Below are 72,089 nucleotides of genomic sequence, written 5' to 3' on the forward strand. Positions count from 1 at the left end.
AAAAATGTTAAATAACAAACATTTAAAAAAAACGTGCATACCTCAGTCATAAAAAAAATTAAAGTGTCAAAAATATGCCCCCACCAAAAAAAAATTGATGTTGTATCATTGCTTTTCAAAATCAATATGAAATCACCAACATTTTAAAAAAAGTATCCATACTTGATGCAATAGAAAATTTAAAGTGCATTGGAAAATTTAAAGTATCAAAAATAAGTCTAAAAAATTATTGATGCCGCGTCAACACTTTTTGATATCAATGTGAAAATCACTAACATTAAAAAAAATGTTCATACTTAATACATAAGAAAATTTCAAGTGTCAAAAATATGCTCCAAAAAAAAAAGTTGATGCTACATCAACACTTTCTAAAATCAGCATGATATCATGACTTTTTGCGACCTTTAAAAATAGAACTCAATACAGTGCTCGATAAGTTGGTAACATTGTGTCTGGAGTACCAACAAGTAAAGGCAAACTATAGGCACCCAACAGGATTGTTGAAACCAATCTCAAACCCAAAGTGGAAGTGGGAAGTTATATCTATGGACTTCATTATGGAATTACCAAAAACACCTAGATACCATGATGCAATTATGGTGGTGGTGGAAAAGTTGAGTAAGGCATTTCATGTCATCATCGTCAAGTCCACTCACAAACTTATTTCTATAGCCTAGATATTTATGAAGGGAATATTCAAGTTGCATGTGTGCCTAATAATATTATTAGATCGAGATGCTAAGTTCGCTTCTAATTTTTAGAAGTTGTTGTTCATAGTTTTGGAAATTAGTGGGATTTTAGTATCACCTATCATCCTCAAATAGATAGCCAAACAGAAAGTGTCAACATAATTTTGGAGGATATGCTAAGAATGTATTTCATGCATGAGTCAATGAAGTAGGAAGATTTCCTATCGTTGGTGGAAACAATGTAAAATATCAAATAGGAATTACCGAGTACTTTTTTTTTTAGGTACTAAAAAATCATTTGTTTTTGAAAAAGGTTGACTGAGAATACACCCTTTTTTTTAGTATATTTTAGATACTTTAATTTTTCTTATATATCAAGTATGAACATTTTTTTGAAATTTTAGTGATTTTCATGCTAATTTTGAAGGTGTTCATGCAACATCAACACCTTTCTTTAGAAGGCATATTTTTGACACTTTAAATTTTCTAATGTATTAAGTGTGGATAATTTTTTTAAATGTTGGTGATTTTTATGTCGATTTTGAAAAACATCAACAATTTTTTTAAAGCATATTTTTGACACTTTAAATTTTCTTATGTCCTAAGTATACACAATTGTTTTTAAATTTTGATTATTTAACAATTTTTCAAATTGTTTTATTCCTGTTCATTTTTTTTGTCCTAAGCTATTTGTTTTTTAAAGGATTTCCAAATTTTTGTTTTTTGTTTTCTTTTGCAATGTTTTTTTATAATGAAAGTTTTAATTTTTTTGCAAAGTTTAAAAAAAATAATGTTTTGAACTTAGGACTTTTTTTTAATATTTACATATCGTTAATTAATATTTAAATACAGATAAAATAATTGTCACTAAAACATAATAATCTTAAAAAATCAATAAATAAATAAATAAATATATATATATATATATATATATATATATATATATATATATATATATATATATATATATATATATATATATATATATATTGCATATAGATATAATTAAAATAAATATGTATTTCAAAGCTTCCTCGTTAAAAATAACATGTTAAATAAAATATTTTTATGGAAAATTTGAAAAAAAAAAAATTAAAAATTAAAAATATTTAAAAATTTTAGAAAAAATTTAAAATAAATAAATAAATTTAAAAATTATAAGAAAAAACATTATATATATATGGAAAAAAATTAATAATAATAATAATAATAAATTAAATTTCAAACTTCCCGGATGCGGGTGATCTCGTTGTGCGATAGGCATGTGGCTCGTCACATGGGCAGGTGTCAGCCCGGACGAGCCACGAATAACCAGGACGCTGGCACAGTTAATACGCCAGAAGGTGAAGTCATTTGGGTTTTAAGGCCTGTCTATTCGGCTTTCAATGCGCAGCAGAGAGCGAGGATGATGGCGCTCCATAAACTTGAACCCCCTGCCGCTTTCCTGCATTCCTTCAAGCTGTCCGAGCAAACGCTGGCAGAGACGGAACATTCTCTGGTTCAGCGTAAGATTTCTCAGAGGAATTCTTGTCTGGAGATAAATTGGGAGATGCAGAGAGAAAGGCTCAGAATGAGCAGTCGTCGTGGCGGTTCCAAGGGTCGAGCCGCAACACAGCGGCCAGTCATTTCGCCTTCCTCCTCGGTGGAAATCACTTCTGAGCAGAATAGGAACCCGAGCAGACTTGCAGGCCGCAGCAATGTGCGTGGGCGGGGAGAAATCATGGATTGTGGTCATGTGGAGCATCCGGCTGTTCGCTACCGGATCCCCTGCACTCTGGAGAACAATACTCTCATTGTCTCAGTCTCGGTGGAACATTGCAGCAGTCTCAGGGGGCAACTGGAAGACCTGAATGTGCCAGTGGTTGACATGCAAGTTCCTCTGGTAGATATGAGGCGGCCAACCAGAGCAGACATTCCCCCAGCCACACAAGTAGCTGATGTAGGCCCCAGTGAGCTAGTGCAGAGGACTTTGCTCTCGGACGCGGACGAATCCCAGAAGCTCAAATGTAAAATGAAGGATGAGCCATACACAACTGATGATGAATAGCTCAGCCATCAATCCGATCTTCGCTGTCGGGAAAGGAACGCAACTCTCTGTTCGTCTCTTCTGCTCTCTATGTCTGTTTGTCATTCTGTCGGTCTATGTGTCCACTATGTCGGTTTATATGTCTACTGTGTTGATTTATATGTTGTCTATGTCGGAACTATGCACCGTCAAAGGTCGCAATGCTAGTAAGGGTGGTAATCTGATCCAATTTTTGTAACTGTGTTGCTCTGGAAAGGTCCAATATGGGGAAAATGCCAATCTCTCTAGAGATGCAGGGCCACGGCCCTGATGTAAAAAATGCTGTAATTTTTGATATTTTGTAATATAAATAGCATAGTCTTACGTAGAAAAAAAAAAAAATTTAAATTTCAAACTTTAAAGAAAAATTATATATATATATATATATATATATATATATATATATATATATAAACATTTAAACAAATTTAAAAAAATTCAAAGAAAAAAAAATTGACTCCTTGGGTCTTTGGGTGGGTCTTGGTCGATTCCCATAATCAGCTAAGCCCCACCCCAGGGGTCGCGACCTTGGGCGGGTGGAGCTACATGACCTTCACCTGCCTAAGGACACGATCTCTTGGGCCCTTGGGTGGGGCTCATAATCGGATGAGTCCCGCCTAGGGTCGCAGCTCCTCGGGCCCCTAGGCAGGGCTCGTTCGATGTCGGGAATAAGAATAGCTCTACCCAAGGCCACGACTCCTTAAGCTCCTAGGGAGGCTCATCTAATTCCAAGATTCAGATTAATACCCGCCCATGAGCCCCATATATATATATATATATATATATATATATATAATAGTTTTATTTTTTATTTTTTATTTTGTTAATTGTTTTTATTTTTATATTTATTTTTTAATGTTTTTTTGTTTTTCATTCCTTAAATTTTTCTTTTATTTCTTATTTATTTAAATATTTTTTATAATGGTTTCTTTTAATGTTTTTTATTTGTAGTTTTAGTTTTTTACATCTTTTTATTTTATTATTATTATTATTTTAATTTGCTTTTCTTAAATATATTTTAATGATTTTTTTTAAATGTATTAATTTTTTATTGTTTTTTGTTTTTTTAGTATTTTTTTAATTGTCTTATGTTATTTTTTTTTTTTTCTTAAACTATGTTTTCTTTCATATTTTTATTTTATATTTTATATTTATTTTAATTTTAATTTTTTATAAGTTAATTTTGTTATCTTTTTACATTTTTAATGTTTGATTTTTTTTATATATTTGTATATATTTGAATTTTTTGGGATACTTTTTTTTCTAATATATTATTTTATTTACTTTTTATTATTTTTTTAAACTTCTTTTTTTTCTTTTTTCTTTTTTTCAATGTTCTAATTTTTGTTTTTAATTTTCTTTTGAAATTTTAAGGTTTTTTAGAGTCATGATATTTTATCTTTAACGTAATTATTTAAAAATGTTAAAAAATTGTCCCAAAAAAAAACATTATTGTAGCATTAACACTTTTCGTTTTCAGGGTGCTTTTTGCATAAAAAAAATGGTTTTCACTACCGGTTCTAAAAAATGTTGAAAATTTACCCCGGATTGTTTTTAGTTTAGAGTTCCCTTTTGATAGTTTACATTGTTTAGAGTTTGCATACAACAATGGATATCAGGAGTCACTAGGGATGAGTCCTTTTAAGGCAATGTATGGCAAAAAAGGCAAAAATCCTATTAGCGGCGATGACACAGTAAATAGAGAAGTTCTTGGACCTCATATGTTGAAGAAAATTGAGTGGCAAGTGGTCAAGATCAGAAGCAAATTGAAGGCAACTTAGGATATACAAAAGATTTATGCAGACCAACATAGGATGCACAAGGAATTCCAGGAGGGAGAGCATGAGTATCTCCACATCAGAATGAGGAAAAGCTCATTAAAATCAAGGTCTTCTACCAATTTGGTACCTCGATTTTGTGGACCATTTGAAATCTTAGAAAGAGTAGGGCTTGTGGCCTATAGACTGGAATTACCACCCACAATGAATCGATATAATGCTTTTCATATTTATTTGCTTAATATGTACACGATGCTAATCATATTGTTGACTGGTATGTGATACATATGGAACCTAAGGAAGAGTTCGAACCAGAGCCATTATGCATTCTAGACTGGAGGTGGATAGCACTATAAAATGGAGTAATAAAGTTGGTTGAGGTGCAATGGAAGAACTTTTGTAAAAGCCCACCCAAGGTTCTCGTATGAGCCACAATTGTAAAAATGATGTATATATTTTGCAATGTTTAAAATAAAATTAAAAGGCGACTAAGTCAAGGGACATGGATTCCAGAGCTGGGGATGGAGAATTGTTGCTTGAGATGTTATAGTTTCTTGTGCAAAGAAGAAACCTGAACTTCAAGATAACCATTAAATGCTAGCTGGTGCATGAAATAAAGGTAATGGCTCCTAAAATTAAACGAGATGAAGGAAACTACTCATGCCATGCTAGCTTGAAAAAACAAAACAAGCAAAGAGGAAAATTTTTATGAGGATTGCAAAAAAAAAACCAGGAAGGCCAAAAAAAATAAAAACACACAAGATGAAAAAGGAGATAGGAGGGGTCACAGAGGGTGACCAAGGCATGATGTTAAGTGTATTCAAGCAACTTGGTACATGGGAAACAAAGGATAACATTTAGGGAGTTTGGTGTTGCCTGGGGAAAATTCATGCATAGCCTATGAATTGAGAAGAGAGAGGGGTCTCTGTGTTTTTCCTTAAATGAAAAAAAAAATGAAAATGGATCCCTTGGGGGCCCTCCTCAAGAGAGGTAAGCAAAAACTTGCTGTTAATGGAGACCTAGATTTGGAGGCAGAGGAAGAAGGGAACTGGAGTCAAATTTCAGCAACGGATTTCAGTAGGAAATGCTGAAGAGAAGAGAAGAGAAGGGGATCAGTTCTCTGCCCCTGGCGGTTGTGGGTTGAGTGCTAGTCTCTACAGCCCTGTAATAGCTTAAGGTCCCTAGAGGTTGTGGGTTGAGATAAGATCCCTGGAGCCCTGTAACAGCTTGGGTCCTTGGAGGTTGTGGGTTGAGATCGAGGTCTCTGGAGCCCTATAACAACTTGGGTCCCTGGAGGTTGTGGGTTGGGATGAAATCTCTAGAACCCTGTAACAACTTGGGTCCCCTGGAGGTTGTGGGTTGAGATAGATAATCTAGATCCCTGTAATAGCTTGGGAGGAGACCATCCTGAAGAAAAAGCAGAGGAAGACTTTAATAAAGACTTTGAACATTCCTTGTTGGTACATTTGATTTTGGACTCCCTAGAAGGGGGTGAATCACTGTGTGTGCACTTGAGGGTGAGGTGGAGAACCTCTAGAGTCCCTGGGCTAACAAAAAAGAAGCAATCAGTTAGTGAGATTGAGGAAGAGGTCCTCTGGAGTCCCTGGTTTAGTTGGCAGTTGGCATGCAGTCCCAGAAGCAAGCATTATCCCCTTCAGACTTTGTAATCTAGCTCAAGGTTGATAGATGCACGTGAAAGTGGTTTTATTTGTCTATGGTTGGGTGGAGAACTTGTTATAGACTCAGTTTCCCTGTAAACGCAAAGCTAATAAATTGTGTAAGCTTGCTTATTACCTAAATGGGTCATGTTGTATTGTTGTGAAATCAAGGAATGTATTTGTGTTGTTAATGTCTATGTATGTTGTGTAGCCTTGAGGGGATATTCTCCTAATATGCAAACTGAATATATATATATATATATATATATATATATATATATATATATATATATATATATATATATATATATATATATATATATATATATATATATATATAGACATACATACATACATAGACATACATACATACATAGACATTAACAACACAAATATGCTTGTGTTGAACCTGAAAGTAAAGGTGTTTAATCGCTTAATTGGTGTAATAAAACCACATAGTAAGGATGTCTAGGCTAGAGAGTTGAACTAAACCTGAATCTGAATGAGATGCTTAACTACGATAAAAATAATACATTACTAACAATTAAATAATTTTATGATAAATTAGAGGCCATAGCCAAAGCCTTGAGAGCTTGAATTAATCCTTGAAGATAGTGGGTTATGAGACCCTTTCATTATGATCATTCTAGATAGAAGTACCCTGCAGGGCAGAGTCGGTATTTATTTACAAGTTATGTATTTAGTTGCAAGTTGTTGCACTGCCTCCAAGAAAGAAATGAGTGAATGTTGAGGAGAGATTTCTTGGGGCTATTCAAGCCCTATAGCTTTCCCAAAGTGTCTCGTCACTTTATCTATATTCCCTTCATCCTTGTAATTCAAACAGGTCGGTTATTCATAAATTCCGCCATGCAAGGAATTCCCTACCTGAGGGAAGGGAAGGCCCACGAGATAGAAAAACCTCAATGTAGCTATCACCTAAGATCGATAGGTGTAACATCATGAAAAAAATTAGATTAACTTTGGTAGAGTGGTAGAACCCATAAGAGGATCTCGAAGTCTATTGGGCCTTAGAGTTGGGGTCGTAACTAAGAAGACCGGTTTGAGAAAGCCTACACAGTGGTAGAACTTGTCCTTGGGGAGATTGTAGAGATCCTTGTCTAAGGTATTGTTGGGGAAGGAACCAAAATTCCTTGACCAAACCATGGTAGAATTGTAAGGAAGAATGATATTCAAGTTCTGTAATTATTTTCGAGAGCCCAAAGGACACCTGAACTAAAGGCTTGGTTAAAGAAGCTAGATCTGAACGTCCAATGATAGGAGGGGATGTATTGAGAAGATTTTAAGTCACATTGGAAGAAGGAAGAAGGGAGCTCCTTACCTTATAAAGATTATTCGCCCCAACCTCATCCAAAATGGGAGATAAACCCTATACGCGTTAACCCTAGATTCATGACTAGGATCACGCAGGTTGGTACACGAGTTCCAAGGACCCTTTAAGCCTAGGATATAACAAAGGTAGGAGGTCAGGCATTCTGAAGGAAGTAAGCCCTATGCTCAAGAATGGTTCAACCCCGACTAGTTGTAGGTTAGGAGGCATATCGGGAAAAAGAGGCACGATAGTAAGGCACAGTGTACCAACCCAACTAGGTCAGAAGTCGGGGTCAAGCCGTTGGGAAGGAGGTATGCCCTGTGCTAAAAAATGGGCTGACCCTGACTTAGTCGAAGGTTAGGGGGTCAGGACGTCGATAGTGTTGGTGAGTGAAGAAATATACGAGCCCTGACTCGTCCATGTAACTGACTATTGGCTGGCCTATGGCAAACTGTCGTGTGGCAGCGGGAGACAGGAAGTCATTAATTCATTGAGAGGGGGAAATTGTGACATAAATGATTTAAAAAAAGGGACGAGAAGGGAAGGAAAGAGTGAAAGTGGGAAAAAAAAAAGGAGAAGTTCAAGATAGGTCAATATGTTACAGAGTGGTATCACATAAAACGTTCAAAGTTGGGCTAAATGGGCTTCGTCATGTGCAAGTAATATAAAAAAAATGGAGAAAAGGATTTGACTAAGTAACTGTCTAATGTTAAAACTCGAATTAACCTACTAATCCCTGTCTTGCAGTAATCTGGCATTAATGAAAGTTTTCTAAGAATAAGACTGTGGTCATGTTGTTTATTTTGATGGTCATAGGTCATATATATGTTTTTGTTCTGATTATCATGATAAAGAGATTGAAAGATTGATGCATATCATTTATATGTGTGTTTCCACGCTAACATGATTGTTTTATCACAATAGAAGTATCCATGGTAAATCATGACCCTGAGTTTGTGTTATCTATTTTAACAATGTAAACTATCAAACGAGAATTGTAATGAGTACCCATTTTGTTGAGGTAGCAAAAAATCATCTGATTTTGAAAAGTGTTGATTCAAAATAAACCTTCTTTTAGCATATTTTTTACACTTCAAATTTTCTTAGGTATCAAGCATGAACGTTATTTTTAAAATGTTAGTGAATTTTCATGCTAATTTTGAATAGTTTTGATGCAACATCAACCCCTTTTTTTAGAAGACTTATTTTTTATACTTTAAATTTTCTAATGTATCAAGTGTGGGTAATTACTTTTTAAATTTAAGAAATTTTGAAGTAATCGTCGTCTTCTTCTTCTTCTTCTTCTTCCGTGAGATATTTATTTTTAAATGTTTTTCAACTTTGTGTTTTTTGTTTTTCTTTTCATTTTTTTTTGTAGTGAGATCTTCGTTTCTTTGCATAATACATTTTAAAGTTATGATTTTCTATATATTTATCTATAGTTAATTGATATTTCAATGTACATTTGACAATAATTTTTAACATTTGACATGAAAATACACATTTTGAATATAGATATAATTATGATAGTTGGGACATCTTTCGGTGCTAATCACATCCATAGCTTTTTGCTGACGTGTTTCGAACCATCTAGTATGGTTCATCATGAGGACAAGATGCATAGTGAGATCATGGCAATAGATTAAATAGTGATAGTGATGAAGAGAGTTAATTTTTCGACCATTAGAGTTTAACAACTAGTTTAATAAAAAATAATATTATAATTAATGAATGAAGACCTTAACTGTTTTTTACTAAATAATGAATGTTAATTCTAATCAATTATAAGACTTTTTTATCACCAGAAAAATTCTATTAAATAATATTAATACCCTATAAAGGTTCAAACATATAAATAATTAGAATTCACTGCCTAAATAAATATTTATCTAACTCTTTTGACTAAGTAAAAATATATTTAAATTTTAAGTTATGATAAAATAATAACTAAGCTAGGACCAACTAAATAACTAAATAAATATAAAGTTTTGAATAATTAGACCTCTAGTCATTGATTGACTAAATAAATATTTTATTTAAGAATGTTGCTTTTAGAATAAATCAATTTTGGTTAAATATTTCAATGAGAATGTTAAGACTAAATAAATAAACAAAAAATAATTTTATATATAGATTTGACTAAGAAAATAAATAAATAAATATTTAGTTTCGAAAAAGATGTTTAATTTTGAATAACTGCAAAATTCTCTAATTTAAATAGGTTAAGAGATTAAAATTTTTATGGTAAAATTTAGTTTCGAATAACTGAAAAAATATTCTAATTCGAATAAACAATTTTAATGGTAAAATTTTAACAAAAAAAAATTTAAAAATAGCATTTTTTATGAATTTTATGTCAAAAACTAATAATAATCACAATATTCTTCAAAAAATAACGATTCATATAAAAATTAAAGTGAAAATCACATAATAAAACTATTAAACATATAACAAAAATAATTGAATATTTATTCTTCTCATAAAATCTCAAATTCAAAGCATTACAAGTATAACTATTGAATAGTTCCAAAAAATGAGCTTGATTTGCAAGCATTACTTAAATTTTATGAATAATATCATATAATCCATGTTCATCATCTTCTAGAATTCATTATTGTCTCCTTCCATAATATTTTGTGCTTTAGTTTGGTCATTTTCCTCTTCTTATGGATCTTGACGTCTGCAAATCTTATCTACTCATGCCCACGCTTAGGGCCCTCGAGACTCAGGGCCATTGGGGGGTCCTCACCCACGGACCTGTGTGCTAGGGCTGATTCTTAGAATCGACCCTAGGTTGCGGACCTGGGTGGGGACGGGCGAGGTGCCCACGCCCAAGCTCGTGACCTATGGGCCCTAAGCACCCAAGGGAGATTCCTGGAAGATCCGGATCTTGAGGGGAGGCCCCCAAGATCTAAAAGATTGAAATGGATCTTGGGGGAAAGACCCCAAGATTTAAAAACTTGAATTGCCAGAAGAAAAATAGGAGAATGCCCAATAAACAAAACCACAAAGAAACTTTTTATTAAAACCCACTGATCTGGATTTAAACATGAATGCAACAAAATACAGAGGTAACCATAGAGACAGATATGCAGCGGAAATAATACTTCATTTCATGACTGTAAAATACTGAAATATGCTTGCAAACAGAAGTGGAAATAAACCAGCCAGGGCAATGGTAGCTTATCTCTGAGAAGAGATGTGGCAGCTACATGCCTCTGAACTGTAAAGGCTACATTGTGGCAGACAATCTGTCCTTTTACAAAATGTGACTTGTTACTTATACTATTTTTCAGTTACAATACCATGGGTCAATTCCATGGGTGAATGAATACCATGGGTGGATTTCACAATACCACGGGCCAATTCCATGGGTGAATGAATACCATGGGTGAATGTCACGATACCATGGGCACTTACCATGGGTGAATGAATACTATGGGTGGATGTCACTTACAATACCATGGGTGGATGTCATTTACAATACCATGTGCAAATTCTATGGGTCGATGAATAATATGGGTGGATGAGTACCTTGCGTTGATGCCATTTTCCATTCGGATCATTCCTCCCTCTTTAAGAAGCAATGGTCCCAATTGCGTAAAGTTCCCTCCCACAAAGCCTTTGTTGAATATGAAGAGCCACTGAAGATAAGGGTTTTATGTGGTTAACCCAAAACCCTGATAAACGAAGATCCGAGGATAGAGATACCCTGTAATGCTTGTGACCAACTGCGATTCTGACAGTATGCGGCCTAGCAAATGGACTTTGATGACAAGGATTTTATGCGGTTGACCCATAACCATGATGTTGGTTGCTGATGAAGTAGCAGGTGCCTACATAGCCTGGGGTGGGAGGGCACATCTCCAAATAACCCAAGCCAAATGCTGCTCTAGAATTAAAATGGACATAACTCGGCCAATATAACTCAGAATATTTATTATAACCTTTTTTTGGAAGCAAAAGGATCATTTTGCATCTTCCCATGAGTTGGAAATCCTTATCTGGTCACTCTGAGATCTCAGATTCGTGCTGCAACAGTTCCGCCGTCACAAAAATTCTGATAAAATCGCTGATTTTAAATCAACGATATCTCCCACATCCGGACTCCGATTTGACCCGTTTTTTTTTAAATTCGATGATTTTCTAGAGGAATCCAAATATGGTATTTTTTTTTTGGAAATTTTATTCCAAATTTTTCATATCTGATATGCAAAGTCGCCGCCCAAAAAAATTTCTGCAAAAAAATGAAAAAAGAAAAATTTTTCCTGCTTGACCCCAGAAAGTGCTCTGTGGAGGTTGTAGCACATTCCTGAAGTTTGTTGAATATTGTTGCAAAATTTGAAACTGAAATATGCATCAAACCCTCGTTCCCATGGAATCATAACCTGCTCTGATACCACTGATCTGGATCTTGAGGGGAGGCCCCCAAGATCTAAAAGATTGAAATGGATCTTGGGGGAAATACCCCAAGATCTGAAAACTTGAATTGCCAGAAAAAAATAGAAGAATGCCCAATAAACAAAACCACAAAGAAACTTTTTATTAAAACCCATTGATCTGGATTTAAACATGAATGCAACAAAATACAGAGGTAACCATAGAGACAGATATGCAGTGGAAATAATACTTCATTTCATGACTATAAAATACTGAAATATGCTTGCAAACAGAAGTGGAAATAAACCAGCCAGGACAATGGTAGCTTATCTCTGAGAAGAGATGTGGCAGCTACATTCCTCTGAACTGTAAAAGCTACATTGTGGTAGACAATCTGTCTTTTACAAAATGTGACTTGTTACTTATAGTATTTTTCAGTTACAATACCACGAATCAATTCCATGGGTGAATGAATACAATGGGTGGATTTCACAATACCACGGGCCAATTCCATGGGTGAATGAATACCATGGGTGGATGTCACAATACCATGGGCACTTACCATGGGTGAATGAATACCATGGGTGGATGTCACTTACAATACCATGGGTGGATGCCATTTACAATACCATGGGTAAATTCCATGGGTCGATGAATAATATGGGTGGATGAGTACCATGGGTTGATGCCATTTTCCATTCGGATCATTGACCCTAACACTATGCACTCAGTGACGATTCAAGGAATCGACCCTGGGTGATTCTCATAATCGACCCTAGCCCTAGGAACCCAGGGGTGATTCCTAGAATCAACCCTAGCCCTAGGTGCACAGTGACGATTCTCAGAATCAACCTAGGGCACCTAGGGGTGATTCCTAGAATCAGCACTGGGCACCTAGGGGTGATTCCCAGAATCAACCCTGGGCACATAGGGGTGATTCTCATAATCGACCCTAGCCCTGGGCACCCAAGTGCAATACATAGAATAGACCCTGAGCAATTCCCGGAATCGACCCTAGGCGATTCCGAAAATCGACCTTGGCCCTAAGAGACCAGGGTGATTCCCATAATCAACCCTAGCTCTTGGCACCCAGGGGCGATTCTCAGACTCGACCCTAGGTGATTCCTGGAATTGAACTTAGGCAATTCTTTGGTTTGACCCTAGCCCTAGGCGCCTAGGGGCGATTCTTAGAATCGACCCTCGGCGATTCCCAAAATCGACCTTGGCCTTAGGCATTCAGGGGTGACTCCTATAATCGACCCTGACCTTGGGCGTCTAGGGTGATTCCCATAATTGACCCTGGCAGATTCCTAAAATTGACCTTGGGCAATTCTCGATATCGACCTTAACCCAGGGTGCCCAGGCATGATTCTCGGAATTGACCCTGGGAAATTCCCATAATCGACCCTGGCCCTAGGCCCGAAATTGATACCATGGGTTGATACACTAGGCGATTCCCGGAATCAACCCTCGGTGATTCCCAAAATCGACCCTGGGTGATTCCCGGAATCGATTCCCTAGGCAATACCTGGAATTGACCCTGGGTGATTCCCAAAATCGACACTGGGAGATTCCCGGAATTGACCCTACGATATTTCTAGAATTGACACTGCGCGATTCTGGGAATCAACCTTGGGTGATTCTCAAATTCGACCCTGGATGATTCCCAGAATCAACCCTGGTCCTAGGCACCAAAGGGTGATTCAGGAAATTGACCCTAGGCAATACCTAGAATCAACCCTTGGCAATTCCCAGAATTGACCTTGTGTGATTACCAGAATTGACCCTACGACATTTCCAAAATATATACCCTAAGAAATACCTAGAATCAACCCTGGGTGACAACCTGGGTGATTCATGTAATTGACCCTAGGCGCCCAAGGGTGATTCTCATGATCAACCCTAGGTGATTCTCAGAATTGACCCTAGGTGATTCTCAGAATCAACCCTTGGCGATACTCATAATCGACCTTCGGCGATACCCATAATTGACCTCGAGTGATTCCTGAATTCAACCCTGGGTGATTCCAAAAATAGACCCTCGGTGATTCTCAGAATTGACTCTAGGTGATTCACGGAATTGAAACCCTTGGCAATACCGGAAATCGACCCTAGGCGACACCTTGGGCGATTCTCATAATTGACCTTGGCCCTGGGTGCCTAGGGGTGATTCTCGTAAGTGACCTTGGCTCTGGGCGCCCAGGGGCGATTCCAAAAATCGAGCTTCAACACCTTGTGCACCCTCGCTTAGGTCAGTTGCCCAGGGGCCCTGGGCACCCAGGGTCAATTCCTGAAATCGGCTCTAGGCACCTAAGGTCGATTCCCGGAATTGACCCTGGGCGCTTAGGGTCGATTCCTAGAATCGACCCTGGGCACCCAGGAACGATTCCCGGAATCGACCTTGGGCAACCAGGAATGATTCCTGGAAACGACCTTGGGCACCTAAGAACAATTCCCGGAATCGACCCTGGGCGCCTAAGGCCACTAGGTCGCGGGCCTTAGCGAGGTCAAGCAAGCCCCCCCGCACCCAGGACTACGTCTTAGGGGCCTTCCGTGCCCAGGCCTAATTCTGGGAATCGGCCCTAGGCGCCCAGGGTTGTTGGGTTGTGGGCCTGTGCGTGGGTAGGCGAGGCGCCCATGCCAAGGAGCCATGGGAACCCAGGGTTGATTTCGAGAATCGGTCATGGGAGCCCAGACTCAATTCCGGAAATTAGTGCTAGGAGCCCAGGATGATTCTGGGAACCGGCCCTTAGTGACAAGAGATCCTCGGGCGCGAGCCTATGCATAGGGAGGGATAAGTTGTCGTGGGCTAAGATTTAAAAATTGCTATAATTTTATCTTTTAAAATAAAAATTACTCTTGGAATAATGAATCTTTCATTCAAGTGTTCATTTTTTTAGTTTTTTTTAGTCATATAAATTTTTCATAATGTCACAGTTTAAATATATTGAAAGCTTAAGGTCTTTTAATTCCACGGTTGAAAAATTGTCAAAAATTTAAGGTTTTTCTAAGTTATTATAGTTTATCCTTAATGTTAGGATTGAAAACGATTAGAATTTTATGGTTTTTTAGAGTCACGATATTTTACCTTTAAGGACATGGATGAAAATTGTTGGAACTTTAAGGTTTTTTGGGTCCCATTATTTTATCTTTAAAGTCATTGCTAAAAAATGTTGAAATTGTACCCAAAAAAAAAAATGTTATTATACCATCAACACTTTTTGTTTTCAATGAGTTCTTTTCATCTTTTTTGCACAAAAATTTTGTTTTTACTGCCTTTTTCTAAAAGTGTTGAAATTTTACCCTTGAAAAGAAAACATCATTTTCGGAAACACACTTTTCCTTTTTGGGTTGTTTTTCATGTTTTTTGGGGCTTTTTTGGCTAGATTTCTCATTTTGAGTTTACAGTTCCTATTTGAAAGTTTACAATGTTTTTTTGAAATTTATAACAATGTGTGTGATTGACAACACATCACAAGAAGCATTAAACAAAAGAAGGCACGGTGATGAGGACCATAATGGTTGAATAGAATTCTTATCAATCACAACATGGAAGTGATGAGGTCAGAACTAATGAAGGAGAGAGATCAGTTGGCCAAGGGGGAGGGAATCATTCCCTAGACTGGATGAATACCTTGTGAATCCTAAGGGTTGAAGTGAGAAGCTTTAAGGCTGATAATGAAAGGTTGGTAAGGGCCCAAGAAAGGCAAGCATGAATCAATGCAGTCATCCTACAAAGTCTCTCAGATTGGTAGAGGCAAAGGAAATCTGAGAGGAGGTCGAGTCATAGAGACAGAAAAATCCTTCAAGAAACAGAAGAAAAAACCAACAGAGTAGATGGTGGTAGGTCCAAGAAAAGGTACAGGAAAGGAAGTGAGGAAATTGTGCCAGGAGAAGAATTTTTTAGCACTCCAAGAGGAGGGACCAGCACACAGATGCAGTACTCCAGCAAACCATCTAAATCGGTTTCTCAGAGGTGCCACCATTCTCGACATCACCATCACTCAGTAAGTAAGGAAAAGGAAAAGGAGCATATTCTTGAATATTTTTAGAAGTAAAAGACACCTACATTTTATGGGGATATGAAGAAGGAAGAGGATGAAGAAGCATGGCTGCTGGGAATGAAGATTTATTTTAGAATACATGACTATTCTGAGAATATGAATGTTGGGATTGTCACGCACAGTTTAAAAGGGAAGGCCTGCATATGGTGGGAAAACCTGGAGAATTTTAGAGCCATTACTAATAAGGGGATGACCTGGGATGAGTTTGAAGAGCTCTTTAGAGAGAAATACTTGTCTGAGCAATTATGATAGAAAAACAAAAGAGTTTTATGAACTCTAAATGGATTAATTAACTAGTGATGAGTATGTCACCAAATTTTTGGAACTGTTGAGGCACGTACTGTATCTCAAGGATGATAAGGCCAAGATTCATAGGTTTATGAGCAAACTATCGATGGCATTCGGATATAAAATTGAATTGCTACAACCCCAAACCCTAAAGAATGCTATCAAGAAATTATGACATTACTATGAATAAGAAAAAAGCAGACCTGAGATTAGGAGCAACTGGCAGGCCAAGAGAAACATTGGATGTAATAAGATTTGGCCCAAGAAGAACCCAGGCAGGAGGAAAGTAAAGCACCTAGCTCAGGCATGAAAGTCTCAACAATGACCCATTATTACTAACAAGAAAAATGTACATCAACTAGTGACAACACAACCCAGGTTTGAAGGCCGAGAACCACTCAAGTGTAGGACCTGTGGTGGGGAGCACAGACGGCGAGATTTCCCACATCAGTAGAATGTTGAACCAAAGATCTAAAACACTTAATAGGAAAGCGCAGTGGGCGAAGTAGCTCGGAGTATGCCTAGAGTTTATGCAGTAGTGGAAAATCACCACGTATATCACCAGGCATCCATCATTGAGATGGAAGGTAAAATACAGTAGAAAGTCATTTCCATTTTGATTGATCCATGTTCCAATTATAGTTATATCAGTCCAAAACTTGTGGAGAAGTGTGGATTAGGAAAGGAGTTGCACTAAGAACCTTGTCTGGTTCAATTGGCAATAGGCACAAGGAGGAAAATCGTCCATTGGGTAAGGTCGTATGTAATGGAGTTCAGTGGCATGCCCACAATATCCCACTTGAATGTGTTACCATTGGGTGGGTATGACTTATTATTGGGCATGGATTGGTTGTACCTACATTGGTCAAAGGTAGATTGCTATGAGAAATAAATATAATGCTTGAATGAGCAGGGAACAAAAAGAGTGTTGCAAGGTAAGAGGAAACTCAAATCAGTGAGGTTGATCATTGCTACACAAGCCAAATGCAGTAGTATGAAAATATGCATGTTGTTTGTAGTGAAATTTTTCGAGAGCGAGGAAGTTGGTAGAAGATCAAATGGCGAGGCAGAATTACTTTAAAAGTACCATTTTTTACTACAGTATGCAGATATTTTTCCAGTGTTGGTTCCTAGATTACCTCCTCACATGGAGATAGATTTCTCTATTGAATTGGTGCCAAGAGAAACACCAACATCTAAGTTACCATATAGAATGAGCACGCCAAAATTGGTTGAGCTCAAATTATAGTTGAAGGAGATGTTCGACAAGGGTTACATAAGGCTAAATGTGTCCCCTTGGAGCGTACCAGTATTATTTGTAAAGAAGAGAGGTAGAACCCTTCGATTGTGCATTGATTACAAATCGCTGAATAAAGTAACCATTAAGAATAGGTACCCATTACCAAGGATTAATAATCTCTTTGACTAGTTAAGAGGAGAAAAGGTTTTCTCCAAAATTGACTTAAGGTCAGGCTACCATCAAGTGAGAATTAAGGAGGAAGATATTCATAAAATTGCCTTTAGAACAAGACATGGGCACTATGAATTTGTAATGGTACCCTTCGAAATCACTAATGCCCCCACCACATTCATGTGCCTCATGAACAAAGTATTGCGTCCATAATTGGATAAGTTTGTCATAGTATTTGTTGATGACATTCTAATCTATTCAATAACAGAAGAAGAACAAGAAAAGCATTTGGTTGTGATTTTGAAACTGTTGAGAGAAAATAATCTCTATGCAAAGCTTAGTAAGTGTGACTTCTTCCAATCATAGATACACTATCTACAACACATCATCTCTAAGGAAGGTGTATGAGTTGACCCCAAAAAGGTCAAAGCCATAAGGGACTGGCCAAATACACAGAACATGGACAAGATTAGATCGTTCATGGGATTGGTAATATATTATAGGAGATATATTCAGAATTTCTCCAAAACCAATCATCCCATTACAAATTTGCAGAGGAAAGGGAAAATATTTGAATGGACTAAACAATGTGCGAAGATCTTTGAGAAGTTGAAACAATTGCTCATGAGTGCACCAATGCTAACAATCATAGATCTAGATAAGGATTTCATGGTGTGAATAGATGCATGTAGAGAGGGACTCGATGGAGTCTTAATGCAGGAAGGGCAAGTAGTATGTTATGAATCCAGAAAGTTGAATAAACATGAGGAAAATTATGTGACACATGATTTAGAATTGGCCACTATAGTTCATGCTTTGAAAATGTGGAGGCACTACCTCCTTGGCAAGAATTTCACACTCATGTCAGACCATAGTGGAATCAAGTATTTGTTTGGGAAACTGAAGTTGAATGCTAGGCAAGCAAGATGGTTGGCCATGCTCAGTTAGTTTGACTTTGAGATTAAGCACATAAAAGGAAAGGAAAACAAGGTTGTTGATGCCTTGAGAAAGAGAATTGAAGTAAATCACTTGGTAGAAGTAATTTGGCATGCAAAAGACATGGAAGAAAGAATCAAAAGCAATGGACATCTTAACAAAAAGTACCAACAACTAAAAGAAAAGTTGCAACAAAGAGGTGAGGATGAAGGATCTCATCTCACTGAGGATGGCTTAGTAAGGTTTAAAGGCATAATTTATGTGCCTAACAACGATGAAATAAAAAGTCTAATAATGAAATAATTCCATTTTAAGACTTACTCAGGCCATCCAGGGTATCAAAAGACCCTCACGGACATCAAAAACTACTATCACTGGCTGAATCTAAAGAAACAAATGGGAGATTTCTTAGCAAGATGCATTGAATTCCAGTAGGTAAAAGTTGAATGCAAACACTCAGCAGGATTGTTGCATCCTATCCCTATCCCACAATGAAAGTGGGAGGTAGTCTTTATGGATTTAATCATAAGATTGCCCAAAACAACTAAGCAACATGACACAATCAAGGTGGTGGTGGAAAAACTTAGCAAGGTAGCTCATGTTTTGGTAGTGAAAACCACCAATCCCACTAGTGATATAGCACAAATGTTAATAAAAGAGATTGTGAGGCTACATGACATTCCCAAGAAGATTGTGTCAGATAGAGATGCTAAATTTACTTCCAGGTTTTGGAAGGAATTGTTTGCAAGATTGGGAACATAATTAGAATTTAGTACAGCCTATCATTCGAAAGCAGATGGGAAAATACAGAGGATTAATCAGATCATTGAGGACATGGTAAGGATGTATGTGATACACCGACCCAAGAAATGGGAAGAATATCTCCCACTTGTGGAAATTGAATACAATAATGGACACCAAGAGTCCATAAGGATGAGCCCCTTTGAAGCATTGTATGGAAGGAAATGTAATACTCCTATCAACTGGAGTGACCTAGTTAACGGAGTGCACATAGGGCCTGATTTGCTTAAGGATATGGAACATCAAGTTCAGATAATAAAGTAAAATATGAAAGTGGCATAGGACAGACAAAAACGTTATGTGGATAAGCATAGGGTGCACAAAGAGTTCTAAGTGAGGGAACAAGTTTACTTGAGAATTAAACCTAAGAAAAGTTCCCTAAAAATGGGGGCATGTGCCAAGTTGGCACCACTGTATTGTGGACCATTTGAAATTCTTGAGAGGATTGGTCCAGTAGCATATAGACTGGATTTACCTCCATAAGTTAGAGTTCATGATGTTGTCCATGTTTCTTTACTTAAAAGATATGTGCAAGATTCTAATCATGCTATTGATTGGTCTATGCTACAGGTGGAACCAAAGGGAGAGTTCCAACTAGAACTATTGTGAATTCTAGATCGGTAGAGTCTCATGCTCTAGAATCGAGTCATAGAAAAAGTCAAGGTGCAGTGGAAACACTTTGGGCTAGAGAAGGCCACATGGGAAATGATTGATGTCGTGAAAGCTAATTATCCTTTCTTATTTGATGATTAAAAACAAGTTAAAAATAAGTGTGTATAATTTTAAACATTGTATAGAGCTATTTATATAAAGATCCATGGAACAATATGTGTATTATTTTAATTGTGACATTGTATAGGTGTAAATGAACACCGAGGTCAATGTTCTCTCAAGGGGGAGGGGAATGTGATAGCCCACCCAAGGTTCTCGTATGAGACACAATTTTAAAAATGATGTAAATATTCTACAATGTTTGAAACAAAAGAAAAATAGGTCTGAGTGAAGGGACACAGATTCCAGAGCTTGGGATCGAGTATTGTTGCTTGGGATGTTATGGTTTCTTGTGCAAAGAAGAAATTTGAACTTCGGGACAACCATTAAAGGATGGTTGGTGCATGAAATAAAGGGACTGGATCCTAAGACTAAATGGGCTGAAGGTAAGTATTTAGGCTCATGCTAGCTTGAGAAAATGAAATAAGAAAAGAGAACATAATTTATGATGATTGCAAAAAAAAATAGGACGACCAAAAAAAACATGTAGGAGGAAAAAGGAGATAAGAGGGGATCACAGAGGGTGACTAGGGCATGTTTTTAAGTGCATTCGAACAAATTTTTACATGGGAAATAGAGGATAACATTTAGGGAGTTTGGTGTTGGCTGGGCAAAAATTCATGCATAGTCTATGAATTGAGAAGCGAGAGGGGTCTCTTTGTTTTTCCCTAAACAAAAAAAAAGGAAGGAAAAAGGGAGCGATTGGGGGTTTTGCTCAAGATAGGGAAGAAAAGCCTTGCTTTTAATGGAGATCTGGATTTGGAGGCAATTGGAGAAGGGAACTAGAGTTAACTTGCAGAAACGACTTTCAGTAGGTGGCACTAAAGAGAATAGAAGTGAAGGAGATCGGTTCTTTATCCCTGGAGTTTGTGGGTTGAGTGATAATCTCTAGAGCATTGTAACTGTTTGGAGTCCCTGGAATCTATGGATTGAGATAGGATCTCTGGAGCCCTGTAACAACTTGGATCCCTAGAGGCTGTGGGTTGAGATCAAGGTATCTGGAGCCTGTAAACACTTGGGTCCCTGGAGGCTATGGTTTGGGATGAAATCTCTAGAAACCTGTAACATCTTGGGTCCCCTTGAGGTTGTGGGTGAGATAACTACTTTGGAGCCATATAACATCTTGGGAGGAGGTCGTCCTAAAGCAGAAGTAGAGGAAGACTTTATTAAAAACTTTGAACATTCCTTGTTGGTATAGTGGATTCTAGACTCTCTAGAAGGAAGTGAATCATTGTGTGTTCACTTGGGGGTGAGGTGGAGAACCTCTGGGCTTCCTGTGCTAACAAGAAATAAGCTATTAGTTGGTGTGATTGAGGACGAGGTCCTATGGATTCCCTGGTTTAGTTGGGAGTTGGCACGGAGCCCCAGAAGCAAGAATTCTCCCCATGAGACTCTGGAATCTGGCTCAGGGGTGATAGTTGCAAGTGAAATTGGCTATAGTTGTCCACGGTTGGGTGGAGAATCCTTGTTCTAGACTCAGTTTTCCTACAAACTCAGACATAAGTACTTAGGTAAGCTTGCTTATTACCTGATTGGGTTATGTTATATTATTGTGAAATCAAGGATTGTATTTGTGTTGTTAATGTTTTTGTATGTGGTGTAGCCTTGAGAGGATATTCTCCTAATATGCATATTGATTATATATATACGCTTGTGTTTAATATTAAATTAAAGGTGTTTAATCGCTTAATGGGGGAAAACACAGAGTACCTGATGCAAAAGAGGTGCAATAAAACCACATAATAATGATGTCTAAGCTAGAGAGTTGAATTGAACATGAATCTAAATGACATTCTTAACTGTGATAAGAATAATACATGACTAAAAATAGAATAATTGTATGATAAATTAGAGGCCATAGCCAAAGCCTTAAGAGCTTGAATTGATCCTTGAATATAGTGTGTTCCGAGACCCTTTCATTATGTGCAGTCTACATAGAAGTCCCCTGCGGGGTAGAGTTGGTATGTGCGTACAAGTTATGTATTCAGTTATATGTTGTTGTGATGCCAGGAAAGCAATGAGTGAATGTCAAGGAGATATTTCCCAAAGCTAGTCGAGCCCTGCAACTTTCCCAAAGTGTCATGATGCTTTATCTATATTCCCTGTAGCCTCGTAATTCAAGCAATTTAGTTATCCGTAAATGCCTCCATGCAAGAAGTTACTTACCTGAGGATAGGGAATGCCCATGGGCTAAAGAAACCTCAATGTAGCTAGCACCTAAGCTCGGGATTGGTGACACGATGAAAAGCTTTAGATTAACCTTGGTAGAGTGGTGGAACCCTAAAGAGGATCTAGAGGTCTACCAGGCCTTGGAAACAGGGTCAGGGTCGAGAAGACTGATTTGAGAAAGCCTGCATGTTAGTAGAACATTTCCTCAGGGAGATTGTAGAGATCCATGTCTAAGGCATTGCTGGGGAAGGAATCGAAATTCCTTAACCAAGATAAGGCATAATTGCAAGGAAGAATGATAGTCAAGCTCTATAATTTTTTTCGAGAGCCCGAAGGATACCTGAACCAAAGTCTTGGTTGAAGAAGCTATATCCAAAAGTCGAGTGAAAGGATGGGATGTATCGAGAAGATTTAAAGTCACCTTGGAAGAAGGAAGAAGGGCACTCCTTACCTTATAAATATTGATCGCCCCAACCTCATCTAGAATGGGAGATACACCCTATACGCATCAACCCTGGATTAGTGGTTGGGATCATGCAGGCCGATACATGAATTCTTAGGACCATTTAAGCCCAAGATGTAATGGAGGTAGGAGGTTAGACTGCCCGAAGGAAGTAATCCCTATTCTCAAGAATGGGTCGACCATGACTAGTCGGGTAGCATATCGGCATAAACATGCATGATAGTAAGGCACTATGTACCAACCCAACTAGGTCAAAAGTCAGGTTTTGGGCGATCAGGAAGGAGGTACACCCTATGCTCAAAAATGGGTCGAACCCGACTTAGTCAGAGGTCGGGGGGTCAGGACGTCAGCATTGTTAGTGAGTGAAGAAATGTACACGCCCTGACTCTTCCGCATAACTGACTATTGGTGGGCCTATGGCATACTTCCATGTGGAAGTGAGAGATATGCGACCATTGATTTAGAGAGAGGAGGAAATTGTGACATAAATAATTAAAAAAAATAAGGGACAAGAAGGGAAGGAAATATCGCAAGTGGAAAAACAAAAAAGGAGAAGCTCAAGGTAGGTGGGTATGTTACAACTTTGGACCTAATGAAGCCACCAATGAGATAGCAGAAAAAATGAGGGTGATATATCCATTTTCGTTTGATGAATAAGTGGATGTTAGAGCTATTACATAAATCTCAACTTCTTTATTATCCTTTTTCTTTTTATTTACAAAAACATGAAGGACGATGTTCCATTAAGGGGGTGGGGTTTGTAACACCCCTTGTATTATCCCTTTAATGTCCTAAATAATGACTGTGATTGTAAATAAATTTTATATTTTCTTGGAACTAAAGAATGGGATAAATAGATCCACAATCTAAGAAAATGTTATGGTGTCGACTGATGTAGTTGAAGGCCCACCACCAAATAGTTGGAAAAATGTGATGAGGAAGAGGATATTCCCACATTCCCTACTTCCATTATTTGGAGGGAAGGGGAAACAAATAGTATTGTCTGAGAGAAACTCAAAGATCCTAGAAGAAAAAGAAAGATAACAAGGAAAAAAATTGTGGGAAATAATAGAACACATGGGGGGGAATACATGAGACAAAGTTGGAGAGAGAAACTAGTGTGGAGTGCAAGAGAAAGTATGCTAATACTGATAGGATGTAATTTGTAGTATTGATGCATTGAATTGTTGGACTTTGTGTGTCTAAACTTGAAATATCAGTGGGAGGCTCAAAGGAGGAATTAGGTGATAAATGCTTGTTCAAAAGGGTTGGTAAACCATTAAGTGATTCTTGAGGAAGTTGGTAAACCACTTAGTTTTTTCCAAGTAAGATGATAAACCACTCAAGTGCTTGTCATAGGGTTGATAAACCAATATGCAAGGTGGAAATCCACTGAGCTTCTTAATGAAAAGGGTTGATTATAAACCATTGAGTGCTTGTTGAATAAAACGATAAACCACTCAGTGCTTGCCAAGTAAGTTGAAAAACCACCCAGACAGTTTGCTATAGGTTCTTGCAGTTCTTGAATTGAAAACGTAGTTGATAAGCCACATATAAAGAAAGCACATACTCCTAGAAACTAAGCAATACCCCAGTATAACTTGGTTGGAACCACTAAGAAAGCAATCGCGTGTATCGTCGATCTGGTTTAGGGGTGGAAAACTGCAAGAAAGACTATGGTGTAGTTGGCATATGGTTGGGTCAAGAGTTGAAGTCCCACCTTCAGTTTTGAGTGTCCATCTCTAGCCATTTAGATAATTGTTGTGATTTATGTATTTTTTAATGTGAATGTTTACATGATTGGTTTTTTATTGGTTAAAGTATGGCTTTGTGCTAACTCTTGAATGGTCATTAAAAACTACTACATATCCTTAATGGGGAATATGCCTTGGATGTGACTAGTTGCATGAAGACATGCAATTAACTACTTATTCCAATACCCTGATATTTGACATGCTTATGAAATGAAAGGCTCACTATCTTGTTTAATATTGTAACATATTCTTTTATGTAGAGAATGGATTAGGCCCTGATGAAATATGTGATACAGGAATAAGTAAAGGTTTAATGAGATGCTACTGTAACTAAACTTATAGAACCATAATATGTTAGTGATTAACTCACAATCAATGTTTACTAGTAGACTAGTTTTGTGAGTTATTGATGTCATTATATTCATTCATATGACGTTTGTAATGCATTTTTTTTTTATTGGAGTTCCAATATCATCGTGAATATATGTCACGTCTTGCTGAAACTCAAGGGAAGCTTGGGAAATTCCTTGGAAATCCCATAAAATTTCTAATTTTTTGTATTATATGGATCAAACTTGAATATGGAGCTAGATATGTCTTGAAAGGGTTTTTTATTTTGTCCAAATGCATTGATAGCTCAGCAGATGTATCTAGATATCTAAACATCTTAGAGAGTTTTATTGGTGCACTTTTTTGGAAGTGTTAGATTCAAACAAATCTAGATATGTCGACCAACTTAAGTTATAGCTAGGGTTGGGTCAATTTTTGGATGCTTGATGGCTAGGATCCAGATCTATTGTTTAATCGAATTTGGGAGTTTTCTAGGGTAGGGCCCACTATGGGAAGCATAAACACTAATCCAGATGCGAAAGTACCTAGATTTCTACAAGGAGTATAGTGTATCTAGGGTGGGACTGGATCCATATTGGTCGAAATCTTGAGAGTGATCCAGGAATATGAGGGTCTGTAGTGGTAGCCACTTTGGAAAAATTATGTGCACCTATATTTTCCCTCAAACTAGATACATGCTTTTTTGTTGCAAAACATAAAGGGGTATGGACCATGGAACCTTATTGAAGACTGAGGTGGCAGGTGCCTGTAGATTGAGAAATATTACATGGAAACCACGTGGACAGTGACGTGGAATATTACTGATGTGGCACCTACATGGAAGTGACACAAGTAAACTAAAATTAGTACTTTTGGATGTCGAATTGACCAAATCCACTTGACACATGGTAGTTTCCATGTAGTTCCACATGGCTTGGGAGTGTTTTTAGGTGCCAACATGGAATCTATGTGGAAAAGGGCCATGTCACTGCAAGGCTCAGCTCATCGGAAATGATTTATTATGTTTTATATAATGTTGTTGCAGTAGATAGAAGGTGCAGGATGGGAATACGCTTGTCACATGTTGCTAAAATTTTATCATCGCATCGTGGAGGTGTGATAATGTTCACCTCCCAAATGTGGGTGTGGTGGTGTGAATTGACGGAGAGCACTAAATGGAAATTTCCCTAACAAATAATGTTATTAATCTCTATTGTGTTGCGGAAATTTGATTAGGTATTTCCATAAGAATCACACAATGGCATTGGGAACACTAATGTGGACGGATCCTCGCTGGACTATGAGCTATGTGGTAAAGCCACATATTTCATTTGACTTTGCCACATGCCTATGCTATTGACGTGGCCAGGTTTAAAGATAAATTTTTTATTTCGGAAGAACTTCTAATCTAGAAGTCAGATTGAGATAAAAACTATATCATTGAAAATCTCTCAATGAGCCAAACATGATAGTAGAATTTGTTTTGAGTTTCAAGGAAGTTGGGGAAAGAGGATTTTTGTAAACCCGTCTTCATAATAGATCTTGGAGATTGGGTTAATTTTGATGTAACACCTTCCACTACTCAAGAATAACCTAAGGGAGTGGGAGGGTGTCTTACACCACCTATCATCATTGTACCCAAGAAGGATAGGACTTGGCTAATGTGTATTGATTGTGGGGATTTGAACAAGTTTACACTCAAGAATCAAGATCTTCTACCCTGGATTGACGATCTATTAGGCTGGTTGCAACATGCTAGGTAGTTGGAGGATGCCACCAAATACATGTCAAAGAACAGGTCACCTAGAAGAACACATTCAAGACAAACCAATTTATATGAATGATTGAACATGCCATTTTGTTTATGTAATGCACCAAATAATTTAGGGTGTTGATAAATGATGTGTTATGCCCATATTTAAATTTATATCTATTATAATATATTTAGATGATATATTGGTTTATAGCTCTGCCTAGGAGGAGCACATCTCACTTCTCACTTTGGTTTTAGAGACTCTAAAGAAGCATCAACTATTGGCTAACCTCAAGAAATGTGAGTATAATATTAATATCTAATATCCATACAATACTTCTCTAACTTTTTTCCTTTGTAGTAAAATCGTGTTCTAAACCTTTTTGTAGTTCTGTTTTTGGAGAATATTTGGACATTGATAAAATTATCTTATCTAATCTTATCTTATCCAGTCTATATTCATGAGATGACAACCATCCCATGAGATATTACAACTTGGTTAATCTATACCCTATTTTACCACAAGTAACTACCAAGTTTCATTTTGTTTGTAAAGATTTGGGTATATTTTTACCTACTCTGTAATGATATCAGCATAGTTGTGTAATCAGTTAATATTATATGTGCTTAAATGAGATATGAGCTCTCTCCTCAATGTTTTTTATTTGAATATTCTTTAATTATCTCTTTACGTTATATAAATAAATTTGTGTCTTAGTAAGAGGACTACAATATGTCCCAATCTTCCTAGGCATTTCTTGATGTTAAAAAAAAAAAAATTCTCACATCTAGAAAAACTTGGACTGAATATAAGTTAGGGAGTCCTATATCTCGCTTTTCTCAAATATCTCCTGTGCTACTAATGTATTTCAATCTTTAATGTTCAAAACACCTCACTTAAATTATATCACATGCATCTTCAACAACCATAAGGTTTGCATTTTGCTCAATATTCATAGTAATCTTTGTTACATAGAAGAACCTCTACTAAAAAAATTGTAACTTGCTTCCATGGATTATCTCTTTAAAGAATAAAAACTTGCAATTAGTCAACAACTTTTAAATCTCCCAAACTTGACTCTAAGAGAAACTAAAAGATATATTATATTGCAAATTTATTGCAACTTGAAATTAATTCTATAAATTACTTAAAATTCAATATAAATTGCACATAAAATAATAAGAAATAATTTTTCCTTTAATTACACATCAATATCTATTATGTTAAAAATTAATTTAAACTTAAATACTATACTTAGAAAAATGTAAAAGCAAAACCATATTATCACTAGTTTGGAGTAAAACTTCAATTAACATAAAATAGCATGCATTATTTGAATCATACACTACATAAATTCTTTACAGATAATTGAATGTTTGTTGATAATTCTTTGGATATCAATCAAACCAATTAAAATAGAAAAAAAATTAATTAAATAAAAAAATACCAATTATAATAACTCCAAATATAAAAATTTCAAAGAGATAAAAACTTTAAAAAAACTTAAACCTATAAAAATAAAAAATAATTAAATTATAAAAAATAATAATATAGTAATTTAAATAACACTCACTTGAAAATAGAAAATAAAATTTAATAATTTAAATAACGCTCACTTCACAATAATATAATGAATTTACAAAATAATCAGTTTATAAATTCTCACTTAACTTAATATATACCTATGATATAAAATGCTACCACTAGAATTTAACCAACAAATAGTGGCTATAACTTTCTTAACACTTCAATAATCAACCAACAATGATTCTAACTGATTCTAACTTGGTTAACACTTCAATTCCTTGGAGTTTGCAATCTTAAGGTGGAATCTCTTAAAGGTTTTCCTCTGAAGTCCTACTCAATTAACGTGCCCTCAAACTTTAAATGGGAAGGGAAGAAATGTTTGGTTTTTCGATTTTATTTTAAAGGGGGTGAATGGTACTTAAATTTGAATGTTTGACTAGTAAGCATTTCATTTTCTTTGAATTATGGTTAAATATATAAAAAATAATAATTAAAATATATTTTATAATTGTGTTAGTGTCAAGCAAGTTTCGAGTTACAATCAAAATAGAATTAAATGTATATTTTATTACACGATGTTTTAGATGATTGCAAAATAAGAAAGCAGGTTCTATGATTGCAAACTAAGCAAGCACGTTCAAATTGATTATTTCTTGTATAGTTTTGATAAGTTTAAAGCGTGTACATAATGTGGATCAATCTCCTCCTATCATTCATTTAATTATAATTGATTGGAGTTGTGGATAGAAGTGACTCGTCCCTCTTACAATTTCGATTGATTGGAGTTGTGGATACAAGTGACTCATTCCACTTATAACTTTCAATTTAATTTACATACTTGGTGGTACATGTGGGTTCCAAATATACAATTGTACACTTTATTCGAGGGAACGTGAACCGGAGACATTTAATGTGTAGATAAAGGATGGGATTGGGTGTTATACACACATGAGCTCAAACTATGGCGTATCCCCAGTGTATTAATCACACTATTTTCATAGCCGCGTAATATTATATTTAAACCCACAATTTCGTTACGTGAGGGTATGTTTATTAAAATAGATTCTATTCACCGACTCTTAATATCCATAAATTTAGTTTATAAACACCGCATATTTTGACACGTAATATTTTTAAAATTTAATCTAAAGAGATTTTAATTTAAAGAAAATTAATCAATATTAATTTATTTTTACATCATTTACATTTGACAATTAATATATGGGTGACACATAAATTAAATGATTAGTAAATATTTATAAACATCAATTCATAATAAACATCAAAACCCTTAACCTATACTATATTTCATATTGCTAAAATAAAAAATATATATATAAAAAATAATTAATATATTATTATTATTATTAAAATAATTAATGTATGAGCTAAACACATATACATTTTAAAAGACATGTAACAATATTCTTAATTTTAGCATGGAAATTCATAACTTGTAAATAGCTTTTGTTACAATATCATAAGCCAATACTATGACTTATCAATGCTACATTCGCAATATAACATGCTTAGATATAACATTTTTTTAATTAATTACTTGATATAAGATAAATTAATTAAAAAGAGCATAAGTAACTTGAGATAAATCTTAATTTTCGATCTCTGAATATTACTATCAATATTTCGCCATCTTTTATGGAGGTTAAATCTTTATCATCCACCTAATAATTAATGATAATTAAATTGTATTTTTAAAAAGTTTATTCTAAATTAAACAAGCCTATCATCTTGAAGAATAAGGATAATTTAAAAACATTGTTATTTCCAAATTTAAGGATAAGTTGTAGGATGATAAGAAGATAGAGGAAGCTAAGGTATTATAAAGAGGTGATCAACCCAATCTTGAAAACCATAATTATCTTTATGTCTTCATCAATGGTAAGAAGAAAATGAACATTGCCAAGATAATAACTAATTCTCATGAGCTTCAAAGTGAAATCAGGTGTTGGTCAATTCCCAAAACACCTTTAGGACTAGAGAGTTTGTTATGGTTGAGATACAAAGAGGGTTGAAGATGAAAATCATTTTTTCTTGGATTTCCCACTTATTACTCACAAAATCTTTACCACTAGCAACTTTCTTGACTTGTTAAGTGAGCAAAATCTTTGAGATACTAAGAAGGTTAAAGATAAAAATCACTTTCTCTTCCCATTTGTTACTCATATCTGTTTTGATTTTCAAAATAAGTAAAATTATAATAATCTAAAAATGTAACCAATCAATCTCTTACTTTCTTAGAATTCCCTAGACAATATTAATATTAGTTTTAACTCACTTTTTATATATATATATATATATATGTTATTTAAAATTATTTTTCTTTATTAAAAAAAAAGCAGAAATGATCCGAAATAAGAAATTTTAGAAGCAGTACGACAGCTTTTCCAGAAAAATGGAAGCTTCAAAGAAATCTTTGAAAGTTGCAAGCAAGAATGAAAATTTCAAAACTCTTTAGTAGTCCTGACATTTTTCTTCAAAGAAATTTTTGAAAGTTGCAAGCAAGAATGAAATTTTCAAAACTCTTTGAGTAGTCCTGACATTTTTCTGAAAGTGGACGACCGACAACGGCGGGACCGCATTCACAGTCTCCGAAAACTTGTACAGAGAGAATTCCGTGTGGTCGCTCGAAGCTCTTTGACAAAAAAGATTATTGATAATTTGCGTAACAACTGTGCAGTGAAATTCCAATTTGAAATTCTGCCATATCATATTCATACTATTCATACTCGTGACCTCGCTATACCTACCTTGAATTCATGTGAGCAGAAGGGAATCATGACCTCGCTATACCTACCTTGAAATCATGTGAGCAGAAGGAAATCATGACCTCGCTATATCTACCTTATAATCATGTGCTCAGCATGGTAAATCTGGAATTCATACATTACAAAACGAAGCCAAAACTCGAGCGATCCCGATAAGATATACGTCACGCTGGATGCAACTCAAGCGTTAACCGCACGGATCATATTATCGCTGCTGGATATATTTACCATATTTGGAATCCGTCATCAGCATCACACTGTACATTTAGTGTACGCGTGATATCGGTGAGGACTCTTGCGAGTGTGACGGTGGGATATCGTTGAGGTCATCCAATTATTAAATCGGCACGGAATTTGAAAGCTTGACGCAGCAATTTTGCGTGTATTGTCATACCGTTGAAAAGTCTTTGAAGAGAGCGGCGACACGCTCCTTAAAACTGCGCGCTGATTTGATTTCCGAATCCATTCGATTGCAATACTATTAGTTTGCAGACGCGAAAGATGAGCACTTCTCTGTTATACATAGCTGCGAACATTTTTTTGTTAACTGCACTGCAAAGATCGGATGCCCAATGTAGTCCAACCTCGACAGTAGATTTCAACAGAAGCGATTTTCCTCCTGGATTTGTATTTGGCACCGCCTCCTCAGCGTTCCAGGTTTAAATCACATTTTCTATACAACTCTACCTTTTCTTGACAAGTGTGATTGCTAAATAGTATGCTGTTTTGCAGCACGAGGATGCAGTAATGAAGCATTGCTAAATAGTATGTTGTTTTGCAGCACGAGGGTGCAGTAAAAGAAGATGGAAGAGGACCCAGTGTGTGGGATATATATTCTCATAAATTTGGTACTGCTTTTACCTTTTCAGAGCTACCCATGTTTTTCGCCTTTCCATGTTTAATGTATAATGTGAACACCCTTGCTTTTGCAGGGCATATACTGGATTTCAGCAACGCAGACGTTGCAGAAGACCAATATCATCGTTACAGGGTGAGGCTCCCTGCAACCTGATCCAAATAGACCCCCTGTTACAAGGAATATACTGTGTATAATCATGCGATCAATAAGTTTTGCAGGAGGATATCCAGCTTATGGTAGATATGGGGATGGATGCCTACAGATTTTCCATCTCTTGGTCCCGCATATTCCCCAGTAAGATTATCAATACTTCTCAATTCTTCTTTCAGTTCTGTTAGTACTCATTGTGTTTTCATATTATACGCACCCTTAATTGAGAGATGAATGCGTGTATATATATATAGATGGAAATGGAGATATCAACCAAGCAGGGGTCGATCATTACAATAAATTCATAGATGCGCTCCTGGAAAACGGTATGCAATCCAATAGAAGGTTCTAATCAACTTATTCTGATGATTAATATATTCATTGAGTTAACCCTTTGAGAGAAATTTACAGGAATCGAGCCATACGTGACTCTGTATCACTGGGATCTTCCACAAGCGCTAGAGGATGCCTATAAGGGCTGGCTAAGCCCTAAAATTATGTAAAGATCTTTACTCATAACTATTATAATTGAAATCAGTTTGCACATATAAGATTCATGGCTTTTACCAGAGCGAGCGAGGGAATGGACTGAATAAACTATGTTATGTTGGTTGAACTTGGGAGCAGAGATGACTATGCGAGGTTTGCAGAAACATGCTTCGAGAAATTTGGAGACAGAGTGAAGAACTGGATGACATTCAATGAGCCTCACACAGTCTCCGTTCAGGGCTACGATGCAGGCCTCTTTGCTCCTGGGCGATGCTCCGTTCTGTTCCACCTCTTTTGCCGCGCTGGGAATTCCGCTACAGAGCCCTATATCGTTGCTCATAACATTCTTCTTTCTCACGCCAAAGCTGTGGACATTTACAGGACAAAATTTAAGGTATGTATATTCATTTACATATTTCTTCTCTCTTTTGGTTATCTTTTTCATTAATTAGTTGTACTGGCATTAAGTAATGACTGGTTGCCTCAGTTGAAACACCCCTGTTCCATAATAAAACGCATTCATATACATCATTCAAATTTGGAACTAATGAATGTTGCAGGCAAAGCAAGGCGGAAGAGTCGGTATGGCTTTGGATGTGATCTGGTACGAGCCAATGTCCGAGTCTCCTGAAGATATTGCCGCTACACAGAGAGCGCAAGATTTCCAGTTGGGATGGTACATGCCATGATATTAAACCTTTATTATCTATCATCCATCATGCACATCTCATATCATATCAATATGTATACTCAATAACTATACAAATGCTTGCAGGTTCATGGATCCACTGTTTTTCGGAGACTATCCGGCGTCCATGAGAGAGAGAGTTGGCAATCGACTGCCTTTATTCTCATCAGAAGAGTCAAATCAGATAAAAGGTTCGCTGGATTTCGTGGGTATCAACCATTATACCACATATTATGTCAAGCACAACGAAACCAACATAATCTCAGTTCTGCTCAACGATACTCTCGCCGACTCCGGCACTTTGGCCCTCCGTGAGTTTCGATCTTCTACCCTTCCACCTGTTTCTTTTTTGGTCCTAAATCTTCCTTTCCATCTTGCACGCTTTCCAAGTTTACGTTCATAATATTGGACTGTCTGTCAAACTTTCTTTCCAGGTTTCTCCTTGTTCGTACGGTTATAATGTTGAACTGGTGTCAAACAAAACTTAATTACACTCCATTTAAATGATTAGATTCGTGCAACAACTCTTTAATAATTACAAATACGAAATTTTAAGTAGGTAACCAACAAAATAAATTTTCAATATGTCGTTTTCAATTACATTCTGTCATTTTCTGAAGCGAGGATTCGCACTACCAATAAAAATAGAAACAGGTTAAGGAGGTTCATTTAGGGACGGATGTTCCTTACCTGGGAGGAAAGTTTTATACATACGTTACGATTGTTGGTTATTATTTATGAGATGTTACTTGCATTTTTGCATAATCTTTATTTTCTACAAACAACTTTGACGAAGAAGACTGGGAGCTTATAGAAGGTGGACATGAGTATACGAACAACTTTCGGGCAGAAGACTCCGTGGATCTTCCAGAAAGTGGACATAACTCCTCCCAGAAATCGTCCTTTTCATAAAATATGGTTGGCGGAAGAAAACTTGAAAGAAACGCTACAATTCAGGGTGAAATGTGTAGTGTTTTTATCGATTAAATAAATAAATATAGTATTTATTTTCCCCTTAATTCCATAACTTTATTTATAGTAAACAAGGTTGTGCAGTGATATGACTTCCTTTCTAATGAAAAATAGTCTCTAACAGAGTAGAACTCTTTTACTCTTTTTTCATAGCTAAGGTGCAGAGGCTTATTCATTTAAATCTAATTTTGTTTTTGAAAATTATTTATTATTTTGTTTTTTTAAAGAAATATTTAATAAAAATGTTGTATTATAAGATTTTATAAACTTTTTGACTTACTGAAATTAAAACTAAAATTAAAATAATTTCACATTAAAATAATAAAAATAAAATTTGTTTTTTATTATTATTATTATTATGGTAGTTAAGATAAATTTGACTTAGTCAAGTTATTAATGGTTTTTGAGTTTTAGGTTTAAGAAAATTGATGGTATTGACCCATCACTTGACTAATGGTTTTTGAGCTCTAGATTTATGAAAATTCATGGTACTGATCCATCATGTGGAATATAGCTTATATAAAGGGGAAAATTAAACCAACCTAAATCTATTTTAACTTAGAATCTATGAGAGGGATCAAATCATTTTTCACTCTAAAAGAGATGTACATCTCAAGAGATTTGATCCACTTTGTTTTTAGTAGATCTAATATTAAGATAGATCTAGACTAATTTTTTTAATTTTTTTTCTAAGTAGTATTGATCTATTAATATAATACAAAAAAGTTACAGAGAAACCTGATCTCAGAGAAGTTAAGCATCAGTCATCATCTCAAAATGCAACTGTTGGTGTTGGACTACCCCAACAGAGGGGAAACCAGTCCAAGAAGCTTTAAAGACTGCCCCTGTTATTGGGGAAACCAGCCATTGAACCATAACAACTATTTCAAAGTAAACCTTGGTTTTCCAAAATGAACTAGAAAGACAGGAACAATGCAAATCCTGAACCAAAAAGACAGGAACAGAGCCAAGGAACAATATGACATTTCCACTTGGCAGAGAGACAACCAGAGAAAACAAGACATTTGGCGTGGAGACAAAACACAAACAGACCACAAAACCATGAAACATAGAAACATATCCACCTGGAAGAGCAAGAAATCACAAAACAGTGCGATGAATCCATCTGGGAGCCAAAGGCCTTTGCATGAGGCCACGTGTTAGGTTGGAGGTTCCTCCGGAGCTGGCTCTTCCTCAATCCGGTAGGCAAACTGATACCAATCGTCTTCCTCTTCAGACGCGCCTCGACCTTGAACATTTGGAGCATCCACAGTGCCCTCAGCATCCATCTGTCGCTTACCAGTATCCCCAACTTTGTCTTTGCCATGCGGAGCCTGACTGCTTTCACCTTGCTGCATGTTACTCATCCCATGACTTCCTGGCTCTACCCTGTTCTGCTTGTTCCCACGACCGGACAGAGTAGCTTGCGCTGCAGATTCCTCCTTGAAAGAAATTGTGATGGTAGCACTAATTGTAGGCCTGTTTAGGGAACTACAGAAATGAAACCGGACAGAGTAGCTTGAGCTGCAGATTCCTCCTTGAAAGAAATTGTGATGGTAGCAATAATTGTAGGCCTGTTTAGGGAACTACAGAAACGAAATTGGGTGTTGTGAGGGCCAGAAAGAGGAGTGAGTGGGAGCTCCACGGTGTGGACAGCATTGTCCCGCCAACCTCTCCCACTTCTGGTATTCGGGTAGCTAGGCAATTCAGTAGTTGAGTCCGGGGAGTCAGAGGTGGAGCTGGTAGAAGCTCGCGAGCAGTTAAAGCCTCCACGTGAACCTCCGCGTCTACAGTGCATGCGGTGCCTGAGGCGAGGCATTGCTGAATTGACAGCAGAAGTATTGGGCGGAAGGCGACGTTGAGCGAGAGCAGGGGAGGGCGAGCCGCAATCAAGATGACAATGACGGGAATGCGAGAAATGAAAACCATTACCAAAATCTTGACAAGGGAGAATCAGGCAGTGACTACCTGTAGTAGTTCTGAGACAAGGTTCAACCGCTTGCAGAGAACAAACGCCATGGAGAAGGGGAGGAGAAACTATACGGTTTGCAGAGGCCATGGTGTTGAAGGAAATAAGCTCATCACAACTTTCGGAGACAATAAATGTCGCCTGCAAGGTGTGTTTACTCCATCTGCGGTGGGCTCTCAGGACGAAGCGCTTAGCCAGATGGCTTCCCAACCCGCCGGCGGTCCGTCATATCATTTAAATACTGTTGATAACACCCGGATGATCTAGACTAATTTTTAATAAATATGAAATAAAAAAATTATATAGAAAATTTGTAATTACATTTGTATATAATCATTAAAACGTTATAAGATGAAACTTGATTTAACTTTCCTATCTAATTTATTTGATAATGAAGAAAGCCATAAAAAATTTGGAGTAGCAAACTCCAATATTCTTGAGTCTCTCTAAAAAAAATTAAGTATCATTTTACATAAATTATAGATATTAGATTTCTGGCATCACACCCCGTTTATATAAAAGTAAAATATAATATTTTATAGATATTAAATTTATAGATATTAGATATTAGTTTAAAAGATATATAGTGACTATAAGATTCTATATACATATTCGAAAGGAAATTAAAAATTTCTTTAGAATACTACTCCAACAAAATAAGTGCATTTATATATCATCACAAACTTGTTATAATGTGAAATAAATCTCTGATTTAGGCTCTTTCTGTGATCCATTTGATTACCCAAAGAGACCTAAAATTTACAGTGGTCGAATCCCTTGCTCTTCGGCTTTTTTGAAGTAATTTTAAGTGTTTAGAGATATTAGATTCTGCCCATGCTCTCGGGCTTCCCGGGGTAATTTAAGTGCTTAGAGATATTAGGTTCTCGCAGAATAGCTGGTTTAAAGGCATAGTGGGGGGAGGATAAATAGTGGGGGAGGATAAATATAAAATTTTCCATAAACATTCTTTAAGAGGGTTGTTTTGAAATGCTCCACGAAAGTAAGTTTAAGGATTATTATTTTTTATTTTTTATAATTCAAGTATAAGGTGTTTTATTTATATATATATATATATATATATTCAGGTCTAAAGATTTGCATTTATTGTATGATTCTGTCTAAAATATTTTTCTTCTTCCTATGAAGCATTTATTTATTGAAGCATTCATTTAAGTGTTGAGACACTAAATTATAGATCTGAGGAGAAGAGTCTCTTTAACTTTAAACAAGTTTAAATTACTAACAAGCAATAATCCGCAAGTGACCAGCGATGTTGAGAGGAAGGGCAAGGTTAGCTTTGATGTATGTTTTTAATAAACATGAAGGTCCTGATTCCTAACTAAATTGTTTTTGGTTTTATGCAGCCTTCAAGGATGGAAAAGCCATAGGTGACAAAGTATGTGACCAAAACACAAAATTCCTTAATAATGGCTGTGACAGTGCAGCACAGGAAATTAACATATTTTATTTATTTGTAGTGCAGGCATCCTCCATATGGCTTTACATAGTGCCTCAAGGAATCCGGAGTCTCATGAATTACATAAAACAACGTTACAACAACCCTCCTGTCATTATCACGGAGAACGGTATATTATCAACCCACCAACATGACGTGGACGTGTTTTTGTTGCTTCTGCAATCTAATTGTTTTTTTGTCATCATTAATATTAATAGCAATAGCAATTCTGTGGCAGGGATGGATGACTCCAACGATATTTTCATTCCCCTGAAAAAGGCATTGAACGATCAGAAACGGATAAAATATCTCACAGATTATCTCTCCAACCTTGCTGCTGCGATCAAGTAAGCTATTCCGAATTGTTGGGTAGTTTGATTTATTAGTAATCGAGACGTAACTAATATTAAATAATAAATGGTGGTGCAGGGAAGATGGCTGTAACGTTGGCGGTTATTTTGTGTGGTCTCTGTTGGATAATTGGGAATGGGCAGCGGGGTACACTTCAAGATTTGGGCTCTATTTTGTTGACTACAAACACAACCTCACCAGATATCCCAAAGATTCTGTCCAGTGGTTCAAATGTTTTCTCGCTCCATAGATGGATACACCGACCTCTTCATTATTCAACATTTCCTTCTTTTCTTAACTGCCGGATTGACATTAGCATCCCAAAATACCCAATACATCCGTTTCACAATTTATTTATTATATTTGTTTCAGCAATCTCAGGGGCATATTTGCCTTACAAGGTCCAGCTGGTGTAGCCATTGAATAATAAATTATTTATTCTGTTGAACAATAAATTATTTCATTTCCATGTGTAACTAGCTGGTCTGCACCAAAAAAGTGTCCTCCAGCCTGTTCATCTGACAAGATGAGAATCGCATAACACAATAATTCGTTTTTGGATGGTACAGCCAGCGGACGCCAAAAATATGATTTGTTTGATTTCCTTTTCAAGGTGTGGTGTTGTGCCCTTGTCGTATTGTATACTTTCCCTGTGCACATCGCCACACTTGGAAACTTGTTAAGCGGTAGCCAAGACTCACACCGAACAAACTACTATTGCAAGTAAACGACCAAATAGGAAATTGCAATTCACTGTTTTCATTATTTTGCCAATTCTGAATGTACACAGGCAATTGTCTAGGTTCCTTCTTAATTACTTTAAGCAATTGTCTAGGTTCCTTCTTAATTACTTTAAGCTTCTACACTTACATATTTTCAATTTTTACTCTTATTATTTAGATTTGCAATCTTACTCAGAATAAAGAATATTTATTTTCATTATTCGTTTATTTATACATGTATCAAAAACCTATATTTAAGAGTCATGTGAACTACCTATATTTAAGAGTCATATGAATTAAATTGAACTACCTATATTTAAGAGTCATATGAATTAAATTTAATGATTAAGCTTTATGAGTTTTGGTGAAATTACTTTAAGCAATTGTCTAGGTTCCTTCTTAATTACTTTAAGCTTCTACACTTACATATTTTCAATTTTTACTCTTATTACTTAGATTTGCAATCTTACTCAGCATAAAGAATATTTATTTTCATTTGTCGTTTATTTATACATGTATCAAAAACCTATATTTAAGAGTCATGTGAACTACTTATATTTAAGAGTCATATGAATTAAATTCAACTACCTATATTTAAGAGTTATATGAATTAAATTTAATGATTGAGCTTTTTGAGTTTTATTTACCAAAAGTTACATTGATTTTTTAGAGTCATATGAATTAAATTTAAATTGATTTTTTAGAGTCATATGAATTAAATTTAATGATTGAGCTTTTTGAGTTTCATTCACCAAAAGTTACATTGATTTTTTAGAGTGGTTACATTGATTTTTTAGATTGGTTATTTAAGTTATGGTAAATATGTAATGTTTTTAGATTTTAATGAGTTTATATTATGTATTATTTATGAAATGTGTAGAAGTATTTAGGGGTTTCTTTGTGAGGTTTTACATATATAAAGCTAGTTTATGTGCTTGAATGCTTTGAGTTTCATGTAGGAGGTATCTATATATATATATATATATATATATATATATATATATATATATATTGGGCTAGTTTATGTGCTTGACTGCTTTGAGCTTCATGTAGGAAGTCTCAAGGTCAAACTTTTAGATGGAATAATTAAATCAGTTGAAACACTTTGCCAAAGCATACAATTATGATTGTTGGTCGAAACATCCTCTGACTCTCCCTACATCCATGGGTGTGTGTGGAGAGAGGGATTTCAACCATAAAAACAAATGAACCTAAACTAGCTACCAAGAGTATAGATTTAAATTGTATTCCTCAACATGTATTTTTGAATATTTATATTTAATTAGGTGTTTTTTATTATTAGCTTCAAGTCCCATATGTTCTTTTAATATTTCCATCAAAGTATTCAAAAGAAACAACTCAAACAAGTTGAATGAATCCATTAGAATATCGTCTTTTCTATTGATATTTAAACCAGAATTGCACAATGGTTTTGTGGTCGAATAATATTCAAAAGCACATGCATCACATAATATTTATAAGTTCCACATAAAACCCGCATCGTGAATTAGGAGATCAAAACTCATTATATTTCTTAAAATATTGGAAAAAAAGTTTCACTCATCATCACGTAAATTTTCCTCATCATCACATAAATTTTCCCCTTGTTATTGATATATTTTAATTTCCATGTCTTGTGAAAATCATGCCCATTTTATTTATGTTTTCATATATATTTACAATTACAACTAATTCTAAGGAATTGAACACAAATTCCCTTCTTTTAATATCACCCTTGGCGTAATAAAGTGCTTCCTACTAGTTAATGAGCCTTTGGGTACTTTAGAAAGACACTTAGTTTGATAACATATTTCATTTCTTAATTGTTAAATAAAGTGATATTCATCATTGTTTTTATTTAAATCCATTTTTATTACACCCCATGAGATGAAACTGGCCTTCAAAATTTGAGATGAGTATATGGTCTTGTTCTCACTACTTGGCTCAATAAGAGCAATCTGATACGAATGGGATATTTCAAGTGGGTAAGTGGGATCTTCACCTCTACCTCCATCAAAATTTTCTTCAATTTCACATTTAATGAGGCACCACTAAGGTGCACCGATTGGTGAATATAATAGCTTATCAAAAACACCCTAATAGACTAAAGTGGGTAGAAGCTTGTGTGAAAAATTTATATGTATGAATGCTAAAATGAAGATCATTTAACTTACATAATTCTACCATTTTTCCTCCGGGCACAATTAATAGTTCCCTTACAAATATTGTTATTCTCATATGAGCATAAATTAGTTACTTCAGTGATATTCCTTTAACTTTAAGTTGTGATCTTTGATATAGAAGAGGATGACTAGTTGATTTGTGAACCCTTGAAATTGAAATAAAGCTATTATCTAAGTTTTTGGTCCAACCTTTTATCTATTGCATAAGACATTATCTTTTAGTGTTGTATTAAGAGAAAACACTAATTCCAAGGCGATAAATATTTTTCACCATTACACTAAACTTACATGTTCCCAACATCCCTCCTTGAATAATGTTATCCTTGAGCACATTTTAGAAAAATACCCAAGCTATGTGGTCATATTGACTTTGAAACGAAATCTATGTTTCAAAACCCCGACCTATATAGTCATAAAGTTAAGAATCTGTATTGTGCCAGGACTTCTTTCCATTCTTTTGGATTAGTATTATTGATTCATTTTCCGTCCTATTATATTCAAACTCTTAACAAAAAATTATCATTCAAAGCAGTTTCATCCTTTGAATCACTCATCATTGAGTTACTATATATATTAAGCATAATTTGTTTTAGGTATTGGAGATTCACTATGCTTACATTATTCACATCTTAGCCCAATAAACAAAGTATATTTCATAATGAGTATCTACCTATACCCTAATTCTTCAACAATAAAATTTCTCTATTTAATTTTTTTTAACATTCAAAATAAAACAATTAACTCTAATATTGTTATAATGTAGCTCTTTTTTATTTAGGTAAATTTTACTTTATAAACTAGGTGTATTTTTCCAAAATAAGTCTATATACTCTTCATCCACAGGTGCAAGAGATATTATTGAAAATATGCAAACTAACGAGTAACCATCTCTGTTATAAATATAATAAAATTTATTCTTATACAAAAATAATTTTTTTAATGCACATATTTAATGAAAAAGTGAATTGGTCTTCCAAAAAGAACTCAATATTAAGGGATATCCCTATCCCCACCACCAAAACAACTCACAAAACATGATTCATCCATAAAACATGGTTGAGTTATTTAAGGCTCATGGTGGAATTCAGTATAAGATCAAAGTAGGTCAGTGGTTTCATATTAAGGATATCTATAGGTAATAACTCATGTTCTGGTCAAATTCATTGTTTTGTTTTTAATTATTTTAGATGTGGTGGCCAAAATTTTAAGCTTATAAGGTGAAACAACTCATAATATTCGAACATTATATTTTAATTAATGATTTTTTCTTAATATATTTTTGGATAGACATGATCTATATCTTATTAGTCCCTGTCGCCGGCACGACAGGTACTATTATAATTAGAATGGTGGGCTATAACATTAATTTGAGTTGGTTTCTATCATGACTAAGACAAATATAAAAAAAAAATAACGCTACAGTGCAATGAATTTTTTTTCGCCATCTTATTTGGCCTCTTCCCGAGGCGGGAAGCTATAAGATTATGTTATATTCACTTTTTCCCTTCATTTTTTTCAAATATTTTTCAAATCAAAACTAATGTTAGCATTAGTTTGTTGAGAATGCAACAAGATGATGGAGCTTAGTGGAAAGGAGTCGCCTTCACTAAGTGGGCCTGCAGGCTACTTTTGGTGCAAAGTCTACTTTTAGACATATGGATCATGGTCTATGAGTTGCAGGATGCTATTTGTGGATGATTGGTCATGTTGGTAAAAATAGATGGACTTCTATTTTTAGACATATGGGCGGTTTCTATTTTTAGACTGCCGGGCTAAAAATAGAACAGTCAAATATTATTAGCTCATAATAATATTTGGACTATAAACATTATCTTATCCTCCTGGAGCACTTCAGTTTGAGCTACAGATGTGGCACATGCAACTTTCAGAAGGAAATACGCTTTTCTTATGAGTCATTTGAGCTATTGCATGGTGGACTCCAGTTAGAACTCAAGTGATTGAGTTTGGTGGAGTTGATTGAGGAGTTGATGGAGTTGTGTTCAGTTTGACTTGGTTGAACTAGTTGTATTTAGTTTAACTACAAATACACTAGTGATGAGTGATGTGAATTAATTGTTAATTAATTCACTAATTATTAACTCATAAAGCAACTAAATAATACATCAGTTAACTCAGTGCATGGACAGTTCAGTGGAGACAGGTGTTAGAGGTTGAGATTGCTATCAGTTGTGACTATAGTTGTGCATGAGATTTGCACAATCAATGGATTGAGTATTGCCAATGAGGATTGCATGGTTCAGCCAAGGGAAATACGAGTTTGGATCAGCCATACTCATCTATTCTCATGCAGGATTGCGCAGTGGAGGCAAGCAAGCAGTGGAGGAGATTTGAACCTATGATTGATTCAGATCTGAGCTAGTTTTGTGTGTAACAGGTGGAGATAGTACTGAGTACTTGTGAGGAGTATTGTACTATGTATTGTTACATGTTATCAATCATTATAATATATAGATAGTGTGGGGTTTTCAGCTGTATTCTTTCCCCGGGTTACATACTGTGTTAATGTGCGCATGCGATTGATGTTTCATTGTTTTTAATTCTGCAAAATTGATGATCAACGTAGAGGAGGTTATGTATTATGCATGTACTCCGCAATAGTGTATAATCGGGATAATCTCTGTGAATAAGTGTCATATTATTCAAAATTTATACATGGTATCAAAACAGAGTTGATCATCGGATCTATTATTCAGAAAGCGTTTACATTTTATTTCTTCAGGCAGAGTCTATAATCGAGCCAGGAAGCCTCTGGATTCATCCTTCCTTTGGAAGGTGAGATATCCAGTAAAAGCCCATACAGTCAATCTCTGTACGAGAAATACTTTGTTCTCACGAATTTTAGATCAGAAGCAGTTGAGTTTTGAGCTGGTGGAATTCGAATTTGCAGTAGTGTTTTCTTGGTGTCAAAGTTGAAAACGGATTGCGATTGGAGTATGCCCTTGAGGGCAGCTCGAATTATATTGCATGGAAAGACAGGATGGAGGCGGTGTTAGATGACAATGGGCTGAAGGATTTCATAGGGGCTGAGGTCCCAAAGTCTACTGATACTGCTCAAGTTGAGGCTTCGCAAAAGAAGATAGCAAAGTGTCGAAGGATTCTATTGGAGGGCGTGAAGGATCACATTGTGTCCAGCCTGCATGGAAAGGCTTCTCCATACTTGATGTGGAAAGCGTTGACAGAACTATTCCAAAGCAAGAGCGACCAGAGGAAGTTGGTGCTCAAAGATAAACTCAGAAACATTAAGTGCGAGAAAGGAGACAGTATGCCCAAGTATTTCACGAAGTTCACTCAATGCAGGGATGAGCTGGGAAGTGTGGGGGTGACTGTCGATGATGAGGACTTGGTGAGCTTGGCTCTTCTTGGTCTTCCGAAGAGTTGGCATTCCTATCAGGACTCTATCAATGGTCGGGAGAAATTGCCAGGATGGGAGAGACTTTGGTCAGATCTTGTGCAGGAGGAGATCAAGCGGAATACCATGGACGGATCTTCATCAAAGGCACCTGATGAAGAAAATTGTGCTTTGGCTACCAAAGCAAAGAAGGGAAAGAACAAGAAAGCTTCTCATTCCAGTGCGAAAGGCAAGAAGCAAGACATGTCCAAGGTGAAGTGCTTTCACTGTCACCAACACGGACACTATGCCACAAATTTTCCACAAAGAAGAAAAATAAGCAAGTTGCTGGATCTGCAGCGGGAGAGGCCTTAGCCTCGTAGTTTGAGCTTGATTTTTCATTGATCGCATGCTTGGTATCAAGTGTGATGGGATTGGTATGGTTCTTGGATAGTGGTGTGTCTTTTCACATGACAGGAGATCGAGTTTTGTTTTCTGATCTAGAGGAGAAAGATCTTGGAGTGCACATCGAGATGGGTGATGATGGTAGATATAATGCAACTGCTATCGGTACCAGTTCCTTTGAGAGGGAGTCTGATAAACCCTTCGTATTGAAGGAAGTGATGCGTGTTCTAGGATTGAAGAAGAATCTTATCTCTGTGGTGATGTTAGAAGACAAGGGATATGATGTTGTTTTCATCAAGGGAAAGGCTTTCCTGCGCAGTAAGACAACTGGAGAAACCCGGAAGATAGGGGTTCGAGTCAGGAACCTTTATCAGTTGCATGTAGATGGTTGCGCAGAAATGGCATGCAAGGCAGAAGGATTAGTGAGCCGGGATGATGGCGAGCTGTGGCACAGGAGATTGGGCCACCTTCACCATGGAGCCTTAAATATACTGCGGCAGACTACTACTAGGCTTCCTAAAGGCACTCTTGCGCAGTCAGATCAGTGCAAGGGGTGTACTTTGGGAAAATTTGTGAAAGCCACCTTTCACGAGAAGGATAGTCATGCCATGACGATCCTTGAGAGAATTCACACAGACATGTGTGGACCTTTCTCAGTAGCTTTGACAGCAAAGCACAGGTACTATGTGATCTTTGTTGATGATTTCTCTCGAAAGTGCTGGATCTTCTTCATGTAGAAGAAGAGCGAGACATACTCAAAGTTTTGTGAGTTCAAAGCACTGGTTAAGGAGTCGGGGAAGAAGGTGAAGGCTCTTAAGAGCGATAATGGTGGTGAATACATCTCTGGTGAGTTCAAAGACTTTTGCAGCATAGAAGGGATTCGAAGAGAGCTCATAGCTCCTCATAACCCACAACAGAACGGGGTTGCTGAGTGGAAGAACAGAATGATCGTGGGTGCTACACGGGCGATGTTTCATGATCAGGGCCTACCGCTTCACTTATGGGTGGAAGCATGCAATACTGCAGTATATGTGCAGAACCATTGTCCTCACAGGATACTTGGCATGAGTACACCCGAGGAGGCTTATTCTGGTAAGAGGCCTGATATTTCTCATTTGAGGATTTTTGGTTCTAACATTTACATGCATGTGACAAAGGATGCCAGGAAGAAGCTGGAGCCGACCGCAGAGGTTGGGATATTTGTGGGGTACACTGATACGCCCCACAACTATCGTGTGTATTTTCCAGACAGTTGCAAGACTGTTGTGCGACGGGATATAAAATTTCAGGAGGAGAAAGCCATGAAGTGTTCGCTTGAGAGGGAGCCACACTTGCATGAAGATGAGGAGCTATTAGTTCCTAAGGATGAGCTTCAGGATATGGATTAGCCGCAGGACGAAGTTCATGGAGTGGAAGAGACCACTCATGCAATGCCAACAATCAGAGGGAAAAAGCACATGACAGAAGCTGAGCGACTGGCTCAAGATGCAGAGAAGGTTGTAGGACCACCTACAACTCAACGTAGACAGAGACAGTCACTTGATCGGTACACTGGATACATGGCTCTTGTGAGAAAATGTGTTGTGACTGAGCCATTCTCTTTCAAGGAAGCTGTGGAGGATCCCACATGGGTAGATGCCATGGTGGAAGAGTATGATTCGATTGTCAGAAATAGTGCATGGGAGATTGTCCCAAGACCGGAGGGGAAATCAGTGGTGGGTTCGAGATGGATCTACAAAGTGAAGTAGGAAGCTAACGGGAGTGTGGAGAAGTACAAGGCAAGATTTGTTGCCCAAGGCTTTTCACAGATAGAGGGGATCGATTATGAGGAGACCTTTGCACCTATCGCAAGGTATTCTTCCATATGGACGATTCTTGCTCTCTCAGTGCAGATGGGGTGGCACATTCATCAGATGGATGTGAAGCCTGCGTTCCTCAATGGAGTCATTGAGGAGGAGGTGTACATAGAGTAGCTCGAAGGTTTCGAGATCTTCAGCAGCGAGTCGCATGTGTGCAGGTTCAAGAGAGCGTTGTATGGGTTGAAACAAGCACCACGTGCTTGGTACACATGGATAGACAGTTATTTCACCAGACTTGGATTCTCCAAGAGTGAGGCGGATCCTAACCTATACTAGATTGTGGTGGAGGGTAAGTTGCTTATCATTGTACTTTATGTAGATGATTTGATTCTGACAGGTGATGATCTGTTAATACTTTCATGCAAGGATGATCTTGTTAAGGAGTTTGAGATGAAGGACTTGGGCCTCCTCCATTATTTCCTGGGATTGGAAATTTGGCAGCGCAGTGATGGACTATTTGTTTCTCAGGTTAAGTATGCTTGGGAGATACTGGAGAAGTTCAACATGCTTGGCTGCAAGCCTGTTGATACTCCTCTTCCTGGAGGTTGGAGGAAGGAGGATGCTACTTGAGCAGAGGTAGTGGATGCCACTGTTTATCGACAGTTGGTGGGGTCACTTATGTATCTGGTCAATACACGACTCGATATATGCTATGCTGTTAACTAGCTTTCACAAGCTATGGTTAAGCCAACCAAGCTCTTCTGGAAGGCAGGCAAGCATGTATTGCGTTATCTCAGAGGCACATCAGGATATGGATTGTGGTACAGATAGGAGGATGAGGTGAAGCTATGTGGCTTCACGGATGTAGATTGGGCAGGGAGCCCAACAGACAGAAAGAGCACATCTGGAGGGATCTTCAATATTGGGTCGATAACAGTTTCTTGGTATAGTAGGAAGCAGAGATCCGTGGCACTCAGTTCAGCGGAGGGGGAGTATATGGCAACAAGTTTGGATGCATGCGAGGCTATATGGATGAGGAAGATCCTGGTCGGGTTGTTCGGTTCATGCTTGGATCCTACTATGATTTATTGTGATAACCAGAGTTGCATTAAACTCTCGGCTACTCCAATATTTCATGATAGATCTAAGCACATTGACATCGGGTACCATCATATCAGAGATTGTGTGCAGCGGAGAATCATGTTACTTTCATACATTCCAATAGAGGATCAGGATGCTGATATCTTGACGAAGGCGCTCACCAGGAGCAAATTCGAATACCACCGAGGCAGGATTAGGGGTTGCTGATAATACATATCTTGTTAAGAAGAAGTGTTGAGAATGAAACAAGATGATGGAGCTTAGTGGAAAGGAGTCACCTTCACTAAGTGGGCCCACAGGTTATTTTTGGCGCAAAGTCTATTTTTAGACTATGTCTATTTTTAGACATATGGATCATGGTCTATGAGTTGCAGGATGCTATTTGTGGATGATTGGTCATGTTGGTAAAATTAGATGGACTTCTATTTTTAGAAATATGGGTGGTTTCTATTTTTAGACTGCCAGGCTAAAAATAGAACAGTCGAATATTATTAGCTCATAATATTTGGACTATAAAGTGCTCAAACTAAAGTGCTGCATGGTGCATGGTGGACTTCAGTTAGAACTCAAGTGATTGAGTTTGGTGGAGTTGATTGAGGAGTTGATGGAGTTGTGTTCAGTTTGACTTGGTTGAACTAGTTGTATTTAGTTTAACTAAAAATACACTAGTGATGAGTGATGTGAATTAATTTTTAATTAATTCACTAATCATTAACTCATAAAGCAACTAAAGTATACATCAGTTAACTCAGTGCATGGACAATTCAGTGGAGACAGGTGTTAGAGGTTGAGATTGCTATCAGTTGTGACTATAGTTGTGCATGAGATTTGCACAATCAATGGATTGAGTATTGCCAATGAGGATTGCGTGGTTCAGCCAAGGGAAATACGAGTTTGGATCAGCCATACTCATCTATTCTCATGCAAGATTGTGCAGTGGAGGCAAGCAAGTAGTGGAGGAGATTTGAACCTATGATTGATTCAGATCTGAGCTAGTTTTGTGTGTAACAGGTGGAGATAGTACTGAGTACTTGTGAGGAGTATTGTACTATGTATTGTTACATGTTCTCAATCATTATAATATACAGATAGTGTGGGGTTTTCAGCTGTATGCTTTCCCCGGGTTACATACTATGTTAATGTGCGCATGCGATTGATATTTCATTGTTTTTAACTCTGCAAAATTGATGATCAACGTAGAGGAGGTTATGTATTATGCATGTATTCCGCAATAGTGTATAATCGAGATAATCTCTGTGAATAAGTTTCATATTATTCAAAATTTCTACATAGTTGATTAGCATTAAATATTTATCTTTCATTTTCCAATGTTATGGTGTTATGGTTTGGTAATAGATGTCTTTTCCACACCACATGTATTTTCCACATCCACACCACATGTATTTTCCACATGCATGTATTACTTTTCAGCGAGTTATTCAAACTTCTTCTAAGATACATGCCCCAGAAAAATGTGCAATGATTTCAAAAGCATAAAGTTGTAGAGCATTGTAGTGACATTGCAACTGACCGTCTAGCATTCCAATGATGATGATGGGGTGTTGGGGGCACGTATGACTTCTTAGATAGCAGGAGTTGTTAACATACTAGGGGTAATTAATTAACTTAGGCAAGCGATTCAAATACCATTACTTCAATGGAGCTAAGAATTTCCCCTATCAAAGTCATATTCTGGCAGGCATTGACATGATCTCGCTTCTCTGTGACTATACTGGGGGTCTGTAAAATGGAGTGGCTTTGCATTCAGATTCCATTGGAAGTGACTTAATACCTCACAAATTTTCTTGTTTAATATTTCAAATCTAAACACCACTATAGTTTTGATCTACTTTACATTTAAATAGTAATGCAACTATTGGGACACTGTCTCTCTATAGCATTTTCTTGTAATCACAACTTCAACTACCTTGGTCAATGTTGGGGCATATTGTTGCTAGATAATTATATCTACTTTAACAAGTTTATATTTTCTTTAACAAGTTAAAAACATACAAGTTCAAGCTCAATTACTAATGCAAGTCACTAGAAATTACTAATGCAAATTCAAAACACAAAATACATAGGTTTAGGCTCAAGGCAAGGACTTGCTGCCCTGCAACCCCCATGTTAGAATATATAGTTTAAAGAGAAGGTGTTGATGTATTTGGGTTTGGGGAGCTTTGTTTCAATTATTTAAGGGTTTTCGTATGTTCATGAAAATCACTCAAGGAATTTTGTGGAAAAGTATAAGAAATATTGTATTTTTTTACATGGTTTTTTTATTGACAAAATACTTTAAATATTTCATATATATATTTTTCTCTATTATCAATCTATTAAATTTTATTAATTTATTTAAATTGTTTTTAACTATGATTTTATATTGTTTAAAGGAATTTGAAGTATCATATTTGAATCCATAATGAAGTATTTTTTAGTAAAATTATGATTTAAGATAATGATATATTTGTAACATTAAGTAATACAATATCCATTAATCCACATATATGAATGGAGCAAGTTTAGTAAACTTGTAACTTATTCCCTCATGTGTAAATTTAATGTCAGGTATTGCATGCCTATAGAGCATAACTTACTTCTAATTTGCATGCTTTTTACTTGCAAACTTGCACCATACTTTCTTATCAATTTCCAATAGGGATTTAACATTTGTGTATCTGAATCATTAATTTAAAAAGATTTAAATCACTATCTTCTAATGAAATAACAACAAAATTAGAACTTGTCTTATAAACATAGAGATAACCTTCCTTGTGACTCATCATAAGAACAATGCCATAATTGTCTTTAACTAATGGTGCTTTCTATTTAAACATTATTTTCATGTCCAAATTTATAATCTCTACTAACAAAAAGTTAATCATTTTTTAAATTTAGAACATGGAACATTCCATCAAGTTTTCATTTTGTCCTCATTTTCCAAAGGGTCATTGGAATGTTGTTGTGGGCCATAAAATTATTATAAAATTTTAGCTATGGAAGTGGGTCTTAGGAAAACCAATGTTACTTGACACTTTAGTAATTTGAAGCATAATGAGAAAAAATGTTGTCCTCTTCTTGCACTTCAGTATTTGAGTAAGAAGGAGGAGGGGCATAAACCCTCTCCCACAACTTTATAATTCAAGTGAGGAAGAGAATAAGTATCAAACCCTTCTCACATTTTATAATTTGAGTGAGGAGGAGATTTCATTTTATCACCCTTTAGTAATTTGATGGAGGAGAAGGAGCATCGAGCCTTTCTCATGCTTTTATATTTGAGGATGGTGAGAAGGGGCATTGAATATTTATCATAATTTTATAACTTGTGTAAGCATAATAAATATCATCAAATTTCTCACACTTTAGTAATTCAGTGGAGGATATAAAGATGCCTTGACGCTTTCTAAAACTTATTTCAAGGAATGAAAAGAAGGAATACCTTCATTTTATCAAACTTTAGTAATTTAATGAAGGAGAAGTGATGGCAACAAGAAACCAAGAAGGCAATATAGGCACAACACAGTAAAAGAATAAACTGGTTGTAGGTGCTACGAAATATTTTCGTAGTGCGCTACGAAATATTTTCTTAACACCTCTAGAAAATTTGTTTCCACTCTTGGGAATTTGAATCATTCCTATCCTCTGTCAAAAAGATCTCTCATTGTCTTAATCATACCTTCCATGCTTAGGTTTTGATCTGCCTTGCCTTGGCTACCAAGATTAATGCTCAATCTCCCAACAACACAAGCGTCACAACGTTCAGGCCAAAGCCTTTGTCTCAGCGCTCAACTTACTCAGATTCCTAGGCTTATTTACTCTAAAAACATTCTCCTCCTGCCTCTTTGGGTCCAACATCCCCTTATCGACTTGATGGGTCGTCCCTCTTTGGAAAACCTGTGTCACTGCCTACAAAAAAGAGACGTTGCAAACTAATGGTTTGGATCATAATAACAAGTACGCATACTCAACACAACTGAGAGATCGAACATCCACCAGCACATAACACTACAGACCTAGGGTCACACTAATTCTATAATGAAATAAAATGTATATACAATTCGAACACAGAGAAATAACACAAAGTTATGGAAGGAATATGCTACACATTTCTTTTATTTTTTCTCACAAGTAGAGGTTCGAGGAAGGGGAAGAAGCTCCCCTCCTCTCCAATTGATGCTCCTTTTATGCACATCCTTAGAAACTTATTCTCTTCCTCTTCTCCCTAATTGAGAGAAGTTGAAAAGACACAACAAAAATGACTCTTCATTTCCTATACTCTACAACTTATTCAAATTTTGTATTTACATTATTCAAAATCTCATTAAAGGAGACAACATTGACTTTTCCAGCTCAACATGTGGCCAATCCACCACATTGTCAAGCCCTCTTCACTTTCTACCATGAACTTGGTTTAATGATCCTACATCGAACTCCCCAGGAAAGGAAAACTCATGAGATCATGCTCATAAGGTCCTCTATAGAGAAACCTACCTTCTTTAGAGCTGCAACACACATCCATATAGAATCCTCCATCAAACAATCCTTCCACTTCACCAAAAACTCAAGATACTATTTTCCCCTGGTGTGATTTGCAACTCTAGTGTCCAAGCCTCTCTCAACCTCCAGAACCTCTGTCATAGGCATATGCTTTATCCAATGTTATTCACTGACCTCCCTACTACTCCCAATTATTGTAGTGGCACCTTCATCAACAACTTGATAGGGATACAAATCAGCGACGTTTAAGATAGGTGAGATACCTAGGCCCATGGATAGCTCCAGTTCCTAGGCATTTGCAGAAAACTTTCTGAGTATCCCACAAGGTCCTATTTTCTTCATTTTTAGCTTGTTATACTCCCCTCTTAGGAATCTCTCTTTTCTCAAATGTGCTAAGACCATGTCCCCTACCTCAAATTTTACCTCTTTCCTTCTTGAATCTTCTCTTTGTTTGTATTTGTGGTTGTTTACCTATAGATTCTAATTTATTTCCTCATGTAATTCACTCATTACTACTACAAATTCCTCTCCATAAACACTCCTTTTCTCAAGTTTTCCCAAGTCTCTAAGCTCACAAACTCCTATAGGATGCATTCCATACAAGATCTGAAACAGACTCTTCTCAGTGCTCCTATTTGATGAAGCATTGTATGCAAACTCAGCTTGAGCTAAAACATGATCCCACTACTTGGGATGCTCTCCCACATGGCTCCTTAATAGGTTTCCAAGACTCTTCTTCACAGATTCAGTTTTTCAATTAGAGTGTGGGTGATAGGCTGAGTTGAAGTTCAATTTTCTTCCAAGCTTATTCCACAAATTCCTCCACAAAATTCCAGTGAACCTAGTGTCCCTAACCTTGCAACCTAGGATAAAGTGATCCATCTTTGTAAATTTTTCCACAACTACAAGTATAGAATCCTTACCTTGTTGTGTCCTCAGAAAACCCAGAATAAAATCCATATTCATCTAGTCACATGGTCTACTTGAAATGATAGAGGAGTATCCAACCCAAAATTTTGACTCTGCCCTTTTGCATGTTGGCATACCCTACATTTTCCTACATATTTCCACACATCAGCTCTCATCTTTGGCCAAAAATAGAAGTGTTCTAGCTTCCCAAGTGTCTTGTCCACACCAAAATTCCCTGCCAATACTTTATTGTGCTTTTCCTGCATAAGATTCTCCCTCATTAAACAATGGAGAATACATAACTGATTGTTTTTTAAAACAAAACCATCCTGCAACATAAAATACCTCCATGGGTTACTATATCTGCTCATGAGGTTCCTACATGCTTCAAAGGCCTCTCAGAAATTAGCATCATCCTCATACAAGTCCTTCTAATGATTGAAGCCCAAAATCCGCACATGGCACTCCTGCATGATCAAGCTCGTCTTGCTTAAAGCATTGACTACCTTGTTCTCTTGTCCACTCCTATAGGAATTCCACCCACTTGGCATGCTTATGGTTCAACTTGTGTTGTTGCATTATATACTGTAATGCAAAATTGTTAGAGAACAAAACAAACTCCCTAGGCATCAAACAGTGCCTCCAATGCTTCAAGGATTGAACCACCGCATAGAATTCCTATTGGGAAAAATGCTGAGAGGGGGGGTGAATCAATATTTTAAAACTTACAATAATAATTTTATTTTCTAAAATGTATACATGACTTGACTGAACCTGACTAGCATATATACGCGACTATTGTAAAAGAAACTAGCATATGATCAGTAAACTTGTAAAACAGCTAATTCTTTATATGTTAAACTTTGAACCAGAATGTAAGAGATTTATCATGAATTTAATAAGCAGTAAATAGGTGTAGTAAGAATAGAATAAAGTATCACACATAAGTAAACAAAAATGAACACCAAGATTTAAGGTGGAAACCCAATGTGGGAGAAAACCACCACGGTTGTCGTCTCAGTCTTCAAAACTTATTAATATCAAAAACTTCTTACATTCTTGTAATGGTTCATATTCATACCACTATGCAGGCACCCACCTACTAAAGGCTACAACCTTCACTCATTCTCCAGCTCCTACTGGAAGGGAGATCCAACCCCCTTATCTGATCACCAGCTACTACTGGCAGGAAGCTTTGACTTCCTCACTGAAGGCTCAAATCCTCAACAACGTCCATGGACCACGTTTCATAAATTTTCACACTGGATCTAATATCAACACTTATGTTCAATCATCACTATAATACAATCATCAATCTCTGAAAGAATCAACCAATCACTGAAATGCAAACAACTGACACTTAATCAAAACTCAACCAATCAATTGGAACATTCAGATAATTGTAACTAGTACATAGGACTGAACTCAAAATATTACATCAACCCACAAAATCAATTGCAACCCTGATCATTCATTTGCCAAAATGTATATGCTACTTCACTTAAGGCAATCTGCGTGCATATGCTCTTTTCTGTAGAGAAACCCATCTACATATCTTAATATACAAAAAACTGAAAACTTGACCACTGTAATTTCTGAAAAGAACATTGAATCATACTCAGATCTACTGCAACACTCTTAACCAATCACATAATTGTCTCTAATATTCAATCATAATTAGCAATTAATCTTAACATTCTTCAATCAATTAATAACCAAATTCAACTTCATCATTCAATCAGATCTACTTTAGAGATTATCACTCAACCCAAATCAACATGAGTACATCGTTGACAGACAATAGAGAAATAGCAGCATTGATCAAGTTAATCATTGATTTATGAATACTAACCCCTTACTTTATGTACGCAACTTTGCAGAAGTGAACCCACATGTATACGTGCTTTTCCTGAAACCAACCAGTGTATAGATCGGAAAATTTTGACCTAAAAGTCCGCAGCTCTTTAGAACTTCAGAAAGAGCTAGATCATAATAATCAGAGATAAAAACATGCATCAGTACTTAGATCTAGTCATTCCATGAGTAGATCATACAATGAAAAGTCATTTCAAGTCTCATGAACATGATCCATCATTGTATTCATCGGTGCATAATTATTTCATATCAATGTGACAATTATGGCCCTTACAATGCAAATATACTTTAGATTGAAATTTTCATCAAAAAAACCCTTTCACTTCCACACTTATCACTTTGATCTTCACCTATTTATATAGTTTAGCCCTTATCCAATACCACGGGTTAAAACTACCTTAGTGTCGGTGGTAATCTTTGACGGATCAATATTCGTTGTCACACTCATTACTATGGACCAATACCATGGTAAGGAACCCTGGTATTTAGAATACCATGGTACAAAACCATATCTTCACTAAAATCGTGTGCATATGTGACTTGGCTTAACAGAACCCGTGTATAGTTATTGAACTTCCAACTTTATCATTTCTCTTAACCGAATCTTCTGAACTGTCATGCATTCTGTCACATTTTTATTCATTTTGGCATTTTGTTGTATTCAATCTGTCACCTCTAAACTGACCTATGAATTCTATTGCAAGTGAGTTTCCATCAAGTACAACACATGCATCATAATGCCAAAAATATCCCCCTTTGGACTTGATGGCAACCACTTTGGTGTTTGGTCACCACAACCTATAAATAACATCAAGCCAAGCACCAAGCTTTTCAAAACATCAAGATACTTTCTAAAAACCAAGCTACTCTCCCCCTTTGACATCAAGGGCAAAGGGTTGACCAATGTTAAATGAAGACTTCCATATCTGAACTGTTGAATATGAATATTGACCATGCTCCCCCTGAGCACATGTTGAATTCTCTGATCATGCTCCCCTTGAGCACATGCCGAAATATCTGACAGATGTAAAATGAAGTACATGAATCTATGACTCAACTGAATATGACCTTCCTATCACCAAGGACCCATACTTACATCAATCACCCAACCAAGTGGGATTACATTTAAACACAACCACCCAACCAAGTGGGATTACATATTTGACATGATCTCAAAAGTCCATACATGACTGAATATGACAATTATTACATCATAGGTCTTTACATGACCTTTACATCAAATGATATACATGATATTTATAACAAATACCAAAATATCTTAAAAGTAGCATAATTTAGCAACTAGAATGCCAACAATGCATTATATTCTGCAAAGCTAATGCTCCCCCTGAACCTGTGCTACTTGTTCATTTTCAACAACTCATTCATAAAAGCATATTCACTAATCAGATAAATATCAATGAGAAAAACATAACTCAATACCATATCAGCAGACTATACCCATCAACACCAGACCAAGAAAAATCAAATCATAGTTGTCAGAAGCATTTTAGAGGTTGATCTTGAGTCTATCCCATTGTTTTTCTATAAGATAAAAACCACGAGGGCTTCACTGACGAAGCAATATAATATCACGTGCAGTCATTTTGGGGTATAAAAAATAAGAAAAACAAAAAGCATTATATTGACTATATAATAGGGGTTAGAGGGGTTTTTATATGTTATATAATAATATATATATTATAGGGTATTTTTTATACAAAAAACTGGCCAAGCGAAGGCACAAAAGAGGTAGGAGTGTGTGAGTGACAGTGCACCACCACCGCACCACACCACTAGCGTACCATTTATTTTGTTGGGTGAGAGCTCTATTCATAATCCAAAAAGAGGGCAGGAAGTATCATGGTAGTGGGAGTAATCGAAACCTGTTTGCAAACTTTATTCTAAGGCCAAAAACAAGTGGGGAGTATCATAGCTCGTGGGAGTAATCCACAGCACAACCTCGACTCTGTTGGGTATGTCTGTTCGCAAACTTTATTCTGAGGCCAAAAAAAGCGGGGAGTATCATAGCTCGTGGGAGTAATCCATGGCACAACCTCAGCTTTCGTTGGTGAGACCTTTTTTCACAACAACAATCTCCTCTATTTGGGCCTTCTCCACCCCATTTTAGGGTAACTTCTTGTTAATGGAGTGTGTTGATGCGATAATGGGGAAATCATTAATGGAGTGCGTTGATGTGGTAATGGAGAAAGGGTCAAGGGTATAAGTGTAAGTTCCCTTTCCCTGGGGTAATCAGATAGAGCGTAAAGCATCCAGTGTAGGTTCCAAGAAAGTTGTGAGCATCATAGCCTTTCTCATCCATCTAGCATTGTGTTTTATCTGAAGTGTTTGGGGCTATAGAAGCAGTCAAGGTGGGCCTGGCATATAATAGAGAAGGTATTTTTTACCGGTGTCAAACGTTGACAAGCAATCCAGGGATTTTTCATCGTTTTCATTTTGGGGGCTAAAAATTAATTATTCTGGTGCTTTAGATAATGATTAGGATTTTTTTTGTTTTGTGCTTTAGATAATGATTAGGGTTTTATTGTTTTTGGATGAACAAGGCTTTTTTGATGAAAATTCTTGCATATGGTAGAGAATGTTTCTTCCATGCTCCAATCGAGGTTGCAATCAAGGAAATTCTCTCTTGTATTTGTTATATAACAATAATTTTTGAAGCAATTGAGTGTTGCTACTATTTTGGATTTTTCAAAATTGTGTGTGCTACCTATAGGTGGAAATCCTGTAGAAATCTGCAAACTTATCCTGTACAAGAACTCTTAAAATAATATGGATAGCCTAATGTCACTTGGATCAACCCCCTGCACTTAAAACATACTTGATCTATTGCATCTTCCTCAGAGTTATCAGCTTCCTAGAATCTCCTGTTTAGGAATGATTCCATAATTAGATTTAATATTGAGAATATTCACCCTAACAATATCAAATTTCCTTACATGAAGACAGGGATGTTGTCATTTCTCAACTAGATTACTCATCATAGAGAATTATTTTCTAATAAGTTCCTTAGTATCATTGACCATCTCAAAATGATGTGTTTGCTCATACACAAAAAATATGTGCTGATGTGCCTTGGCTAGTTCTCTATAAGGGAAAAGAAAATAGGAATTCATGACTTTTGAGATCATCCCTACAAGGAGACAAGTCTCTGAGAATAAGTTAAAGACAACCTTCAACAAGGTTTATGGACCCTATAGAATTAGAACAAATGCGGTTGATGTGGGTAATTCCTTAGACATTTTGAACAAAAGAAGACTCCATGAGATCTTCCACAACTCCTATTGAGAAAAGAAATGAGGTAGTAAGGTTGTTACTCAAGTATAGGTCCCTCCCATAAATGAAGAGTGCAAGCTCATACTGTTGGGATCATAGGACATTTTGGAGGTGAATGTTCAAGGGTACCGATATTCAACTCCATCTTAATGGGCACAATAGTTCCTCACCCACTACATAATCAATCCAACCATAGCTCAAATTCATTATAACTAATTGAAAAGTACTTTCTAAAATAAAAAAACTTGGATTTCAAATTTGATATATTGATTTCCACGCAGCATTCTATTTTTGCTGCCTCATTAGTTGCAATAGTAGTTCCATCTTGGGTACACAAAAATTGCATCAAAAGAGAAAGTGTTACCCCATAGCTATCAAAGTTTTCAAAGATAGACTCACAACAACCATCAACGCCTCTCACACTAGCAAGACAATGAAATTCATTAATTGACAACCTAAATATATCAAGCTAGAGATAAAAAGAACGATGAGATCAGCACTTCATAAGTAGTAAAACTTCATACATTTGTCATTTATTTAGAATTAGAGCATAGAATTTGTCTTTTACATTGATGGAGCTAGATCCAGCTTGCATTGGTTAACTAAAGTGGCCTAAGTTGTATTGAAATATGGGCATTATATTCATCAAACATTGAAAAGGATCAATGAAGATTCATGTGGATGAACAACTTTGCCACCCTTGGACACAAAAATCAGCAGTGGGAAGCTTCAATCTTAAATTGCAACTGTAAAATAACATCCTAAAAGAAATAGACTAATTTCTTATTAGATATATACAAATAGGTATACAAACAGTGTTCAAGCTGACATTACTTTGTTTCCCTACATGGGCATATGATCAAAATTCCATATTGCTGAAATATTTACTTTATTAGGAAAATAATTTCCAATTGACATCAATGCATCCAATCAATTGATGAGTCTCACATTCAAAATCTAAAGATTGAATTATCTGCTAGCTATTGGGTAGAAATATGTTGTTAATGTTTAGGATATACCTATGCTTATACCTCAAGATAGAGTTTAAAGTGTTTCTTCCCTGCTCTAATCGAGGTTGCAACCAAGGAAATGTTCTCTTCTATTCATTATATAACAGTCATTTTGGAAGCAATTGAGTGTTGCTGTTATTTTGGATTTTGCAAAATTGTGTGTGATACCTATAGGTGGAAATCCTGTATAAATCTACAAACTTATCCTGTACAAGAACTCTTAAAATAATATGGATAGCCTAATGTCACTTGGATCAACTCCCTGCACTTAAAACATACTTGATCTATTGCATCTTCCTGAGAGTTATCAGCTTCCTAGAATCTCCTGTTTAGGAATGATTCCATAATTAGATTTAATATTGCGAATATTCACCCTAACAATATCAAATTTCCTTACATCAAGACAGGGATGTTGTCATTTCTCAACTAGATTACTCATCATAGAGAATTATTGTCTAATAAGTTCCTTAGTATCATTGACCATCTCAAAATGATAAATATGTGCTGATGTGCCTTGGCTAGTTCTCTATAAGGGAAAAGAAAATAGGAATTCATGACTTTTGAGATCATCCCTACAAGGAGACAAGTCTCTGAGAATAAGTTAAAGACAACCTTCAACAAGGTTTATGGACCCTACAGAATTAGAACAAATGCGGTTGATGTGGGTAATTCCTTAGACATTTTGAACAAAAGAAGACTCCATGAGATCTTCCACAACTCCTATTGAGAAAAGAAATGAGGTAGTAAGGTTGTTACTCAAATATAGGTCCCTCCCACAAATGAAGAGTGCAAGCTCATACTGTTGGGATCATAGGACATTTTGGAGGTGAATGTTCAAGGGTACCGATATTCAACTCCATCTTAATGGGCACAATAGTTCCTCACCCACTACATAATCAATCCAACCGTAGCTCAACTTCATTATAACTATTTGAAAAGTAATTTCTAAAATAAAACAGCTTGGATTTCAAATTTGATATATTGATTTCCACGTAGCATTCAATTTTTGTTGCCTCATTAGTTGCAATAGTAGTTCCATCTTGGGTAACAAAAATTGCATCAAAAGAGAAAGTGTTACCCCATAGATATCAAAGTTTTCAAAGATAGACTCGCAACAACCATCAACGCCTCTCACACTAGCAAGACAATGAAATCCATTAATTGACTTAACAAAGATTAATTAAAAATATGAATCCTTAGCTTTTTCGTGTGGAACCTATGGGTCCTGTTCATCATCACTCACATCACAAAGATCTGTGACAACTTCTCTTTTCTACGTGGCTTCCTTGATGTCCATCCTCGCTAACATGGCCCTAAACAACTTGGTAATCGGATTAACAAAACCTCTTCATTGTCCTCAACCCTAGAATTGGTATTCTTTTGTATAATACAATATAGTATAAATATGAAATTGTACACTGTAATTTGTAAAAAGAATAGGTATGTGTTATACACCACACGAGTTCTCGTCAACATGATAGCTTAAACAAAAAAAGGTTAGAGTTTGATCTGGACTTTCAAAAACTAAGTCTTAATCAATATATAACATGAAAATACCGTGCAATGAGGAAAATTATTGAACAGTCGAAGCACAAAATATAGCTTCCAAAACTGATACGTGGAAAACAACATCACCACTTTTGAATTTTAATTGTTTCTTTGCTCACTAAAATATTCCAAGTCTAAATCATAGAGATGATATTACAGTTAAAGCTAAGTTTATTTTCTCCATGAAGAAATAATCCAATTTTGGACATGGCAAAGAGAAAAATCTAACGAAATAAGGATATAAAGCCAACATAATGCACCTTCTCCCCTGTTTCCTGTTTATAATTTCTATTGGAACAAGACTGGAATTTTAATAACTAGAATGATGTGTTTTGTGGGCTAGTTATCCTCATTCCCTTGACAAGGATAGGTTGATTTGCTGCTTATCATTCCTAACCATTAATTGTGTTAAAATTTAACTGATCTAGTGTTAGCCACAACCTAGGAGTTGTGTTAAACTTTCACTGATCTATTGGTAGATCACAGCTCACTTGAAAATTCTGCAGGTCTATGGCTAGACCATGTCCCATTAGAAAATAGGGGAACTTAGTATGCAAGCCACTGAGTAGATCGAGTTCGATATAAGTAAAGAAACTTTCTCTAATGTTCCCTCAGTTAGGCATCTTTGCATAATGAAAATTTCCCCATGGAGTGGTGAACGTTGTTTTGTCACGATCATCCTCATGGACCAAAATTTGGTTATATCCCGAATAACCATCGAGTAGTGACATCTGTGATGCTCCAACTACTCGCTGAAGTATGTGATCCATCTTGGGCAATGGATAATTTCCTTTCAAGGAAACTTTGTTCAAATTTCTAAAATCAATGCATAACCGAATCTCACCTGTCTTCTTGCGGACGGGAACCAAGTTTGAAATCCAATCTAAAAATCTGATAGGGACTATGATACCAACTTTATACAACCTATTCACCTCCTTTTCAATTGAGGGCAACAACTTTGGATTTATTCTTATTAGCTCTTGGCGAAAAGGCTTTTGATTTGGCTTGATCGAGATCACATGCTGAATTATGCTTGTGTCATATGCCTTCAAATCTGAATATTCCCAAGTGAATACATCAGTAAAAGAGGATAAAAAACTGATATATTTTGCCTTTACCTATGGGGGTAACGCCTTCGATAATTTTACCATCTTGGGATGTTCAGCTGATCCAATGTTCACATCTACAACTCCTTTTTTGGTTGGCAGCAAGGTCGGTTTTTTAACCACATCGTCCTGATCGAAGAGCTCCTCTAAAGGTATTAGACCTTTAGGAATCATGTTGTCTTTGAGCTGCAAAACTTCCATCTGATTGACTTCCGTATTCTCATCACCATCATCATATTCCATATCAATAGAAATGTCCTTGAATTTACCTTTATTTTGCAGAAATTTATTTATCTCATCATCATCTTGAAACACTTGCCAATACCTTTGATTGTCGAGCATAGCCGGGCGATGCTTCACATGAATCTCGAACTTATTGTTTGAGTTCATAGGAATCTTCAAATTGCTTGTTGTTGTTGCAAGTGAATCTGCAATGACATTCTGAGCACGGGGCACACAAGTTATAATGTAATCAGAAAATACCTTCAAGATATCCAACACCGCATTGCGGTAGGCCCACATTCGAGGATGCTTTGCTTGGTACTCGCCTTTCACCTGCTTGATAACTAACTCAGAGTTGCCATACACTGAAATCCTCTTAGCATTTAATTTTCTAAGAACTTTCAAACCAACAATCAAAGCTTCATATTCAGCCTCATTGTTTGAATAGTCAAAAGCTAATTTATAAGAGCAGATCCTTACATTACTTGGCACTTTGTTTGGGGTGAAAACCGGGCTGCGTATCCAAATACCAATTCCAACACCTTACCTTCTTATAGCGCCATCAAAGTCAATACTCCATAGGCCTGTTTCATCCTCTTCCAAATGCTGAAACTCTTTTTCTTTACCTTGTTGTCCATCAATATGTTGCTGCTGTCGCACTGCTGATTTTTTAGCAATGTCGTATAGTCTTTGTCGCTCTTGTCTCAAAACTTCTCTAAAATTTTCAGTAGTCTCGGGAATGTCTTCTACTTCCACTAGTTGGCTCTTTACATCATTAAAACTATCTAAATACAAAAACAAATGTCTCTATATCAGTATGTACATAGATGATCGGATGATTTACCGGTTTCTCCTTGCTAGTGATCATGTACTTCATTTTATGCTCCCGGTATAGTTTCCTCATCTGACCGAACACGGGAATCATATCATAGGAGAAATCAAGTTGCATTGTCCCTTTAATCTTTGCTCCCCAAGATCTGGAAAGAAGCATGCCAAATCTAGGAGGTATATCCACCACCACCACATCCATCAAAACATTTTTAGCCAGAATTTGATCCAAACTGACCACCAAATCCTTGATAAGCCCAATGCACCGTACTCTACCAGAATCAAAAGAGTAAAGGTCATGGTATTTCCTAGTGATGTCCAATCCCAATTTCTCCATGATGGCTTTCGGCATAAGATTATGAGAAGCTCCGGAATCAAACATAGCATTGTGTAAAATAAAGTCATGCACCCTGAGACTGATATAGAAAGGAGCAACATCACTATCTTTGGACTGACCTTCCAAAGTTGGCCGAAAGATCAGCTTGGGACTGTCATCCTCCACATTTACCATATCTGATGATGGATCTAAACTCAAAATTTTAGACACCTGACTTTTATAATTGCTGTTCTTCATCAACTTGGTCAAAGGAATGGATATTTTCAACTTAGCAATTTCATTTTCTAAGTTAAAAACTGAAAATTTTTCTACCTCTTTTGCTGGAACATCTTTCTTTTCCATTTTCTCCTTTGACACATTTGGCTAATTTGGTCTTTCACTTTCTGATGTCATTTTGCTGGTGCTAGGATCAACGATCTCTTTTCCCTTTTTTTGCACATTGGGAGGATCATTCTTTGACACTGTCGCCTCCTTCCTTTTCTGAATTGGATTTACAAGCACATCTCTATTTCGAAGTGAATATTGCCACTGATGAGCTGACAAAGCATTCATGTATCCTCTTTGGTAATCATCAGACTCTTCCTCAAGAACTGTCTCATTTGCCAAAATAAAATTTTCATCCCCACGCTCAGCTGGATTCTCGGAGTACTCCTCATCTTCAGTAATGTAAATTGGCATGTTATCGGGCGTAAAGAAATGATTTTCTTCTCCAATCACATTCTCCTCCTCTTCTGATTCTAGACCAAGTACAACATTCTGTTGTAGTGGTGTCTGCACTTGCTGCTGCGATGCTTGATCTTGGGCTCGCTGCTCTCTTTGTTTGATCTTGTATTGGGGCTGCTGCTGGCCATGAAAGTTAGGATTTCTGATCTGTGGTTTAGACTTGTCGAGCTTTATTCTATCACGCATCTATTCCGCCTTTCGAAGCACTTGATCTCATGAGGAAGACTCTTATTTAATTGTGACTTTATTTTCAGCTCTTGCTCTATCTCTCTTGGATAACAGATTTGCTTCAACGCTAATCGCAATCTTCTGCATATCTTCCAAAGTAGCCGGATCTCTTTCTCTTAATTGGTAAGCCATATCAGTATCAAAACCGTCCAGAAACTTAATCAAGGCTAGCCCCATGGGTGGATTTATATGATTATGGATTGCATTGTAGACTGAATTGAATCTAATACAGTAATCTTGAACAGACTCACCAGCATTTTGTTTGATGTGCTCATACTCGGAAAGAATCTGAAGGGGATTTTTCTTCACTTCCCAGCGGTCTAAGAATTGTCTCTGTAGATTGGCCAATGTAGTGATGCTTGCAGCCGGCAAGGCCCTGAACCATTTCCTTACTTCACCACCAAATGTTTGTACAAAAAGTCTCATGGTTACATTTTCTGCATCAATCTCATGAAGATCGAAGAAATCCGTCATTCTGTCCACATGTTGTTGAGCTGTGACACCATGAGGAGTGCCATCAAACAAAGGAATTTTGCTTTGATAATCAGCGGGCATATCATCCAAATTTTGAGGCAGTACAAGAGGTGAAAAACGAGCAGCCATTGCTCTTGGTGGATTTGCAATCAGTCTTGGGGATGTTGGGGGAGTAGGTGGAGCTGATGTATGGGGAGTATCAGGAGGTGTGTGTGGAGGTGAAGCAATCTTGGCTATTTTAGGAGTAGAAGGAGTAGATGGAGTTGATACTACTACAGATTTTTTATCAGAAACAATAGGTTGCATAGGAATGGTAGGAATGAAAGGTGGTTCAGTGGGAATTCTTGAACTAGATGCAATTGCAGATGACCCAAGGGTTGCAGAAGTAGTCTCTAGGAAATCTGCAATATTAGAAGCCACAATTGTAGTCTGGAGCTTGTTCAAAATATAATCATCAATAGATTTATTTGCCCTTTCAGATTCATGATTTCTAACAAACTCAGGATTTAAGTCAGTTGCAACAATGACACTTTCAGATTTGGTTTCGAACAAAGACAACTCAAACTGCTCATCAAATTCAAGATCCTCAATATACTCAAAACCAACTGGACACAATTGAGCTTTGAACACGGGAATGATAGAACTTCCTTGGCGAATGATTCTTGGAATAAGATTGGGATTTTCGTAGACAGGAGGGGGATCACGATCTGGATTTTCTCTGGTTTGTCTTCTGGAAAACAGTGTGCTATTATTTCAAGAGATCAAATGGACATTAAAAACTTGTTCAGCCTATCAAATCCTAAACTTATCATCCAAAAGCTTATAATTCTCAGATGTACTGGGGTGATCTGCAAGTTAGATACCCGTTTATAAGACTAGACCGGAGATTGACTGAAGTAGCGTTTATCTACTTGTGCTAATGCAAAGAAAAAGCGTTTTGAAGGCTACCTGGCTAATCTTCAGGCTCCGTTTGTAGTTTATAAAATGAAGAATACCAACAAACAAATAATTTATCCCCAGTATGGTTTCCACTATGTTAGTGCCTAGATTTACCTCAGGCTGAAAAGGTAGGATCCAGGGCCAACATCAAACCACGCTCAGCCTAGTAGCTAGCCCTACCAGGTTAGGAGAGGGCTCTCTCCGGGTCAATCTCAGCAAATTATGATCGATAAGGGCTTGAGATGACTGAAATATCTTCTGATCTTAGGCTAGGTATGAGTGCAAGAGAGTTTGATTGAATAAAATTATGTTTTGTTGGCTCAGAGGGAAAGACACTTTTTGGGGTGCGAGGATTGAGGTTCAGTTCTGCAGAGATCCCAATGGGGCAAGGTAGGCAATCCTTTTGGCACTTAAATTTTAGTGAAATGGAAGGAAAAGATAGGTGAGGTGTTGAAAAGGGCAAGAGCAATCATGAATCCTCCTGAAACAGCGGAAAACATCAAACAACTAAAGCAAACTTCAAGTAGAGCATTACACTTTCAATGAATTCTACTTACACTCTTGATTGTTTAGTTAAAAAGAAATAAGATATAAATGAAATCACATAAACAAATTCACAATCACAAGGAGAAGCACTGTACCAAGACAAATTGCCACATGAATCCCAAAGAGTGCTGCAAATCCTGGTCTCAATTCCTTAGCCAAAATACTGAAAATGAATGTACAATGAAGCTCAAGGCTTTCTCAAGAGTCCAACCATGCTAATGACTGAAAAATAACATAATATAGACAAACATAGCTCATACTTTCCTCTAGGGGTCGAGCTCACAAGTTTAGGGGCTGATCCAACTGATTATAAACTGAGAACTAGAAACTAGGCAACATAACATCATGCCTCTAGAAATAAGGGAACTGATTCATTCAGTTTCAAAGAACCTCTAAACTGATGAATCTACCTATACAAGTGAAAATCCAACATATTTACATCATAATCCATCAATGTTCATCAAATTACATCATAAATTTGCCATTAGGAAAGTGAAAAAGTCAAACTAGGCGAAGCTGGGTGAAAAAGAGAGCAAAACTTGGTCAAACTCGCAATTTTTCCTCTATGTGCCGCGCCTGATTCTCTATGTGTAGCGCCTGTTTGGACCCATTTTTGGAGGCCTTTCCGATGTCCAAATGAGCTCTAGGTGTTCTTGCTGGAAAGGTCTGCATGTCTAATTTTCAGCCCAAGGTTTTTGTGCCATAATTTTGCAAAACTACAAAAATTGCTCCAAATTTCTTGAAATTTGGGCTGAGTCTTCTCTATCAAGTGCTATGATGGACCAAGGAAGTCTCAGCCAAGATCTAAAGTCCTTCATCCTCTTTTTTCCTCCTTGATGCTCTCTTCCACTTTGCTTTCAAATTCCTGATTCTTGCTTGGCACACCAAGTTCCGGGACAAGTAATGATATGACAAATTTCTAAGCATATTATTCTCATTTATCGTCTTCTCCAGCTTCCTCTCCAAGTGGATATTGACTCTTTCAAGCCATGACTCCCTATCGGCATTGATCTCTTGCTACAAGGAAGTTAACTCCACCCTCCTCCTTTAGGCAGCATGGCGGTTTTGCCGAATGTTTTGTAACTCCATCGCCACTTGCTGATCCTCAAGCTATTTGTTCCTCTACTCCAAGGACTGTATAGTCCATTGGGCTCTATCCAAGTTGGTGGACAAGGCATCAATGTTCGACTGCTTCTCCTTGATGATCTCTCTAAGGTTTTCACTTTGTGGGCCCATGTCAGTATCATCACCCTCAATGAGGATGAAATCAGTCTCTTACTCACCTGATGGTCCTTCCTCCTATAGAGGCCTCTTGCCTCAATCCTAAACCTATTGTGGTGATGAAGGAAGTGAGGCCCCTTCCACCCCAGGTGGAGATAACACTCGCTTTGATGTTGCAAACAACTATCTAGTACCCCTCTGATAGGAGATGAACACCGGCACACTAGCGGTCTCATGGCCCTCATGCTGATAAGAAGGTCCACCAGTCTCATGCCCAGCCTTTGATGGTCCCTGTGAAGATCTGAAAAACTCACGAAAGATGAAGTCATCCCAAGTGATGCCCTGTAAACCAAGCTGATGAATGACCACAATTTTGATGAGAGAAAAATGATAAATGCTATTGAACTGCTGCTGAGGGGTCTTGTGCTGCAAAAGAGTGGTCATCTTCTCTATGTTTCTACATATGAAATAAGGAATGTTCATCATCCACACCCAAGTAAAATGCATCAACAGCCTGATGTGATAAGCATACAAGCGGGAGAACCGGCCCTAACAGGTGAAATATTTCATGATGAGTTTCATTAAAGGAGCATACTCATCCTTGAGGAACCAAAAAGGAAACACTCTCTTGATCTATCTCAAAAAACTAGGTTTGATGTATGGTTCATAGTGTTGTTGGTCAATTTTCTGCCTCTTGTTCCATGGTTCTCCAATGTTTGGTATGTCGGTTTCCAATGAAATGGTTTCTAGTTTTAATGTGAAAGTGACACCAGCAAGAGTGGCTTGATCACCATGTATATGCAACACAAAAAAGCAGGCCAACTCATGATGAAACTGAATATTAGCAACCTTCTCGCAAAATTCATAACATGACTGATGCTGGAAACAAAAGATGGCAAGAGGGCAGGCCTGTAACTCGGCAAGAGTGGTTGGTTCTTCTCTGATATGTCTGCCACCTCTATGAGGCCTCCTAGGTGCGTGTCCCTCCATGGGTGAGTCACTTTGGGTCTCCTCTTCATAATCATATGAAGGATCAGATGCCATAGCTGTGTAGACAAATTGCCTTGGAGAAATAGGTGTTGATGTGTCAAACTGTGTTGGACTCCCTTTGATGATTGTTTGACCTCTGCCACCAAGGGAAAACAGTGAAACAAGGGACTGTAAGGAGAGGGAAAAATAATGGGAATTTAGGGACTGTTGGGATAGAGTTAGTTAGGGAAATATGGGATGTTTGGGAGTTTTTTCATAGGATTACGGTTTGGGGTTTTACATTTAGGATTTTGGGAAAGGGAACTTGGGATAGGGGATTAATAAATTTAGGGGGTAGGGGAACTTTAGGGAACAATGAAATCAAGGGAAAAATAGGATAAGGAAGTGATGGAGGGATGATAGACTTGGTAGCAAAATGGTTAATCAAACCCTAGGCAGCAAGTTTCTTGGAATTTCAAATGGTAGGGTTGGATGTTTTTCTTAAAACCATTACCATTCATCAACCACCATAATATAAGTAAAAACTTGGATGAAACACAATGATGGAGGCTCTACCTGGAAAATCCGTGCGATTTTTGGTGATTTGGGAGAGTTCTGGGAATTTTCGGGCTCTTTAGCTGTATGTGCCGCGCATTCATCCCAATGCACCGCGCCCTCCGTATGCGCCACACCCGTGTTATTTTACACTGGGTCCTGAGGCCCAATGCGCCGCACCGGATGAGTGCACCGCGCCTCCTGCCAAGTGCGCCGCGCTTACAACTTACAGTGATTTTTACCCAATATCCTCACTTGCTCACAAAAATCAATTTGTGTTGCTTCCTCTTTGCTCTTGGAATGCAAATGAGCTTTAAACACTTGGAGACATGTTTTATACATGGGCTTTTCAAATTTAATTTTTCCAAAACCCACTTTCATAATGTTTTGTAAATAACTTTATTTCAACCTCTGTTTTTGGACTTTTTCACTGCTTTTTCACTTTGTGATGAACTTAATGACCTGAGATTTGCTTTTTTTTATAGGTGTTGGAGCTTTTGGGCTAAGGAAAGAAACCAGGGTGCAGATGATAGAATTTACAATGAGGAAAACAAAATTTTCATGATTTTTTTACAATGAAAGCTAAATACTCTGTTTTTAAATTTTCGAAAACTTGGTGATGAAATTTATCGATGTTGCAACCTACTCATGGCCTGCTGGTAATTATTGGACATTTTGACACATTTTTGACGAAACCCAAATGAAACCCTAGACCTAATTGACCATGAAACCCTAAAGACAACCTTTACAATTTTTAGGATAAAAGGAGACTGTATATGTTTTTTTACGAGAAAATATGTGCCAACAGGTAGATAACATGAGGGAACTGGAGGAATGCCACTACCGTCAGATGATCTATGTGCCTAATGGAATGCAAATGACTGGGTGGGACACCTAATATGAAATGCAACAAGAGGATTTGATCTCTGATGGAGGGATGAAAATACCGACTCTAATAGGCCTTGCTCAATCTACATGCTTTAAATGGTGGAGAACATGTATTCTAACACCCACCCAAGAGGTTGAAAAGAGTTATGGTGCAACAATAAATCAACTCTCAAATTTGTTTTAGTAATATGTTTTATTTCTGGTTTCAGTTCCATTTGAGGAATCCACCGATAGTACATTTTGAATCAAGTTGTTTCATCCAAATAGTAATATTTCTTCATGTTTTTTGGAGCTTTTAATTGAAATTTCATACCTTGCTTCCTTGCTCTTTGTTTTATAATAACCAATAATCTTGTGGAATTTTACATACTTTTTCATTTATTTATGTGTAAAAATAGATGGAGTTGTTTTATAAAACTACTACCGGTGAAGAAAATTCTATAATTGGTGTGGTCAAGTGTCGAGAAGGTTGTACATTTGCTGAAATTCGTGATGAAATTGTGGTTGATGAAATTGTTGGATACCCTTTTTATTTTATCTAGGATGGAACATGTTTAAATCCAAAGCAAGAGAAAAAATGGAAAGTTTGTACAACACTTGTAGGCATCAAGAGGAAACTAGGCACATTTGATGTGGAAGAAGAGTGTTCAAATGTAGTGGAAACAATACCAATCTTTGAAAACATTGAAGTGAATGTGGAGGGACCTATGCATAAACAACCAAGAGTTGAAAATATGTCTTTTTCAGTGGAAGCCATAGTTGTTGATCCTAGTGTATTGGCATCTTGGGAAAAAAATGTTAAAAGTTTAATGGAAGAGTTTTTCAATGAGAAAACTACTCTCAAAGTATATTCAGAAAAGGGAGAATCTAAAATAAAGATCCATTGTGAAATTTTTGGCATTGATTATGGAACAGGTGATGTATCCTTGGCAGCGTGAACAACACGCAACTTCAAAAACCATCATATGAAAACAAGGGCCCATCAACAATGCCTATCAATGCCAAGTGGTAGTAAAATTCCTTCATGTAACGAAGTAAAACAGATAGTGATGGTTGGAGATCAATTTCATATTGATCAAGCAATCAAACTTCTAGATGATTTCAATAAGACACAAGAGCCTAATTTGTTCAAGGTGGTGGAAGCAACACTTGCAGACTATAAGGACATGAAAAAAGTGAGAGTGGAATGTACACAATGCAATAAATGGTTTTTGTTACACTAAAAAATGTCACCATGACTATTTGCAGTTAGTATGGCTCCATCCACTGTCATACTATCCTCCTTGGCAAGTCTCATGCCTCTGCTCTTCATGTCAAACTTCAAAAAAGAGAGAAAAGTCATTTAAAGTCAATTATCTCTGGTACGCAGTTTCTCTTAGCCTTACCTGCGTGTACGCAACACAAGTTCACAATACCTGCGTACTTGTACGCTCTGTATGTAAAGGGGTGGGTGCGTACTCCTGTAAAGGTCAAAAGGCGCAAGTTTCACTCTAAAAAAGTTACTTGTGGTCATTTCTAGACTCTTCTAGAAGCTTGTTTGACGTGTATGAAGCGCCTCCAGATGGTTCATGTATCCCTACCAAAGAGGAACTTATCCCATCAAGAGGGGAGCTATCCCATCCAAAGAGGGGCTTATCCCATTGATGGTGGACCTGAATAACTTCCTCTAGAGCACTATAAATACAGGCATTGGGCCAAAAGGAGGGGAGGTTGAAAGCTAAACATTCCTAAGGGTAGATGCTGCTGGAATTAGGACTTCCTTGTAGAAGCTTGTGAGGAGAGATTACCATCTTTACTTGTTTCCATTGGGAGGTGGGTGAGCTGATCAGAGTAAGGGAGAACTCTTGTGGACCCTGGGAGGAGCTTGCACAACACCAAGGCTCAGGTTGTAATGGTTCCTTTTGTTACCTTTTAATACAAATTAGTCCATTCTTCTCAACAATTTGTTATTTATGAGTTGTTTCATATACTCCTTGGTCTATATGTTAAATATGTTTTATTTTATGTGATATTCAGGTGCTATTTAATCGTTTGATTATTAGTGAATGCAGGTTTCGAAGGGAAGGAGGAGCTCATCCGGATCAACGAAGCTGGACTACTACAATGGCGTTGGATTTCAAGTAGGATCTAAACACTTGATTTCTCATATTGTAAAAGCATATTTAGGGAAGGGTTGCTCTTATTTGTCTTGTTTGTCATTAGAAAGTCTTAGGCTTCTAGGAAGGTCGGTTGTGTCCGCACTAACGACTCTTTCCGCGTGACAAAATGGCGACTTCGCTAGGGAATCCATGAATGTGTTTGAGTTCTTTTTGATTTGATATTTTGGTCTGAGAAAAATTGCTTGTTTTCTGATTTTTGGCTGTCTAACTGTGTATTTGGGTGGGTTAGCTTAGAGTCAATTTAGATTTTTATTTTTCTTAGCTTTGCCAGCAGTATGCAGTCTCTGAGTTTGACATAGTGCGTACTTGTACGC

General features: G+C 36.8%; 1 protein-coding gene across 1 annotated transcript; it reads left to right on the top strand.

Moving 5' to 3' along the window:
• The first annotated feature begins 31,148 nt into the window (after window positions 1–31,148).
• On the top strand, window positions 31,149–38,673 carry LOC149222385 (beta-glucosidase 6-like). Its single transcript, XM_089385421.1, has 13 exons — window positions 31,149–31,611; window positions 31,736–31,802; window positions 31,887–31,945; window positions 32,032–32,107; window positions 32,218–32,289; window positions 32,375–32,462; window positions 32,591–32,846; window positions 33,013–33,128; window positions 33,228–33,451; window positions 37,446–37,477; window positions 37,565–37,667; window positions 37,776–37,884; window positions 37,967–38,673. The coding sequence occupies exons 1-13, from the start codon at window positions 31,456–31,458 to the stop codon at window positions 38,136–38,138; spliced, it is 1,530 nt and encodes a 509-aa protein (XP_089241547.1). The 5' UTR covers window positions 31,149–31,455; the 3' UTR covers window positions 38,139–38,673.
• Window positions 38,674–72,089: the final 33,416 nt, after the last annotated feature.

This window comes from Pinus tabuliformis, chromosome Q (assembly GCF_031772625.1).
Source record: "Pinus tabuliformis cultivar Carrire ecotype Pingquan chromosome Q, CPIR1, whole genome shotgun sequence".
Classification (NCBI taxonomy): Eukaryota; Viridiplantae; Streptophyta; class Pinopsida; order Pinales; family Pinaceae; genus Pinus; species Pinus tabuliformis.

What these genes read in the sequence shown, in the direction of transcription:
- LOC149222385 (XM_089385421.1), top strand. Translation starts at nt 31,456, where the DNA reads ATGAGCACTTCTCTGTTATACATAGCTGCGAACATTTTTTTGTTAACT. An exon ending in CCGCCTCCTCAGCGTTCCAG is followed by an intron (nt 31,612 to 31,735) that starts GTTTAAATCACA and finishes GTTGTTTTGCAG; the next exon opens with CACGAGGGTGCAGTAAAAGA. An exon ending in TTGGTCCCGCATATTCCCCA is followed by an intron (nt 32,108 to 32,217) that starts GTAAGATTATCA and finishes ATATATATATAG; the next exon opens with ATGGAAATGGAGATATCAAC.